Source organism: Rhododendron vialii, chromosome 1a (assembly GCF_030253575.1).
Source record: "Rhododendron vialii isolate Sample 1 chromosome 1a, ASM3025357v1".
In the NCBI taxonomy this organism is placed as follows: Eukaryota; Viridiplantae; Streptophyta; class Magnoliopsida; order Ericales; family Ericaceae; genus Rhododendron; species Rhododendron vialii.
The window spans coordinates 12,216,185-12,280,522 of record NC_080557.1 but is presented as its reverse complement, the minus strand read 5'-3'; the positions used below and the strand labels follow the sequence as shown (position 1 = coordinate 12,280,522).

Sequence of the window (64,338 nt, the reverse complement as noted above, 5' to 3'; positions counted from 1 at the left end):
TACCCGCAGATAAAGTGGGGGATAGAAGGTTGATGATACGTGGCGGTTGCTGGTACGGTCGAGATATTTTAATGAAAATGATACTTACACAACAATCCAAACACAACACCAAACACAACCTTTCACATACATGTGGGCTTCACACACACAACTATGTATGAGGCCCACACAACTATGTGTGGGGCCAACATGTATGTAAGAAATTGTATAAGTTGTTGTGTTTAGATCGTTATGTGAGTAGCATTGTTGATATTTTAAAGGGTGACGGGATGTATGGCCCACTTCCTTCTCGCTTTTTATCATCCTTTTTGGGAAGCGGGGGTGCTACTGTCCTTAAGGATAGCAGCTTGCAGCTGTGCCTGAGCTATGGGTCCGCTCAAGTTTTGCTTTGATGATCGAAAACGTTCACTTTGTAGATCTTGTTGAGTAAAACAATTATGAAAAAAATCGGCTCAATTGAATTTCATTAAGTGTCTGATTGGAACACATATAACTCTCAATCTATGGGTTACAGTGAGTTTGATCCAGTGTTTTGGATCCATTTTTTTCAAGATAAAAAGGTTTCAATTAGACACTTAATGATATTTAATTGAGCTATTTTTTGCATAAAATTTTACTCGACGAACTCTACAAAATAAACAATTTCGATCATCAGACCAAAAATAGAATAGACCCACAGCTTGAGCACAGCCGCAAGCTGCTGCTCCTGAGGGACAGCAACGCCCCCCCTTCCTTTTTTGGGGCTAACATGTCGTGGTCCCTCCCGAGGCCTGAGATATTTTTCCCCGCGGTCGCGTCACCTCCACGCTCGGATAAAGCGCGTGGAGTAGTCAAACATTTCCACTAGAGTGACGCTTTTATGTGGTGCTACTTCTACTATTTTTAGAAATGAATTTTTAATGTACTTTTTTTATTTTAATGGAGTACTGTACTTTGTTTCACTAAACATCATGATTCGAAAACACCCACTACACACTTTCGTTATAAAACCCAAGAGCATTCTTCTTCTCTCTTTTTTCTTTATTTATACGCATCTGTTTGGATTAATTTACGCATGCCTCGATTAAGCATGAAGAATTATTTTACCTCATACTTGTGAGAGTCTAAATTAAAGCAAAAGCAAAACTTTGTATGGCATTTAAGAAGTTTTAAACCTGATCAAGACTTTATAGCAGATAGCAAATTCTTAAATCTCTTGGTGATTAGGCCAACCCCTTGAGGTTTCCCAAGAGCATTCTTAAAAGTCAAGCTTGTCTCCTGTCCAAAAAGAAAGGGGAATGAACTGCATTGTATGTTGAGCCAATTTATGAATTAATTTTGATGTCACTTAGATTATTGGAATATATCGTTGAAAATAAAGCTCTTGTAGGAAGTTATAATTGATCGAACATCAATTTATACATTATCATAGTAAATTAATAAATTGACACAAATAGGTTTAACTATCAATGTTTTTCAAGATATATAGTAAATAATATCTCATCAATATGATTTATGGCATAATGAATATTTTTCACGAGCTCTGAGAAACAAATAATTAGATCATTCAAGTGAGCCTTGAGAGACTCACAAATAGGCCAACAAGTTCAATCGCAAAAGGAACTAAAAAGGATACATTCTCCAGAGTATTGTAACATAGCTAATGAGATGAAATTTTGACTTCCACATATTTGTAATTCTTTCAATTGCCAAAGAATGCAATTTCTTTAAAAATATATATATATTCCTAACAAAGAGAGTGAAGACTACGTGAATTTTTTTTTTAAATAAGCTCAAGTAAAACGTCAAATAGGACAAATGACCCCGCTATTATTAGATCTTAGCCATATTTTAAAGCATGCGTTGGAGAGCTTTACAACGCTCAAGAAAATGCACTGTTGGCGACTAATTTTACCACTCGTCATACAATTAATATCTATTTTATGTGCACAAGGTTTTAAAAAAGTACTATAGAAAATACAAAAATAGGTATATCAGTACAAAGGAGCATTGAAATGTGTATAAGGTGAATTTATTTTAGTCGTGTTTCATTATTAATTCTCACCATCCATTGACGGAAGCATACATAGAAAACTTTTACACTTGCATTTGGAAAACGAGCTAGTGGGTAAGAGGTCTATGTTATGTTTGAAACTGCAAAAATATAATAATACCGCCTATCAGCTGATGGTGAGATTGATCATCCACGATTTATCGAAGAGCCTGTGTGTAAATTAAGTACACACATACATGAGTTATCAAAAAACAATTAGGGGGTGGTTTATAAACTATGGCCTGATAAAAAATTAAGATTGTAAAATACGGGAGAGGAATCCGATTTGCTTTTGGAGTTTTTTTTTTGTTTTTTTGGTCCCTAGCTAGCTTCGTCTCCTCAATCCATTGGCCGCTACACTTCCTCGTGCGTTGGCGCATAATGCGACCTCGCTTTTGGTACGTGGCTTGGTGTTTCGATGCCACTTGTTACACTATCACTCTACATTTGTTAGTAAAAAAACTCCTAGGAGTAACATTGGCCTTTGAGGAGTGCCAGGGGTGCGGGGGACACATTTGTATTTCACACCCAAATCTATGCTTCTCCCCATTTTTTTAATATTCAGATGTTCGGGTCAACTTGCGCATATCAATTTATTTTGGCACTCTGAAATTTAACGATCAGACAAATCCTCTAGTAACCTTAAGGTTTGGTATGTTTGACTTCCGTATAATTCGAACATGTGATTTCAAAGAGAATAAACACTTATTATTTTTCGCTAGGGTGTACACGGTTTGGATTGGTCCGGTTCTCTAGAAAATCAGTAACCGGACCATTTCAAACAGTTCTAGAAAATTAGGAACGAGAACCTAATCAATATATGCATGGAACATAACCAGAACCAAACTGCAAGACCGGTCTGGTTTTGGTTCGGTTCCGGTTATATTCAATAAGCATCCAAACACCTATTCACAAAATATGAACTCATAAAATTAAAGAAATATGAAGATAATCTGCTGGAATAGAGAGGGAAGGAAGAAAATAAAAGCTTTTATAATAAATGAGATTTCATCTCTATATAAATTAAGTTTAGCAAGGAAAATATTAACCTACCAAATTCAAATACATATTTAATTACACACACATATGTATTTCTATAGTTACCTTAGTTTTAAACGGTCCGATTCGATTCTAACCACGGTTCATTAATAGAGAACTAGTAACTGAACCAAAATTAACGGTTCTTATTATTTTGGAACCATAACCTGACCGTAGAACTGTAGAACCGGACTAAATAAGACGGTTCGATCCAAATCAGACCGATTTTACTGTTCGAACGATTTTCTTGAACACCCCTAATTTTCGCATGCCCTTTTGGGTCGTCTATGCTTCTCTCCATACTAGCTAGGTACACATAAAAACTTGTCCTTTTACATTTATTTATTTCCACTATTTCACCCACTTCTTTATATTATACTATACAATATTACTATAGATAGTAGTGATTCGAGCATAGTTAAATATAGAAATCTTGTAAATGGAAATTGGTCAAATGGGTGATGCGATGGAGGACAATCATTAGCTGAGATATTTTTCTTTTAAATGCATATATGCATACGTGTGTTTCATTGATACGGTGGTGTATGACATGATTCCACCTGTCTTCTTCTGTTATTTTTACTATCTCACCACTATTTTTATAAGTTGTATATAATTTTGCGTAAAAGTGGGATCATAGACGTGTAGAGATGTTGATATACTGTTAATGTCACTCCAATAATTAATATTCAAAAATCCCGCGGAAAAATTCTAAATATCACAATTTTCATAAGTGAGGTTAAGAAATTTGGAATGAAGACGAAATGGAAATGGTGTAATAGAGTAGGGGTAATATGCAGTTGAGATCAACCTTTCCAAAAACCTTTACTGATTTTGGCACTCCACTTTCTTATAATTATACTTCAAATGTTGTCTTTTAGTGCTTAAATTATGTAGAACACGTGGAGATCCAATTCTATGATCAGTTGGACCGAGCCAAGCCCCGAAAGTCCAAACGGTGTTTAATTTCAGATTACCCAAATTGGCTAAATTTGGAAGAGCTCGGAATAGGCTCAAACTTGGTGGGTTGACCTATTTTTGCACTTCGGTCAATACTCATAAACTCTAAGTTGATGATCGATGGTGCTTTTCGGCCTAATTCCTTCGTTTAGGCCTTCAATTGCGTTATTTTGCCGTTTTAGGAAAGATTTGTTTCGTTAATAACTCTTAGACCGTAATTCTTTTTAAGTTGATTCTTTTTGGGAAAGTCTTGTTTTTATTTTCCGTTTTCAGTTTTAGGAAAAACCCCAAATTCTGGGACTTTTTATTTTCCAAGTTTATTTTTAGGGTTTCTAGGGTTTCAGCCTATTTAAGGGTTTGTAATCTAGAGTTTATGCAGCTTTTTGATCAATAATATTCAGAGATTCTTTCTTTCTTTCTTTTGCGCAAGATTTGCTCGTTGCGACGAGTTATTTATCTCGTTTGGACTAATACGCTAACTAGTCTCTCGTGAATTCCGCTGCGTCATTAAAATTACACACAACACAAGCACTAAAAGACAAATTATGGAATACATTTATAAGGAAGTTGAGTGCTAAAATTATGAAGTCTGATCATGTGCATATATCTATTACTCTTTTAAAGAGTTAGTTAGTTAATTTAATTAAAAGTCGCCCAATGAGTTAAGCAAGAGATTAGGCATTTGATATCACCTTTAATTAAATTCTAAGACGATCATCGCATATGACATCTTCTAAACGATAGTTGTTGGTCAAGATATACTCGTCTCAATAACATGGCTCAAGACCAAGCTAAGAGAATCTCTCTTCATACAAAAGAGTACTATAACTAAAGACTAAAACTTTAGACTTTTATTTGTTCGGATCCAGGGATGCTGCAAAGTAGCTCTTTGTAGAGCGCTCTGCAAGGTGCATTCAAATCATCCATATCAACAATCAATGGTTCGGATTGAAAACAAATTCTTCTAGAAAAGAGTTAACTTATCCTTGAAAAAGTTCATTTTTAATACGGACCATTAAACACTTTGGACGACTGTGGTGGTGCATTACAACGCTCTACAGGGAGCTGCTTTGTACCATCCCGGATTCTATATATTTGTTCTACGTTTCCTTTGAAATTTATCCTACATTAATAAAAGAATCTCGTCGAGTGCTCAAATTTGAAAAGTGAGAATTAGTATTAGTTAAATTTGTACAAAGCATCGATATGGCCCACATAATGAGCAAAACTAAAACAAGAACACCATAATATATAATTAGTAATTAATAAAGATGTAATAGGTGATCACAAGAAAGGAATGCATGCCTTACTTGCCTGCAGGGACGACCTACTCAAATTCTGCAAAATTCCATTTTAATCTTAGTTTATGAAGAAGAAATGTAATTCAATTAAGTTCCTCTGAAATTCCATTATGCCTTGCTTTCTTCTGCCTTACCAATCTTCCATTTTTTTTATTTCAAATTTTATTCAGCTAAAATAATCTCAATAGATTTTCTTTTTGTCTCATTTTATCAACAAATATTTACCGCCATTATGATTTCACTTGCAGCTCCATCATTCTCTATATATAGTACCTGATTGGCTTGTGTTTAAATTTATTAATTTTGTGCTATTATCGAACTCCATCGATCACGCCTATATAATATGAGTTTGTTAACGTTTAGAGTTTGATATATTCATTTAAATTCGTATAGAATGTCTAGTGAGCATGTAAAATGCAGGTGTATTATACGTAATCATGTATGCGTTCGCTTAGAATGCGTGGAAGTGGCAGAACGGGAATTTTGAATTAATAGGGTGAAAATTAAACTTGAACCATTTTCAACTTAATTATTTTTCTTATTTTCTAATTAAATCAAGGTATTAATCAAACAAGTAGATCTATATTCATTGATGTAATTTTGCTTTGCATTTGACTATAACGGCTTTTTATGAATGATAGATAGAAAACGATGAATGATAACTTCATTTGTAATTCTATCAATTCACGAGGAGAAGAGAATGGTAGACAAGTGATAGTGTGACTGATGTTTGAAACAACTTGGAGCAATTTAGATTTTTTTTATAGGGTTGAAATAGTAAAATTTGGTTTCAAAATATTAAATATATTTCTGAGAAATCGCCAAGTGACCTCACTTATACCAAGCTCCGGCCCGTAATGCATGCCGGAGATGTAAAATAATTAACCAATAATAGCATTCCACCGAAATTGTGCAGTAAGTACCAGCAATAAACTTGCTTTCATTATCATGGACTTTTTTCAAAGAGGATAGGTGGCAGATCCAAAAAGTAAATAAAAGAGAGGATTAGATGATTAAATTTACAATTATTTTTGGTAAAAGTTGCCAAAGTTGGTGAATAATTTGGTCAAAAAAACAGTTTATTGGTGTCCAGTAAATCATGCATCATGAACACCAAAGGCAATTAATGTCAAAATATGCTTGACACCAAGTACGTCAAGATTAATAATACTATATGATTTGGATAATCATCATGGATGGGGTTGTTTTACTATTTTCCAATTGGATAGGATAATCTTGTTCCGAGAGTCCACATCGATTTATTGGATACACTCATTCCATCCCATTTTATTTGTCCATTTTTATTATTCGTGTTGTTTTTTAAACAGTTATATGCCTCAATCTATAGTGCTTTTCAAAATTTTAAAAACTTTGTATTATAGACCGAATCGAAAACTATCAAACAAGATTATTGCATATTTTTGAAAATACATATTAGAAAATATAAGCGATTGAAAACTGACACGAACATAAAAAATTGACAAATAAAACGGGATGGAGGGAGCATATGTCAAGTTATATTTAATGTTCTTCCCGAGAATACTGTAAAAAAAATTATGTCAGTTTGTGGTGAATGGTCATCCTGCCATGTGAACTTCCTCATGTGACTCCGTCAATACTTGCCACTTCAACTATTTACCAAACGCAAGTGGAGTGGAGCGCAGTTGGCGCCTCTCTTGTACTCTCATGCATATGGACAGGGTTTGATTCCCTCTCCCCAAATTTCCTACGATAGAGTAAATTAGATTTAACAAATGACAAAAAAAAAAAAAAAACTATTTACGAAACGGATGGCTGAAACCGTAGTATTATTAGATAAAATACAAAACGGCACCAAGAAAGACACTTGCATGGTGATTCCACTGGAAAACGACGTTCACTTTTATTTTTGGTTAGTCCAAACGAGGCCTCATTAGAGCTAACTAACAGAGTGAGACAATATATAACTGGGAGTGCACTGATGGGGCGTAGATTAGTACGTGGGGCCCACTTTCAGAGCACAAATATTAAATGATCCAAACCGTTCATTAATGATCTAGAATATTTTTATGAGTGACTTTGCAAAAATTTAGCTCAAACAAATAGTTGAAATGCTTGCTACAATGTACCAATTTTTAATATGGAATTTAGCATCCTATATTTTGAAAGAAAAAATAGCACATGGATCAAGCACTTTTGTATATTCGATTGAGCTGATTTTTGCAGAGCCACTCAAAAGACATTTAAAAATTAATGAATGATTCCGATCATTTGTGCGAGACCCGAAATTGAGCCTTGCGCGCTGCTCTGCTCACTTCTCATTGGTTCCCATAGAATTTCATTTAAATATCTAGTACTATAGTAGGGGTGCATGTACACAGTCTGGATTTGTGTAGTTGTCTAAAAAACCAGTAAGCGGACCATTTTCAATGATTTTAGGAAATTGGGAACCAGAACCTAACCAATATATGCATGGATTCTAATCAGAACCAAACCGCAAAATCGATCCGATTTTGGTTCAGTTTCGGTTCTATCCAATTAGCATCCAAACACTTATTCACAAAATATAAACTCATAAAATTTAAAATTTAAAACATCAAATAACTCAAAAAATAATAATAGACATTTTATTAAGAATCAAAACCCAATATGGTTCACGAATACTTGACACTCGACCGAAAAACATTGACGAAAATCATCAATAAAGTAGCCAAAACCACTTATGGAATAATTAAATTCAGCGACAGAAAAACATTAATGACCCATTATATTTAGGACTAAAATTAAACCTATATCATAAACTATAAAATATAGCAGCACGTCTTGAAGTAAAGAACATCAGCTCCAATGTCCAAAACATCACTTAAATCAGCGTTAACTTCTTCCATGTTCAAAAAGTAGACTAATCTCTACACATATATTTATTTTTATATAATTATATTTAGTAGTTCTAAATGGTCCGGTCCAATTTTGTTCTAACTACGGTTCTTTCATTAAGAATTAGTAATCGAATCAAATTTAACGGTTCTTATTTTTTTGGAACCATAATTTGACCATAGACCCGCAAAATCGGACCAAACAGGGTGGTTCAATCCGAATCGGATGGATTTTATGATTCAGACTGTTTTCTTGAAAACCCCTGTAGCCTAACCGTCTTCCTTGTGAACAAGTGGGGATATTTTTAGCTACAGCATGTTCAAGTGCTATTGGCTTAGCGAGTTTTATCAACAAAGTGTCACTATCATGTTCAAGTGCTATTGACCTTTTGAAAACAAATCAACCTTTGATAGTTGACATATTAAAAGGAAAATACCCAAAGAGGAAAGGAGGCCTATGATTGGCTGGTTCGTACTAATTACCTGCCAACTAGGGCAACTTCGAGGCCAATAAATTAAGGTTTTGTCAAAAGTAGAATTAATGGTCTAAGTTGGATTGGTTAATCAAGTAATTAGCAAATCTTAGACATGGATTCATTGCTTATGGTCTAAGGTTGATGAACAACTCTAATTGGTAACAAAACCCACCAATAAGATTTCACCAATTTGCCCGGCCCACCATGTGACTGATTAATATGATAATAACCTCTTTTAGCTTAATGAATTTGAATAAGGACGTGGCTTCTATGCTATTTGGGGGTGAAACTGCAGGTGCAGTTCACCCCTTTGCGTCCTGATATCGACCATAATTTCATAATTCAAACCATTTATATTTCAGATCTCGTCGAGACATATACTGTGACCAAAAATTATTTTAATCGGACATTTATAAATACATCATTCTATTAGATTTAGATGCAAAAATTGCATTTTTCTAGATTACGATTCAGTGTGCGCAGAACCCAGCTTGCATTTCAAAATTTGTTTGAATCATGTATTTATGGATGTCCAATTGCAAGAATTTGTGGTCACCAAAAGCATATCGACGAGATCTAAAATATGAATGGTTCGGATTATGAAATTACGGTCGATATCCAGATTATAAAAAACTACGGCCGTTATCAGGACACAAAGGGGTGAGATGCACGCTCTACAGTTTGACCCGAATGGTAGGGAAGACACTTCCTTTGAATAATTGTCATAGTATAACCTACCATCGCTATGTTTTCGTTTGCTTGACTCGAGCAGAGCCGGCCTTGACTTTTAAAAGGCTTAAAGCTAAAATTAAAATGAGGCCCTTTTGTTGGACTATTGTAAAGGATAAAAAAATAGAAAGGCCCCCTTAAATTCAAAAAAAAAATTAGAGGCCTAAAGTGGCCGCAACATAAGTTTTAGTTCACAATCGGCTCTAGACACCAGAAGGGTGGAGGAGGAAGAGGCCGCTAGGTATATCATTTCTTCATTGTGCATGACTATAGCGAACTTGCAATGCATCCCAAAAGGGAGGCACAAAGTTATCAATTCTGTACTAGAAAGTGAACCATTTTCTCTACTGAAATGGTACGTATCGGTACCGGTGTATATCTCGGTACCGTTCCGGATTAACGATAATATATATTTTATTATTTTAACGATAATATATATGTACAAAAAACAAACAAAAAAAAAACTCAAAGTAGGTGTATAAAATAAATTCTCATACTTTGATATACCTTAAAATTAGTCCTAATAACAATTTAAGATAATTAACATATTATAGCTAGACTCCAAGTTTTGTTGAATTATCTTAAAATTTAAGCATTTTTTAAGCAAAAGAACAAAATACACAATTTTTTTGTCCGATCGGTATGCTCTATGTAAGCCCAGTATTGCCCGGTACACCCGCTATCGGCTGATATTTAGGACGGTACAAAACACCTACTTTTGAATAAATTAGCTTGTCTAAGCCAGGTCAAACGAAGGCAAGAGTGAGATAGAGAGAAAGGAAAAAAAAAAGGGTCAAAAAAGTCCTTAAGCTTGTAAAAGAGAAAAAGAAATGATAGAGACTTGTTAAAGATTTATGTGCTCACACTTCTATTGCAATGTCTAATCTTCCTTACTATGGGAGGCAAGAAATGTCTTAATCATGGTTTTGTTGGGTTGTGATAATTCGTGAGCCGACTTAATTAGTACTTTGTAGAGACAGCAAAACTCTATAAAGATCATCTTAGAAAGGTCTAGTACTGCCTAGCTAGAGTTTGTGGCTTTAGCAAAACTCTATAAAGATCATCTTAGAAAGGTCTAGTACTGCCTAGCTAGAGTTTGTGGCTTTTAAGCTTAATTTCGTTTTCTTTTTTGGGGTTTTTATATGTGCAAGTTTTCTTATGACAAAATAACACGAACCGTCATATATATATGTCACGATTTAGTCTGACCGAATTTGATTCGATTACAAAAAAAAAAAAATCCAAATTCGATTTTCGCAATCCGTTTTAAATTATTATTCAAAAAATCGGATTCATTTGTCCTATTCAAAAGCTAGGCACACAAGTCCAAAAATCTATCGATTGAGATCTTGGACTAGACATAAATACACACACTCCAAAGTACCAAGAGTAAAATTATCGGTTCGAATTCATAAACGGATTGGATCGGATATATCAAAGTCCAATCCACTAGTTTTCAGATCCATCAAAGCTGAATTTAGGTTTCCAAACTCTACATAGCGAGTTAGGGAAAAACTACAATACACATCCCTTATTTCTGTGTGTATCATATGCACCCCCAAAATGTTATGAATTGTAAAGAAAATGTTATGAATCGTATTGCTAAAAAGTTACGAATTGTATAAATATTACGAAATACACCAAAACGTTATGAATCATAATGAAAATGTTACGAATCGTACTGCTGAAAAGTTATGAATTCTATAACAAAAGTTACGAAACACACTAAAATGTTATGAATGAACCACAAAATAGCTGCATATGGTACACTCTTTTAAGGAGTGTGTATTATAGACTTTCCCAGCGAGTTAATAACAAAACTACAACTGGTCAATGAAGAGAAAACCGCAGGGCATTAAAAGAAGAATGTATATCAAATCAACACCTTCACAAGATCAAAATTGAAAATTCATATCAAATCTATTCATTTAACATTTCATTCAAAAATGGCTGATCAAAAAAAAAAAAAAAACATTCAAGTTCTAGATGGACCTGAATTTCCTTTTACGGCTGTTCCGGTGCATTTTCGACCATTGAATTGCCTACAAATCTTCTCTCATCTCTTAAAGTTTTCACGTTATCAGATGGCTGAAAATTCACTGGAACACTGGTACATGAAGATTTAAGTACGATGGATTTGAGGGACTGAAGCATCACGAGGAGCACTGAGTAATTACTTAATTAAGAGCAGGAATGACTTGCAAAAAAAATTATTTGATATTCTTGGCGCACCTTCACTTGGTGCTTCGATACCCTCCAAAGCCACTCATTCACGTGGAGCTTTCGACTAAGTGGACGGTAATTCCAAATGCATTAGGGTGCGAGTGTGTTAGGACACCATTTAGAAGTACCCAAAACCACTAAATAATTACTCAGGTGAAGATTGTGTTGAGAATTCATTACATAATTAATTAATCACAAAATACTAAAACATTTCCATTGCATTAAAAAATATGCATAAAATCAATCAAGATAATAGATAATTAGAGTAAGAAAAATATTCCGTGAGGTTCACGAACAGCACGACAAGTCGTTGTCCTCCCTTCGAGTAAGTTTTGAAGAGCAGATACCACTCCAGGATACAACCCAAAAATTTCACAAAGTGTCTCCACATTACACGATCGGTGAAAGACGGAGTGTCAATTCTCTCTCTAATTGCCCAACCCCTGTATCGGGAATTAATATATAATTGAGAAGAGAGATTAATTCATTCCACTCTCGCCACATGCTAAACTCGATATGGGATAATTTAAGAACTCCAAGCGACTCTTCATGAAAAGTCGCGTCTCTTAAAGGGAAAACACACGTGAAAAGACATGTCCCTTGAAAAAATCTCTTCAAACTCACACAAGTGAAGGACCCTCGTAGAGCCTTTATATTATACGAAACACATCTATGTGGGCCGGATTCGAATCCCTTGAAAGGGCCTACTGATCACCAAAATGGTCCACATCAAATCCAGTCTTGCCCGGGGCACATTGGTAAAAACCATTAGTAGATAAAAGAGTCCAACGCCTTTCTTCATCCAACTCGATTGTTGTTTTCAATGGTCAAATTATCCCTCAAGGCACAAACATGTCAGCCGCACAGAAAAAGGCTTTAAAGTTCTGTCTCGTCATGCTTCTCGGGATGCTTATGATAGTGAAAATTTTATAAATTTTTATTTTGTTGTTGAAAAATTGTTAGGTATTTTTTTGTGGTAAATAATTTTTAAAAAATATCAAGTTGTTTCTGATAGTGAATAAATTGTTGATAGGTTTATGAGTAGAGTTACTGTAGAAAACAGTTTTTGTTAACAAATTTTTTGTTAGTGGAAACAAAATGGTAAAATGATGAAACCTTTTTGTTAATGAAAACGATATGGTAAAATGCATTAAATTTTTAGTGTATTTTAAAAAACGGGGCCTCAATTGAACAAACTCATCAATTTACAATGGGAACAGTAATTATTAAGAAAGTTAACTACCACACGTGGCGCGCGGCAAGCAGGGTTTGGGACAGATGGCACTTGGTGTGGAGTAGTAGAAGACCCCGTGATCGTGTAGACTTAAACACACTTATATAAACTCTCACACACACTTAACTTGGTGCTCCGATACCCTCCACAGCCACTCATTCACGTGGAGCTTTCGACTAAGTGGACGGTAATTCCAAATGCATTAGGGTGCGAGTGTGTTAGGACACCACTTAGAAGTACCCAAGACCACTAAATAATTACTCGGGTAAAAATTTTGTTGGGAATTCATTACATAATTAATTAATCACAAAATACTAAACATTTCCATGGCATGAAAACGTAAAATATGCATAAAATCAATCAAAGATAAAATATAATTAGAGTTAGAAAAATATTCTGTGAGGTTCACGAACGGCACGACAAGTCATTTTCCTAGAGCCTATTTGCCTCCTTGGAGTAAATTTTGAAGAGCGGATATCACTCCAAGATATAACCTCAAAATTTCACAAAGTGTCTCCACACTACAAGATCGGTGAAAGACGGAGTGTCAATTCTTTCTCTAATTACCCAACCTGTATACGAAAGTAATATATGATGGAGAATAGAGTAATTCATTCCACACTCACTACATGCTAAATTCTTATGGTATAATTAAAGAACTCCAAGTGACTCTTCATGAAAAGTCGCGTATCTTAAGACGAAAACACCCGTAAAAAGATATGTCCCTAGAAAAAATCTCTTGGAAGTCACACAAGTAAGTGAAGGACCCTTGTAGGGCCTTTATATTATAAGTAACATCTATGTGGGATTCGAATCCCATCAAAGGGCCTACTCATCACCAAAATGGTCCACATTAAATGCAGTCTTGCCCAGGGCAAATTGGTAAAGAAGAGTTGAAAAAAAGAGTCCTACGCTTTCCTCATCCAACTCAATTGTTGTTTTCAATGGTCAAATTATCCCTCAAACATGTCAGCCCCCAGAAAAAAGGCTTTACGAGTTCTGTCTACTCATGCTTCTCAATTGAACAAACTCATCAAGTACAATGGCAACAGTATGCAAGTTAGTTAACTACCATACGTGGCGGCAAGCCGGTGTGGGACAGATGGGGCTCGCCGCCCCGTGTGAAGTAGTAGAAGATTCTATGATCGCGTGCACTTAAACACACTTACATAAACTCTACACAGTTCATGTAAAACAGTTTATATAAGTGTGTGTATCCGGTCGTAACAAACTTGGTAAAAAAAAAGAAAGATCGATTGATTGAGATCGCGAAATCCTTGTCATCAATTAGAAAGAACATTTGAAGTGAAGTGTATGGACCAGATCACAGGTACGGATCAAAATCAAAATCAAAAGGGATCTTATGCACGTTATACCAGAATAACTCTTATCTTTACACGCCACTTTATAGTATTTTTATCGGTACGAATTGTGGATTCATACTTCATAGTATCACTACCAACTTGCCATCGTGCCCACACATGTATATATACACAAATAAATGGCATAGTTAATCATTCATAAAGTAAAATGCATGGACCAAATTTAAAGTTGATGTGGTCCTCTCGCTTTTTCTTGAGACAAAGGTGGAATCCGGAGCATTAATGCTTATATATTGACGGAAGGATGCATGAATGATGAAACTCTAGGGATTCAAGAGACTTGTGGTTTTGTGCAAAAAGCTTATGCTTCCATGGTCTAGTTTGTTTACTCTTCATTTCAATTTTTTACAATGCTGATTCCAGTATTTTCTTGAGAGAGAGAGAGAGAGAGAGAGAGAGAGAGAGAGTTGGGCTATTTTGTTTGACATAAACCTTCCGAGCTAAGGGGAATGGACACCTACGGGGTACATATATGTATATATAGCTAGAGAGTGTCTTATTTTCGGTTGTGTTGTAATTAAAGATCGTGTTTACAGCACCAATCAATTAATCGCAATCGTCTATTAGCGCAATCAATGGCTGAGATTCGTTTTCAATTATGACCGGTCACAATTAACTATTTTCCGAAAAAAATTTATTAACATCTTGACCATCCAAATCACTTTTGGACGAGCACAATTGAATTCTGTAAATACTTATTTACAGCACAACCGAAAATAAGATTTTCTCATATAGCTATATTGCTATAGGTGCTATTTCAATCAGAGGACCACATAATTGTCCAATTGAAAGGACTCACAAAAGAACCAGTGGCTCTCAATGGTTCAACATTCAAGATCAAGCACCTAGTTTGACCTAACAAGTTCCTTCGCCCTTTTTTTAAAAATTTTTATTTTTGTCTTTCTCTAATTATTCTCTTTTGTTTTTTTGCTTATTTTTGCCTTTATTCAAAATTTTTGAATTTGAATAATAATTTTTTAATTTTTCGATACTTTTTATCGAAACGAATCAATAATTTTACAAAAATTTAACGCAAAACTAACAAGACGAAAAAGAATTAAATAAAGAAAAAAAAAGCTTATTAAGGTATTTGACTCTTTTGGCGCGCTCTTTCTCTCTAAAAAAAACCTGGAGGGGTATCTAAGCAGTATGCATTGCATAATTGTACTTAAGAATGACACCTCATCTGCATTGCATAATTGTACTGAAGAATGACACCTCATCTAACTGACTCGGTACCGATTGAATCTAATCCACATTTGTGTGTCCCTTGCAGTGGCGAAGGGACATAAAGGCAAAGATGGACAGCCGGCCTTGTTAGCTATCAAATTTTATAGAGATAGATATAATTTTTATTTTATTTTTATTAATTTAACTCCATTTTAAAATTCATTTTTTCTCAACTCATATAAGGATTTTGTACTTGGAGAAAAAAAAAAGTCAAAATAGAATCTCCACCCACAAAATTCTCAAACGTAGCACTAGTTTGTTCGCTCCTCAAAACAATTCAAGAATTTCGTTCGTGAATTACACAATTCAAATTCCTGATCCCACTTATCAAAAATCCTGGCTTCGCCACTGGGACTCCATTGCGTTCATGGCATATTAATTTTTGAAAGCAAGACTAGCCAGACCTAGTGGTTGTGGGAACGAACAAGTGCATATTTATATTAATAAAAATTAGATACAAGTTATACGGTTCATAGGCCTAAACAGATACCACAAAAGACCCAAAAATGTCCGAACAAAAGATAAGAAAACAATAAATAAAATAAAAAACTAGAAAAGAAAACGCGGGGGGGGGGGGGGGGGGGGGGGGGAACCCAGAAAAAACAGCTACAATTTTGGAACCACTGAGCCGATCAGATTCGGCAAAGAAAGGAAAAGGAAATACTGAGTACTACTACAAGTGAGTGGGATTCGGAACTGGGTTTTTTCTGATCCCCATTGACTCATTGGGAATATATAGGGTCTCTCATTTGAGTGTGGATGTGGTGCCTGACCACATATACTGAAGTATATTGTAACTTGGATGACCCGCCGTTGATCGAATCGGATAGGGACTAGTCGACTCGGACAGGGACTAGTCGAATGTTTGTAAATTGGTTCGGACATCCTGACCGTCATATACCAAATAAAAAATCATAGCCAATCCCGCACTTATACGTAGTACCCAGCATTTTCATCCTTTTGATCTACTCCATATTATTCCCCTTTTCTTCCGGACAATTTTGAGCCCCACCATGCGATTATAGTAGTAATCTGAATTGTTCATCTGGTAAAACCCCATCATGCGTTTATTATTGTAATCCGAACAATTTGTCTTGAATGACCCACAAATTAATGTATTCATGCAAAAATCAACTTGATTGTAGCCTATAAAATGAATAGATTAATTTTGTCAATAATTTTAAAGTTGAACGGTCAATGACTGTCCATTTTATATGTCAAAATACAATGATGAGATACCTATCGATGTCTAACATTTTAAATTGCGCGGACATACTACCCTACAAGCCCTACAGGATGAACGATTCTGATAATTACGATAAATGTACGATGGGGCCCCCATAGCGGTGGTGGAAAACACTGTTGTGAAATGAATTTAAACTCATATCGTAAAGCCTATCAAGCAAATCACGCATGCAAAATACTACTATGGTGGTTGAACATGAACGACCGACAGTAAGTATACGACTAAATCGCCTTTGTTGTATGTAATGAATGGATGAAACTGTGAGCAATAACTCAAGGCCAATCAATATAATTTTTTACATGCATAATCTTCTCTATGAGTCCTCAATTACAAATTCACAACGGTTTGGATCATGTGTGCAGGCCCACCGAGCCTCACAGCCTACTGCTATGCCAATTGTTGCACAACAAGAACCCTGGTTCCTGTTTGGGGGCTCTGATCAACTTGTTCCCTACTGAAAGCAGTGTTACAATATCGAAACCAAAGAGTGTTAGCACTGTATATGCTACCTGCATTCAGGTGTTCTGGGTGTCCAACTAGTTCTGCAGCACTGCAGCTACATTCCCCCCTAGTTTTGCGGCTCAGGAGGATTTTTCTTTTCCTTTTGGGGAATCAGTGAGATTATCATTATTTCACTAGTAAGTACTCTCTCCGTCCCTTTTTAAATGTCTCGCTTCGTAACTCCAACTTAGTAAGAAAATATCATCATTACACCTTTTACATCAAATTTTACCTCCACTTTTCCTATTTACCCTCTAAAAAGACATCATCATTACATTTTTACTCACTCACTTTTCAAAAAAGAATCTACTTTTAGGGACAAAATAAAAAATGTATTAACTTTTACTCACTAACTTTACAAAATGGACACTTATTAAGGGACAGCTTAAAATGAAATACTGGACTTTAAAAAAGGGACGGAGAGAGTATCAAACGAAATAATACAAGTAGCTAATCGCAACATGGCACGCCAAGTTAGGCACGACATGAATCACGTTAGGCAAGGACTAAGGCTGGCATGACAAAGGCCCATTTGATACCTCTAGTCCCACCCGCATACAAATTCTATTTCTCCACCATTGACCTTGCAGAACATTACGCAAACAATAAGGCCACCATTTATCAAAAATTTATAAGGCTGTGCCCACATGGCAACGTGACATGGAAGGCCACCATTGACCTTGCATAAAATATGTGAAGTGAAAACATTAAGCAAACAATAAGGCCACCATTTACGAATAATTTATGAGGTTGTTGCCCACATAATACCATGGAAGAGATGATGGCCCAAAGAATGGAGGCAGGGATTTGGCTGTTGAGCTTTTTGTAAGCAGAGTCCTATGGTTTGTCATCACTAAAAAGGCAAAGTAGCTGAGACTCCATCTTCCTCCTTATAATTGCCAAATAATTACTAAATATTACTAGTCAATAGCTAATTATATGGGAAGGATTTAGGAAGAGAAATCAACACCCTTTTCATCTTGTTGTTGACCTAGTTTTCTCTACCGCAAAGTTATGATTATCATCCGAACACCAACCAAAAGGGCAAAAGAGGGTTTGTGTCAAAAATTAAAGGAGATTCAAAGATCTAACCACAAGGCCAGTTGAAGGTACCTATAGTAGGGAAATATTTCTGTTCCGATGGCTGATATTACTCTCACGAGTGTCATCCGGAAAACCAAGGGTATCATAGCCGATCTTCTAGTTGAAGAGTTTACTCGCCTGTATTGGTTGAGGGAAGATATCGAGTGGATCCAAAGGGAGATTAGGTGGATTCAGGAACTTCTGAAAGACGCAGATGCAAGAGAATTCAAAAGCCATGGAACTGCCAATTTGGAGAGTGAAGTCAGAGAACTCGCTGATGATGTAGAAGACATTATTGACACCTACTTGCCTGTGGTACAAAGACGGAATAGGAAGAGATTTCTCAGGTACCTTCAGTATCTTGTTTGCAACTTATGTGATCACTATACAAACCATAAACTTGTAATGGAAATTGCATCGATTAAATCAAGGGTGGAAGATATCAACCGTGCAAGAACAACGTACGGTATAACGGTTACTATGTGATCCACTGATCCAAGGCATGGATCAACCGATTATTGTCGGTATCGAATCACATGTGGAAGAACTGAGGGTAAAGCTTCATGATCCGGAGATATGTCATTGGATAACATCAATGGTTGGAATGGCTGGCGTGGGGAAAACAACTCTTGCTAAGCAAGTCTACGATTCATTCAAAACAGCTTACCAGTGTTGTGCCTAGGTTAATGTTTCTCAAAAACCAAGTGTTAGAAATACTTCGCGAGAAATATCAAGACAGGTGCAAATGCAAAAGGAAAAGTGGGAGGAGAACCACCCTGACATGGAAGCTAACCTGTATGAGTTCTTAAAGCAAAAGAGGTACCTGATTGTACTTGACGATATATGGAACATTGAAACATGGGATGCTTTAAAGATTGGCATTCCAAATGGTGGTATCGAAGGAAGTAGATTAATCATCACTTCTCGCACTGAAGTTGTTGGCACAAATGCAGGTGGTGAATCCAATTTACATAAGCAGGCTCCCTTGAGTGATGAACAAAGTTGGGAGCTTTTCTCCAAAATCATGAAACTACCACCAGAAAATCTTGATGAAACCAATACCACACCAGAGCTAAGAGATGTGGAGCAGAGAGATTTCAAGAAGATGTGGTGGCCTACCTCTTGTCGTTGTTGTAATGGCAGGTTTATTGCAGCAAAAAGAGAGGAAAGAAGGGAAAAAACATATATGGAAGAGTGTCCTTGATAAAATGGATCAGCAAAATGGCCAAATCTCAAAAATCCTGGCTTTGAGTTATAGAGATCTACCATGTGATATGAAACCAAGCTTTCCTCTATTTTGGTTATTTTCCTGAAGACCATGAACAACTGAACATTCATGGGTAGCAGAAGGAATCATACCAGATCAAGAAGGAAAGGATTATAAATCCACTTGAAATAGGTCAGAGTTCATCATCTGAAGCTCCCTGAGATGAAACCAAGTTCGTTCACTACACAATTCTGCTAAGATTTTTGGGCTTTTTCTTGTTTTGTCCTTATTCAAATTTTTTCGGCGTTTGTTAGTTTTGCGCCTAACTTTTGAGGATTATTAATTCGTCTCGTCAAGACGAATAGAAAAAGTAAAAAAATTATTACTTTGACCCAGATATTTTTTGAATCGGTACATCATCCATCTTCAACTCCAGTAATTCTGAAATATAATACAGGCAAACACAAGTTAAAAAAATATGAACAAAATTGCATACATCTTTAGCGGTCTTCAGAAGTTAAAAATGATGCAAGCACAACTCCATAAAACCTTTGTAATCAAACTTCAACCCTTAACGACAATGCAATACAACCTCAGTAAGCAAAAGCTAGCTAAGACTAACAGATGCGCAGAAGCGTGAAATATGGGGTAGCCGGTTGTTTCTAACAAAGTCAGTCCAAAATGGCCTTTAGTACTAACTGCATCTTCGTAAAGCAAGTTGAAGAGGTGGTGGAAGAGAGTCATCGCCTAGTGTGAGAGACAAAACTAGTAAAATCATCATCCTGATGCTCTGGCGATGAAAATTCAGTTGCCAAATCCACATCCATCTATGATGAACTTAGTAGACAAGGAAACACTTGCAAACCTATCCGAACTAATTCAACGACCACCATAAGTTCTACATTTTGAAACTTTTAGAAACTCAAAGATCCTTCACCTCCTGAAAATGAGTAAGATATAAAATACTCCTTAACACAAAGATTTTTTTAAAAAGAAGCCAAGAGCTCAACAAAGTTTAACATAGACAATTTGTACTAGCACATAAGTGGATTATCATAACCAAATCACTGGTAGTTGTGAAAGAGGCCAAATAGAACGTGATTATTAAGTATTAACAGATCAAAATGTTGTAGAACATAGTGATGCTGAACATAACAAAATCTTCGTCAAGCACTGGCATTAAACATGACAAAATCCACATAACTATCAACTAACAGATTTGATTTATGAATCACGTATCACAACTCTCAAAGAAAACAAAATAGTCCAAAAAAGTTGATTATTTCCCACTCTATTTGTAATTTATGTTTAAAAAATTTACTCCCTCCATCCAATTTTTTACTCCATCTTTCCAAAATGAATGTCCCATATTACATGTCCACTTTAAAAGGTCAAAGCCAAAATCTTTGTGGTTTTCCAAAAATGTTATTCACAAATGGGTATGAACAGTTTATAAAGAAGGACTAAAGGGCAAATTTCTGAAAAAGTACCTTTTGATTTGAATTGGAATGCAGTAAAAGTATATCCACTTCAAAAGTTAGGATTTCCAAAAGGGACCAAAATTGTGAGACGGTGGGGGTAGTACATACCTCAGTATCAATACTATTTAGTCCAAGTTGCACCCTCTCCCAAATTTCTTTGCTTCTTCTTAGGGCGTGTCTGAAGAAAACATAATAAACTTTTGACAATAATAATTAAGTAAATTAAAGATGAAAATTGCATAAATCTCTATATATCAAAAGATGTAAATCTAAACAAAACATGCTTATGCTGAGTGAGAAGTGAGAATCCCAATATGCAACGAAAGACTCTGGCTATGGTTTTTGCTCTTTTTCCTCCCTTGTTGCTAGTGAGGCAATTTGGCCTCTAAGCTTAGGATTCTTTTTCGGGACCTATACTTTTTTGTACTTCCCGTTCAGTGGCTCGAGTGTCTGTACGTACTTCACCAGTTACGGTACGGGTTTAGTGGGCCGAATATGCTGGTTCAGTCAGACTCAATACGCTCGGCGGAAGGCCAGGCTTAGCCCCTCAATTCTGTCTAATCAAATCAAACCAGGAACCAGACTCCTGGGTTCGGAAGCTAGGTTCGGCAAAGGTAGCGTTCAGATATGAAGTATCCAGTTGCCGTCTCATAATAAGAATGGCACTTGACTCCGCGAGGTTCAAACTCTTAGGTTCAGCGAACTCGTTCGGGCCCGCTCATCCATCTTGAGCTTACCTGCTTTGGTCTCTACATTAGTTGAGACGTCACCGAGGGCGGTTGAGGCACGAGATCGACTCAAACACACATGGGTGACAGCTCATGCACATGCACTTGTAACTGCCTTATCCGATATGTCAGGTGTGACGGTAGCCGGAGCAGTTACCGAGCGTGCGAGGCAAGCTGAGCTTGGAGAGCAAGTCACGAACTTCTATATAAAGGCAAGGATGAAACCCAACCCAAGTGCTTTAATCTTCCTCCTACATTTTCTAACTAGATCGTCGGAGGACCTTTCCGGTTTCCAACCGATCAGGCTCTTTGTCGTGTGTAGGTCATGCAAAGGACTAGGCGAACCTAGTTGCTGAACCAGAGGCTCAGGTGAGGTTAACCGATCTTGATCAACGACCCCGCAATGGGCACCTATTTGCCATCTCTATTTGGATTTTTATGGGGTAAGGTAGGTGATTGGCTTTTTCGGATATTAATTTTTTTCTGGCCCTGGGGTAAGCCTCCTCTATACATGTAACTTTACTCAAAAAAAAAAAACCAATTTGGGGAGGAATCTGGCTGTGGAAATGAAAGTAGGCTAGTTTAACTCATTAGGATGATCAAGGTTAAGGTGCATTGAGAAAAGGAGGAAAACGGGAAAAGCTAGGGCTTGAGAAAATCCCATTGAAGCTTGGAAGATCGTGAATGATGTAGATGTAAGTATGGTTTCTGTACGAGACTGTCTTTACTTGAGTTAGAAGGCAATGATGTTTGCTTTGTTTTGTTCCTTTAATTAGCTCACACTGGTTCCAGTGGCTTTTATGGCCCATGTTCAATCACCCCTCCTTATGAATGGGGCGCATTAGTTGAACTCGAAGAGGAAGGCAACGGTGGAAACAAAGTTGGACCATGAAAATAGTACCCTTAGGTGAGGATAAAGAAAGCGGAGAGGAAGAGCAGAAAGAAGAAAGGAACCAGCGCATAGATGAGCTTGAAGGAATAGGAAGTTCTAAAACAAGTTTTTCCTCCTTTTCTCTTTCTTATTTTCTTGTATGATTGTGGTACCCCATTGCACAACCTTTTAATGAATATTCCTTGATACGGTTCAAAAATAAATAAAGGAGTTGGATGGCACACATTATCTGCACAATAAGGATTTCACATGAATTTTAGCATCTTTACTTCTTTTATTTCCCTAGTGGATAATATTCAGTTTATTTTCCTATTCTCCTACTATGTAAAACCAAGAATACATACGTACACTGGTCGCTGGTATGAACACCACACATCTAAAATTTGCAAATAGGTCTAACCTCAAAAGAGTTCGGTGCACGTATACAACAAGTGAACTTCACATGTTGCCAGAATTTTATCCCCCCAATGGTATGTTAAGGTAGCTACTAGCTGCACTTTTAGTTGGCTGCCCCACTTTAATGGCCTAGGTTGTAATTGGACTTGCTGATTAGGATTGTTACATTTTATGTTAGCAACTCTGGATGTTGGGCCATATTTGGTGATGCTAAGCGAATATTTTTCTCGATCAAGAGTTGTGTGGATCACTTTGTGCAGCAGTGCAATGGATCTCAGTTGTTCATACTTTCATATTCATGGTGGTTGTTTGTATGTGCCCTCCTCCATGCTCTTCTCACCCCTCAGGCTTTGTTTGTCATATGCGTTGTGTTCTCAGGTTGCTCTACAGATTGGTTTTCAACATAATCTACAGACTCTTTATTTGTTTTACATCTCAAATTATATGGGCACCCAGGAGGAGTTTCAGAACAGAGGATAATTTACTTTGGGTAGTGCACAAGTGAGCTAATAATGGGCAGACCGTGAATCATCAAAACCAAAGGGCATTGAAAATAGCAGCGGGCACAGTATTAACAAAAGCAACATTTGAAAGAAGGAAAAGAAGAACCATTCTAAATGAAAATAGCAGTTTGCATATACATAACAACAAGGGACTTTTTAGTGCTGCCATGAGAATGAAAGCAGATTTTAATTGAGGGCACAGTATTAACAAGTGTTGGTTCTGTACCAGAAAAAATGAAAATACAGACATACCATAGACGGCGGTGAGGTTTCAGAGGACTTGTATCCCAAATTACCATCCCTGGAATAATTAATCCTCAGATCTAAGTTTACACTTGGTGAAGAAAAAACAAGAATCACGGAAAAAAGATTGCTTACAACATGGCACCACGGAAAAGCTTGGTCCCATCTACTGAGTAAGATTGGCAGGATATTATGGAGACCTCCAGGTGGAAAATTCCTGTCTGCGGGGTGGCGTTGTCCCCAGTTACAACCCGGACTTTCAGGCAGTGAAGGCGAGAAATACAGTCATCGTCATCTTCTTCTTTCAAGCAGTCATCTTCTTCTTCTATTTCCTCTTCAGTTTTCGGGCACGGCGGCAAATGTGAAACCCAAGACAAGCAGAACTTGTTGGCTACTCCGTCGCAACCTAGATGAGCCAAACTCGGAGGAGAGTGACGGTCACAGAACGAATCAAGCGGCCCTGGTAAATAGGCTCCGTGGTTATGCATAGGTAAATGGCCCTGGAACCACTGCTCCGTCTCTAAATCATATCCAACTAGGCACTGCTCATATGCCATGTACCAATACAACTTGGTCTCGACAGCCACAGCTATTCCTGCATTACTATTCGCGGACACAAACTCGCCTAGAGGGAATCCAAAGATGGGGTCCCAATCAAACCGTTTCAGATCCCAGCATTTCTTATCGACACGGTAGATTTGAAGGAGACGATCACAAGGTACCACAATGCACGGACCCCATTGGCCGCCGCCATCTATAGCTGCTGTGAACATAGGATGATACCTGGGAAGATGTGGAGGGTCGGGTAGAGGCTCCCATTTTTTGACACTAGGGTCGTAGGCCATAATCCATGGCTTTTTTACCCCCGCGTATTTCCTTGCGAGTTGGGTAAAACCACTCAGGCAATAAAGCTTGCCGCGGAGAACTAGGCAGGTGGGGGATCGACTTACAGGAGCAGGTAAATCGGTAACTCTCTTCCATTCTGTTCCGTTAATCCCGGCACCATCACCACTACAACTACCAAGGTTGATACATTCCACAGAATTTCCCAATTCCTCTTTGCGAATTCGGAATAACATCGTATCAAGCTGCTGCTTGTTGTTGTTTTCAGTGCCAAAAATCGCCCAGCCTCGTCCAATATCGGTGCATCTAGTGGCGATGGGTTTAATTTGATCGACGGGTCCGTAAACGTCGTCGTGGTGAAAAGGGAGGAGGTGGTCGGGGAGTCTGGTGTACAGGGGAGATAGAGCAGGCGGGAGAGGAAGGTCGAGACCGGAGGGACGCGGTTGGTTGTGGTTAGGGTCGTCGGAGACATCGAATGCGTACCAATCGAATTTACCGTAACGATAAGCATCGGCTACAGCAATAATAATACATACCAAGTTCTGTTTCTCCTCTTCTTCTGCTTCTTTCGGTGGAAGGTTAGGAGAAAGCAACTGCGCCGACGACGACGACGACGACGACGACGAAGATCCCACCAAGAAGATATCGCATGCCATCTCCAACCAAGACTAGAAAGAAAAATGGGTGTGTAGGTGAGCAAGGGTTTTTATCTATAGAAAAATTAATGAAGAACCCCAAATCTGAATTGCAATGCAAACCCTATAACGATATATAGACATCCGAAAATACCAAGGGCACCGATCAAAGGTACGCCGTCACGTGGGTTCATTCCGGATCTGGCAATGAATGAATCAATGATCCTCACATTCAATAATTTAAAAAAAATAAATTACAATAATTTTAACACCACACCCATTTACACACATATTCACATACTCATACTCACAATAAGATTGGAGTCCACACACACTAATTGTGTAGTGTGTGTGGACTCCGCCCCTTATTTGTGAGTGTAGATTTGTAATTGGTTGTGTGAATGGGGGTGGTTATAGAATGACTCAATTAATCAGCTTAATTGGATTGGATATATTTAGATGCTCAATCCAATTTTTCCATTTTTTATGTAAAAATTTTAAAATGGCACCTGAACTTTACACCAAATGTCACAGAGATATCTGAATTTAAGTTTATTTTAATTAAACACTTATACTAACAAAATTTTTAAATTTAGACCCCTGCCGTTATACTTCGTCCAAAAAATTACTGACACGGCATCTCTTACCCGTTTAAGTGGCTCCATTGCACATGTTTCCAATAAGGAACGATGCACTCAAGCCAAACCCCTCACTTTACCGCACGTTTTGGAGGGAAAATGATCTTAAACTAATTGATTTCCCTCCCTTTCTCTTTCTAGAAGTTTGGCGTTTGGCTATTGGTCCACCATCTTCTTCACTTTAACCTTAGACCTGAAGCCCTTCCTCCTCTCTTGTTCAACAGATGATGAAGAGAACTGAGGGCCAATTTGGCTTTAAAAGCCAAAAAGTGACTTATTTTTTGTTTGTTCAAAAAAATTCGTATTTGTTAGTTTTGCGTCAAACTTTTTGTGACTTATTGATTCTTCTCAACGAAAGAAATCAAAGAAGTAAAATTTTTTATCGAAACTTATATTTTTTTTAAATGGACAAAAATAAGTAAAATAAGTTGAATTTCGATCAAAATTTTTTACTTTTTCAACTTCTCTCGTCATCAAGACGAATCAATAAGTCACAAAATTTGGCTCAAAACAAACAAATACAAATTTTTTTTGAATAAAGAGGAAAAAATAAGTTACTTAACTTTTCAATCAAAACCCATCCTAAGAGTTCTACCATGAAGACCAGAAGAAACCCTTACTTCTTTCTGCTCGGGATCGCAAGGAAAATATGAAGTAATGGGTTTCTCTTGGGTGCATCGTCCCCTATTGAAAACATGTGCAATGGAACAACTAAAACGGGTTGGAGATATCATGTTAACAATTTTTGAGACGAAGTGGATGAAGTATAACGGCGGGGGTCTAAATTTAGGGATTTTGTTAGTACAAGTTTTTAATTGAAATAAACTTAAGTTCAGATGTCTCTGTGACATTTGGTGCAAAGTTCATATGTCATTTTGAAAATTTTTCTTTTTTTTTTTATTCAAATATAGGATTCTATAATCTGAATGAAAAATTACAAAATTAGATTTAGTATCTACATATATCCAATGGAGCAGATTTTTCACAAGACTATTTAGTTTTTTTACAATTTTTTTTTGAATGTCTCGGATCATCTATGAATCCGTAGTGGGCCCTAAATGCCACGGTGTACAGTTGGTGGCCATAGTCGGGTTGATAAACAACCATATAACGGGGAACCAAAAATATACAACGCATGCGATCAAAATCTAAATCATTCCCAGTAATTTTAAAATTATTTTTAAGGGATCATGGTAAAAATCAACTCTAGTCGATTGGTGTAAAGGTTTATCTAATAAAGGCGCCTCCTCTCTCTCTAAGGCCCCGTTTCGGAACGTAAAATAAGTCCTTATTTTTTAAGAAGGCAATTTCAAGCTCAAAAATAATGGGTTTATTGAAATCTAAAAATATGCAATATGGATCTAATTTGAAAGATCTCGATGAGATCTTTTATACGGTGAAAAAAAAATTTAAAAATTATTTTTTATTTACACTATTTTTTAGTTTGAAAATGTGAATAAGTACTTATTTTTTAAGAAGGTGTTCTGGAACGGAGCCTAACTTTTCGGTTCCTATTTCCCTTTTTTCTAAAAGCTCTAGACTTAGAGCAAGTGTATCAGTTGAGCTAAAAAGGATTTTTAGCTATTTTTGAAGAGAAAGAATAAAAAAAACAGGCTGTACCAAATGAGGTAAAAAGGGAGGTAAAAAGGATTTATGAACAGTTGCTAGGTATTTTTAACTAAGCACTGTTCAAAAGTCAGCCTTTATTTTATTATTTTTTTCTCTCTCTCCTCCCTCATCTCTCTCCTCTTGATTGTGAAAGTCGGTGAATCCGGCCACTTCCGGCCATCTTCTCTGACTCCGGGCCATCTCTTTCTCTGAAGCCAACGCTGACATGTCACCGACGGGTCCATTCTCCAAGTTTGACAGATTCCGTCCCTCCCAAATCTAACCTTCCTTCCTCCCCTCCATGGATCTAAACAAGTTCCGACAGAGTGGTGGTGTTCCACCGGCGATGGCGGCGGATTTCGAGTACAATTGCATCTCCGACGTTGCGGATCAAGGTTTTGGGGTAGACCCATCTAAAACCCCATATTTTTCTGCCCAAATCTCGTAATCAACCACACCAATCTCACCCCCACACAAAACCCAACAACTTTCTTGCCATTTCCTACACGTAAATTGAACAACACCAATCCAGTTTCCCACCTCAGGCAAAAAGGCACAACTCAGGTGGCCTTGAACAGTTGCCGGCAAAATGGAACAAGACCAACGGGGATAATCGACAACTATGTGTGTATAGAAATGTTGAGTAATAGTATTTTAATGGGATAGAGAAGGTTATTGAGAATACTGGTGTAGCATGAAAGGAAAAAGAGACTAGCAAAAATACAATTTTACACTGTTTAATAGTTAGTTTACCTAAGTCTTGGTGTACATGCTCTTAGAGCAAGTTTATCAAATGATGTAAAATGGCTATTTTAGCTATTTTATCAAAGGAAAACTGAAAAAATAACTTACAGTAGAAGAGGTATAAAGAGAGGTAAAATAGCTTTGAAGGATTGGTTAGGTATTAATACCTAACAACTGTTCATCAGGAATTCTATTTATTTGATTATTTAATTCTTTTTATCTCCCTCTCCTTTCCCCTCTCTCTCATATTATAATAATAGGATAAAGGAAAATGTTGAAAAAATGTGTATTTTAATAGAGAATAGTTTAAATAGATAGTATTGGTGTAGTATTGAAAGAAATATTAGTAGATAAAATGAAAAATGTGCACTGTTCACAAGTTTTTTTAACTAGGTATCGGTAAACTTGCTCTTAGGGTTTCCTTTCGGCAGGGAGGCGCCCCCCTCCCCCCCTCTACCCATTCTTCTCTCTCTTCCACCTTTCGAATTTTGATCTACTCTTCTCTCTATTTACAAAAACTGATCGGTGGGTAACGAGACGGTGGAAGGCAGCGGTGCTGGTGGTTTTTACCAGTGATATGGATCTCGACGGATGGATCTTTCTCCTAATTGTTTATGGGGGCCAAATTTGTGGTTTCTCGGCAGTCGCCTTTAGGGGTTTCGGGCGGCGACGGGGTCATCTTCGGTAGGGTCTTCAATCCCTAGTCTCTCTCCCTGTCCTCTCTTTCTTTTTCGACTCCCTTGTCTATTCCTCTGTAATATTTTTGTTGTTGTACCGTTTCTTTTTCCTTCGTCGGTTTCTCGATCTGTCTTGGCCTCTCGAAGGTGACCCCGTCACCGGGAACCAAAAAATATACAACACATGCGGTCAAAATTTGAATTGTTCAATAATTTTAAAATTATTTTTAAGGGAACACGGTAAAAATCAGCTACAGTCGATTGGTGTAAAAGGTTGATAATCTTCCAAATCTCATTCAAAATTTAAGATATTGGATTTTAAATGAAAAATTAGAAGATTGAATTAACAAATTATGCATAATATTCAATTGAGTTGATTTTTTGCAAGACCATTTAAAAAAAAATTCAAAATTAAGGAAGGATAAGGATTTGAATTATTCATGTAGAGCCCAAAAGTAAACTCCATGTGTCTTCATACATTTTTTGTACCCATTTTTTCGGTACTCATAATCAAACTCTCTCTGCTCTATATAAACATATCCAAGACCTGCTCTATATAAACATATCCAAGGCCGGTCCAACCCTAAGAAGCCTGGATCTTGGGCATTTAAAAAGTACAATTTTTAGCAGCCAGGAGATCCACGTGGGATGTTTATGGAAAATGGGTGAAACCCTTGAAGTATACTGGCCACAAGCAAGAAAAGTATGTGATCCGGTCCTGCTTTGGTGGGTTGAATAGCACATTTATCGCCAGCGGCAGTGAGAATTCACAGGTGATTTAAAAAATCCCCCCTCCCCAACCTGTTTGGTTACATCTTTCAGATAGTTTTGCAGAAAATCCTTTTTTTCGTTAACAGATTTTGAAACATGATTTTCAGAAATCATTTTTCCTGAATACTGTACAACGTTGTAAATACGGTGAGTGATTTTCAAAGTAGAAATGTTACTCAAAATGAATCCAAGCCCTCGTGGGAGGATTAGAATAGAAAGGTAAAAACAGTTTTGTTTCATCGGCAGTTTAGTTTAGTTTTGATAATGGTTAGAGAAAGATATAGAATAATAATTAAAAAACAAAATTAAAACTAAGGCTCTGTTTGGAAATCAGGGAAAAGAAAGGAAAATTAAAAAAAATTTCCTCCTATTATTTGGTTAGAAGAGAAAGATAAAAGAAAATAAAGATTTCAAGTGTGTGGTGAATAGTAAATTTTCCTACTTATTTTTCTCTCATTTTCCTTTCCTTTTCTTTTCCTTTCCTAGGTTCCAAACAGAACATAAAAAAAATGGCAACCGAACTCAACAATACGGGTTGATGTTGTAATTTGTGAAAAGTAGAAGACGACCGTGTTGGCACAATCCTTCTAAAAAAGCCCTAGCTCCAGGAAATAGCTCCTATCCTTCTAGTCTTGGTTGGCGATGGCAAGCAATATCGTCGTGTCATCGCCGGCGGCGTCGTCGGTTTCTCCCAACCTTCCACCAGAAAAAGAAGAGGAGAAAGAGAGATCCGTATGTATCATCGCCGTAGGCGATCCTTCCGGTGTTAGCAAGTACAACTGGTACGCATTCGATGTCTCCGACGACCCTAACCACAACCAACCTCGTCCCTCCGTCCTCGACCTCACTCTCCCGCCTGCTCTCTCGCCTTACTATCGCAAAATCCCCAGCTACCTTCTTCCTTTTCATGAAGACGATGATTATGTATCCGTCAATCTCGAACCTATAGCCACTAGCGATTTAGACAGCTGGGCTAGAAAATTCCGTGGGGTTACAGGCTGGGCGGTTTTGGGTCCCACCACCACCACCACCAAACAGCCTGCTACTTTATACCGCCTTTGCGCTGATGGAAATCTGACCTCTATTGAGGATCCGGGAACTTCTGTGCAACGTATCAAACTCACCAATGGTGGTGGTGGTGTTACTGGGCGTAGCGGGGAATGGGAGAGTGTTGCTAAAACGCCTAGTCCTGTTACAAACCCCAGCTGCCTAGTTCTCCGCGGCAAGCTTTATTGTCTGGGTGGTTTCACCTTCTCCTCAGAAGATCCAGAAGGAAGGATGGCCCCCTGGCCGTGGGCTATGGCCTATGACCCGGGCGTAGGAAAATGGGAGCCTCTACCCGACCCTCCATGTCGTCCCAAGGATCGGGATTGTCCTACGTTCACAGCAGCTCTTGACGGCGGCCAATGGGGTCCGGGTATTGTGGTAGCTTGGAATGGTCTCCTTCAAATCTACCATGTCAATGCAAGAAGCTGGGGAATTCAACCGTTTGATTGTGATCACGTCTTTAGCCGCCCTCGAAATGCGGCTAGGCCCAAAAATAAGGGAAGGCGAGCTGTGGCTGTTGAGAACATGTTGTATTGGTACGTGGTGAAAGAGCAGTGCCTAGTTGGATATGATTTAGTGACAGAGAATTGGTTCCGGGGCCATTTACCCATGCATAACCACCACGACTATATACTCTGGGACAATCACTCTCCTCCGAGCTTGGTTCATCTAGGTCGAGATGGAGTTGACTACGAATTCTGCTTGTCTTGGGTTTCACGGCTGCCCCCCAGGCCAAAAATGGAAAAAGAAGCCTGTATTTCTCGCCTCCACTGCTTGAAAGTTTGTGTTTTTATTACTAACAAAATTATCCGAAAGACAGGAATTTACCACTTGGAGGTCTCCATAATTACCTGCCAATCTTACTTAGTGGATGGAATGAAGACTTTCCGTGGTGCCATGTTGGTGTAGGCATCTTCTTTTTCACCATTCTTGTTTTTGCTTTACCCAGCATAAACTTAAATCAAGGTTTTAAGAATTCCAGGGATGGTAATTTGGGATACAAGACCTCACCGCAGTTTATGGTATGTCATTATTTTGATTCTTTCTCGTACAGTACCAACATTTTTTTGCCCTTTATTATAATCTAATTAAAACCTGCATGAATTCTCATGGCAGCACTGAAACATCCTTTGTTTGTTGTTATATACTGGTGTAATTCAACGTGCTTCGCACGACACCACGTGCTCGGTCTTTGAAAACTTTGGTTAAGCTTGGACAATAGTGATTTTATAAAGTAAAATATTTACAGTTTCAAGTATTTTTTATTTGCATTTATTATTTGCAGATTCATAAATCATTCAACTTCTTATATTAAATAGATTATGCAAATAATTATCTTCCAAACAAAGAGATCTTGCAAGTAATTCTATATTCAATATATGCACGAAGTGCAAAAAGAGAGTTACAAAGGAACCAAAGCCTAAAAAAGAAACAATTGCATATCTTTAAAGGTACTCTATATACTAATCAAAAAGGTACTCTATATGACAGTGGAGCAAGCAACAAGAAAGACAATAGAGAAGCAACTTTGCCACTAAGAGCAAGTTTATAAATGGAGATGCATATTACATTGTGAACAGTTCACAATTCTATTTTAGCTATCAATTTTTTCTTTCACAACTACATCAATACTATCTATTTTACCTACCATCAATTAAAATATATATTTCTCACTCTTTACCTATTATCTTTATCATTTTTTTTATTTCTCCAACCGGCCAGTTTCAGAAAAGAAGGAGGGAGGAGAGAGAAGAAAATAATTTTTTATCCTTACCTGGTGAATAGTTGTTAGGTAGAAATAACTAACAACTGTTCAAAAAGGAAAAATGGAGTCATGTTTGCAGAAGCTGCTGCAAAGTTATTTTGGTGCTTTAATGAGGTAAAATAGCTACAAATGTTAGTTTTGCTAAGCTGATAAACTTGCTCTAAAGAAAACAATCTCCTGCTAGGTAGCACAGATCTCTTGCCAAATATCGGAGCAAAAATGCAAAGTCACTCTGTGGCTCTTTTGGTAATTGACGGTATCCTATTAACTGGAACAAAAAAGGCTTTGATTTTCTCAACTTGATTTTTGAAAGATCCAAAGCTAGGACACTTGAGGAGATTTGCATGATTGAATCTGTCGAGCGGCACAAAGAACTCAATTCATCATAAGGATCCTCCAACCGAGTATTAGAGGGACATTAATAATTTACCCAAATCAAATGAACACTCTCTCTCTCTCTCTCTCTCTCTCTCTCTCTCTCTCTCTCTCTCTCTCTCTCTCTCTCTCTCTCTCTCTCTGTGCATATATATATATATATATATGCATATATATATCAGTCCGGATCCAATAAAGGATTCCGCACGGTCTTACCGTGCGGGACTCCCCTTTCCAGAGCGAATTGCGACGATTCGAGCTGCTCAAAGTGATCAGAACGTGATTTTAAGGGTATCCGCGAGAAATCAGCAAAAAAAATGATCGGGAAAGGCTTGATCCGAACAGTTTTTTATTGAACGGTTCAGTAAAAAACTGCTTGGATCAAGTCCTTCCTGATCATTTTTTTTGCTGATTTCTCACGGATACCTTTAAAATCACATTCTGAACACCTTGAACGGCTCGGATCAAATCCCGCACGGTAAGACCGTGCGGGATTTCTCATTGGATATATTCTCTGTGTATATATATATCTAATAATGAAAAGTGAATCTACATCTAATCATAAGATCAGTATACAACCAAGCTCTGACATCTACAATCATAAGATCAGTACACAACCAAGCTTTAACATCTACAAAGCCATCAAATTAAAACAATTGCAAGATACAAAAAATATAAATAATTGCAAAATTTTTTGTCGAGAGTATATAGGAAGACTCAACATTGAAGCAAAATGCATAGCCGGTCACACAACTACATGATTCAGAATAAACAAAGAGATTGAATGGTGAGAGACTGGGAGTTACAAAATTTACCAGCAAATGCATCTGCGTTCTATTTTAAAGGGGAGAGGAGAGTCCTTGTAGTTTGAGAGCACATTTTTGATGGTTACAAGGCAAAGAAAGCTCTATCCTTTGGAACTTTGAAAACTTGGCAGTTTTGATCCGCTTAGTAATGTTAGTGCTCTCTCTCTTCAATGCCAAGAAAAACCCAAAAAAAAATTTTAATAGTTGTTTAAACAAACTTAAAAAGAAACTAACGCTAGTAATGCATTTCCCTTTGATTAGCAAATCTTTCATTTTTCTGAGTAATGGAAGAAGAAAATTTATAAAGTTCCTTTTTTTTTTTTGAAAACCAAACGAAGCATCTTAGCATTTCAACATAACGAAATCGAAAGTGAACACTAAACCACTAAATAAATGAAGAACTGAAGCCTTCAATAATCAAATTAAATCATACACCACACCTGAAATTGGGTTCAAAAGCAAATTAATTGATAACGAGCGTATCGTGTCGCTCATAGTTAAGGACGTGGGGTGCCTACTGCCCTTGTGGCCAAGGCAGGCGCTGCTGCCCCTCACACGGCACCGTTTTGTGCATTAATAACCCACTTCTTTTTGCTTCTTTTGGACTTGGTACTCATTAAATGGGGGAAAAGAGCATTATAAGCACCTTCATGCAAACGAAAAATTGCTAGAATAAAACATGCACACCTGTACAAATTACAAAAATCTTGGGGCACCCAACATCTTTATCCACTACACTTTTTTGTGGAGCTCAGTATTAAGTATATGGATCCTAAGAAAATATGCGACGGATAAAGGTGTTTGGGTACCACACGTCGATATCTCAAGACCACTGAATAATTACTCATCAATGGTAAATAATTCATCACTCTCAATATAAGTTATCAAGCAATCATTCATTCACTGACTTTCCAACTTTAATTAGTTGGGTTGTTTACATTGCATTGATTTGGGATTTGAATTTTTGTGTGGGATTTAAATATTTTTGTTTGGGTGTTCAAATTTTTTTTGAGTTGGGTGTTCTAGAAGGGCAAAACTAAAATAAAAGTAAAAAAATTATATGTATTCCAACAACAAAAAAATTTTGGGTGCTCAAGTGACCACCTATCATTACATGTAGAGCTGCTAGAGCTAATATTTATTGTTGCACATCCAAGTCAATATCGCGAGGGTGATTGGCAAAACGGATGAGATGTAAACCCATGCATCCTAAGTTCAAAACTTGGCGACCTCTTGGGGACAGGTCACAAGAGATTCTAGTCACGGCGTGAATGAGCCTGCCTTTGGCCAGAGAAGAGATTAGTACGTCGAGGTGCAAGTAAGTCATCCTGGACAACCCCTGACAGTTGATAAAAAAAAAATATCCCAAGTAATTTTCAATCTCAGATTATACATACCTCCTTTGTGACTATTCGTATTGATAATTACCGGTGGATACGTATGTAGCATTGTTATGTTTTTAAAAAATCTGAAATTGGTAGTAAACAAAAGGACAAAGAGAAAAAAGAAAAAAAGAAGTGGGTTATTAATGCACAAAATGGTATCGTATGAGGGGCAGCAGTGCCTGCCTAGGCCAAAAGGGCAGTAGGCACCCCGCGTCCCATAGTTAACCTGAAATGGAGGAAAAAGTACACTATTAAACATGTGTTATCATAAACCACTTACCAATACCAACCTGACTCTTCCTAAATACTCTCTTCCTAAGGAGCAATTTCACCAATTAATCGAATTCAATTAGATTCACGGAACAGCCAATGGATTTCAATTATCCATTTGATTGTGTTACCATAGGATGCCAATGGATTTCAATTATCCATTTGATTGTGTTACCATAGGATCTAACTTGCCTATCACGTGTACAGCCACAAAAGCAAGCATGCATGTGGTTGTGCTAAACTACTCTAATCTAATCAAAATTCCCTACAAATTGTTACTAAAACAAACTTACTGTGATATTATATCCTATCATTTCTGCCCTTTTTTGATCTACAATGAAGAGTAAACAGTAATGAAGATGTGCATCCAAAGTTCCATACATCTACTGTCTTTAGTTGAGTCAATTACCTGTCGCAAAAGCCTTGTTCTTTGTCAACATTCTCAACATTTTCAAGTTTGAATATTCGTCTCTGTTAGCCATGTGTCCTCTTCTCTATCAAGTCCACAATACACATGGTGGCAATATGGTTAACTCTGAACCTACTATCTAAAACATTAATATAATTAGATATTAATATAATGGAAGGAAACTAAGACAAAAAGACATTCAAATAGTATGAAGTTGGCTCTCCTTTCAGTCCTTTTGGACTCCAATTTTGATAAAAATTTACTACTGATCAAAGAGAGAGAGAGAGAGAGAGAGAGAGAGAGAGAGAGGGTATTAGGTGTACAGCTTATCAATCGAGCAACCACACATTAAACCTCTTCAAAACCTCCATCCCAAGAGTATCATTAGATCTACAAATGAAAACATAATTAAAAAGAAACAATCATCAATACCCTAACAATGGAACTCACATATAAATGCATACATAAACACTCGATATGTGTATCTATGAACTAAAAAGAATAGCAACGTCCTCGTCATCAAGTTTCTCCGTTACCTTCGACCAACTCGGCCAATCCTTTCCACGACGACGAGGTGGGACCCCGCATGGCGAACATGAATATAAGCGGGGTACGAGTTCGGCGTCGATCGAAAGGATTTTCTCTGTGTGTGCTAGTGTGCCTCTGTTTTAGAGAGAGAGAAAAGACAGAGAGGAAGTTTTCTATGCGCGAAAGAGAGAGATGGGTAAAAGGGAACATCAATAGTCACCCTTTAACTTTCTTCTTCCATCAGTACATTTCTCAAGCCACACCCAGCGGAAATTCAGCGGAAAACAACGTACAATTTGAGTAAAATCAGGAAAACAGAGTACAACTTGATTGAATAAAATCTGGGCAACCAAGGGCAACATGCAATACCTAAACTACCCCAACTCAAGACATGCAAAAACAAATTGGAAGACAAATCATCCAAGGGCAATTTTGTCTTTTCAACACATGTCTTGGCTTGCCATGCTGGGTTCTTTTATTACAAGTGTATTGATATGAATTGCTATTTTCATTTAGAATGATTCTTCTTTTCCTTCTTTCTGATGTTGCTTTTTTTTTTCTTCTTCTTCTTTTTTTTTTAATATTGTGACTGCTTCTATTTTCATTGTCCTTTGGTTTTCTTCGCTTTGGAATGAGACAATAACCCATCCAAACATTCTAATTATAATCCTAGGAAATTCGCATCTTCTGCTTTTATTCTGAATTCTATACTTCTGATGAGTCCCCCACCATTTTTCTGTTTATACAGTATTTAGGTGCTTTGAACTGCCTTGAACACGTGAACCTTCCTTTTGTCATCGCATTCTAATTACAGCTTGTTTGCAAATATGTAGAAACTTCAGAAGCAGCAACTGTATCCCAGATGAACACTATGTTCAGAGTCTTCAGACCTTATTTGCACTAAGAAATAGATTAATGCTTGCTTTGCCTGTCTTGTCTATGATTTATTGAGCTCCTTCATTGAACCACCCCTTCCTCCTCCTTTGGAGAGTATATGAATGTATGATGATTGCTCAATTGGCCCTTAACCTAGTCAAGCTCGAGCAGTCACCGAACACCTTGTTCATTGTAGCCCTGGTCTTCTCGGCAAGCTTAATTTATGATAACTCTTTCTTGTTCCGGTCATTAATAACTAAAGTTTTTCTTTTCGTTTTTCTTTTCTAACTTTGATTGCTTATAGGATCAGTAGCTCCAATAGGGAATCTTATTGGGGTTTTCTTCTTTTATCTTTTGTTAGATGAATGATCTTGATGGTGAACTTGAGAAAAGAACAGTGACATACAGTTCATAGAATGAATCTGCGACTTATATGGAAAACAAAGGTTGGCACCCTATGACGTTTAACTATGCAAATGTCCTCAGCAAATCAAACGAATAAAGGTGATTGTTTCTTGCATTTCCCGTTTCTTGTCAATTAAGAAATAAGACATGTCATGGAGGAGGACAAGTCTATGCGGAACTTTTTTGTACCTATCTAGTCCAATTTTCAAGCTATCATCATTTTTTTTGCTTCATTTTGAAATTCTGTTCTGCATAAGTAATTGATATATGCTGGTCGGACCAACGTCTTAGTGAAAGGAAATGTATCAAGTGTTTTTTTCCTTATAATTGTTTTCACCTGTGTTTTCCTCTGCTTGTTGGATTTATGTAGAAGTGCATCCTGTCTGCATACTAGGGCCTACGGCTTGTGTCACTCGCTTAAGTTAAAACCCATATTGCCTTTGATCATGCGCCCATATCCTTCTTTGTGAATTCGGAAAGCCCAAAATGGCAAAACCTAACCATGTTTGAACCGTTTAGCATCTTAACCCCACCAGCAATTTGTTTACACAATCGTCTTGTTATATATATTTTCATTTTTTCCACCTGTAGTTTTCGTCGCCATCTAGATTTTCATATTATTTGCTTGATTTAGCTGTGGTGCAATTTCTATTTGAATTTTATTGCCTCTTGCATTGCCCCTCATGACTGCTTGTGTTTCATCTCACAGGACATCAATTTTGTGTGCTACGAGAATTGGAGCCCCGCACAGAGTGGTGCAGTAACAATTCTACCCGCGGTCCCTGTTTTTTATTTGCAACGAAGTTTTCTTGAGGCGCTGCCATGTGCCTTTTTAGCAGAGGAGTTCTCGGCCCTTCCGATGCCTCTCTATTATTAGATACACAGCCGTGATTTTCCTCAATGCCTCTGACCACCTGTGTTTTTCCACAGCATATCTAACCATCAACTTGTTATTGAAAGAGGAGTTTGTGAATAGAAATGCTCAGGAAAGTTTTGATACAACACAATCCAAAAATTTGTAACTGCGGCTACATCTGCATGCAACATTTGCCGATTTTTTGGCGCGGTTTTTTTTTTTTTTGGGTCCTTTCTCTTCATTTCTACTAGTACTACTAGATTTGGTGTAATTTTCACATCAAATCATTCGAGTGGACGCCAACAATTGAAAAAGTATATATAGATACATTGATCAAAGTTCATATATACAACGATTGAACACATAAATATAACCAAAATTGCAATGCATTCATTTGATTACTACTTTGTTATATGGTAAAAACGAAATTTGTGTTGCGGAATTGTCTAATGGTTTGATAAAGAATGCGTATTGTTAGAAAGATAAGCAAGCCAATCTTTGGTTGTTTGGGACAAGTCTCTGCTGCGATCGAGAAAAGTCCCCTCTTTCGATAAAATTGTGAAGGATGAGTACTGTGCCTACTGTCACAAAACAGGGCATTGAAAGAGGGATTTGCATGATTTTGAAACTAAGAATGAGAATCACACCAATTTCAGTTATGCATGTTAAGAGGATGGCGATGTTGCTTTCGGGGTTCCACGCTTGTTCGCCATTCTGATGATGAGTGGATTGTTTATCTTGGTATATACTTATGGTATGTGGCCCTATAGAGATTGATTTTCCAGCTTTCAGGAGTTGATAATTTGTGGATTCAGAGAACACTGGGAGCATTTCGTTCCATTAGAGCATCTCCAGCCTTGACCCATTTTAAGACTCAAATTTAAAAATGGGGTAAAAATCACAAAAATCTCTCTCCAATCTTTGACCCAAATCCTTCCCCATTTTGGGTTTTACCCATTTTTTTGCCCAAATCTAAGACAACTCTTGCCTTGACCCATTTCTCCAACGGCTAGTTAAAGAGAGAGAAAGAGGGAGATGTGTAAAATTTGGATTTGATGGTTGGAGATGTGTCTACCCAAAATGGGTTTTTATCCAAAATTTGACTCAAATTTGAGGAAAAATATGGGTGAAGGCTGGAGATGCTCTTACTTACATTAAAATTTCGAGATTCTGGCCAAGGGAAGATCGAAGTCGCCGGCTTCAAAGATATTTCTATGCGTCTCTTTCTAGATTCTCTTTCTATGTGATGCTGGGAGTAATAAAGGTGAGGTATTTTAGGTACTTCACTTAAACGGGGCTTATGCAGGCAGGGTTTGACGCGGAGTGAGCCTAAACTGGTAAAGGGAGACAAAAACGAGGCCGGCTTGTAAGTAACGCATAATGTATTGCCGGGCTTATACAGTCTTGTTATTATATTTGTCTGAATTGCTGGCACAAATGAATTTTAGAATGCATCATCTACTTTTTTTTAAAAATAAATGTGGTCTGATCAGTTATTATAAATGTCAAATTAAAGTATTTTTTTTACATGAATAGCATTCTACGTGACCATAAAGTATGAGCATTTTGGAAGATCATGTTCATGGGAGGACCCAAAATCTACATGTACCGTATAATTCAATCGTAATACTCTTATCATATTTCATTCAATCAAAGTAGATAAAGAGCCGGCCGGAATCTCAAGAAAATCCTAACCGTCAACCATGATGCTGCATGATTTGGACTCTTGGCCTTGCCAATCATTATAAATAGCACCATCCATTAGGCTTCCACAAATCAATAGAACCCATTACACATCAACTTTTTCGTATAATCCACTTTGTTCCGGCTAAATCTGTAGTACTTGTTAATCAATGTTATGGTTATGTTTCCGTTTTCTCAAAAGGAGAAAGAGGCAACGCCACGACAATGGAAGAAGAGAAGCACCACTGGGGCCTCTTCCACCACCACGAAGAGGAGGATAAAAGCTCGCCTGATTATCTTGTGGTGGATAACACACCCTCAAATTACGAGGATAACATCCCTCCTGATTATCTTGTGGTGGATAACACCCACCCTGATTTTCGAGAAGGAAGAGAAGAAGCACAAGCATGATAAGCACCTCGCTGAGCTTGGTGCCGCAGCAGCTGGAGCCTATGCCTTGGTAAAGTTCACATTTATGTACTAAAAGTTTATATGTCGATGTTACCAATTATGGGTAGTGAAGTATGGTAAGAATTTCAAACCTAGTTGCGCACTAAGAAATATATTGTACTCAATTTACCCAAAAAAATAATATATATATTGTACTCAAGAACATAAAATTTTCGTGTTAATTGGTATGTGACGTTTTAACTCTACATAAGTCGAACCTGAACTTTTTGATGGTTTGAGCCGTGTCATCCTTGCAATTAAAAAGCGTCCTGATGGGTTCTTTATTTTCAGCAAGTACTACATAACCAGAAAGCAGACCATAAATTTAAGACCCGGCTTCTCTGCAGTTGGACTGTGCCGGCATTTCATCATAGTCATTCATTTTTGCATTCAACGGTCTAGATTTTTTAAAAACTCTTTTAGACAACTAGGATCATGTGACTGGCACTCGCAGTCCAACAACAACAGACGACAGAAAAACCAGATTCTAAATTTACCTGAGATCTGGTGTAGATCAATTTTGACGTAGACGTACATGTTACTGGGTTAATTATATAAGCTACATCATTGTGTATATGTTACTTGGGTAAGTTTCTTTTCTTTACTGTACACATTCCTAGGTTCTTACTTTTTGGTATTTTAGTGGGGACAACTCACACAGAATTGTCAATTTTTCCTTAATTACTATTCGGGTAGATAATTACTAATTTGAAAAATCATACAGCACGAGAAGCACATGAAAAAGAAAGACCCAGAGCATGCTCACCGGCACAAGCTAGGGGAAGAAATTGGAGCCGCAGCCGGAGCTGGCGGATATGTCATCTATGAGCACCATGAGGAGAAAATGGATAAGGAAGAAGAGGAAGAGTCCGATGGAAAGGAGCACCGCCACCTCTTCTATTTTTTAATTAATTAGTAGCTCTATGTTTATGTCTTGGAATTTCTGTTGCTGTTACATTTGTGTTGGTGAGCGATTACCACCATATATAAATAATTATGTCTGTGGTCTTTTGTTTGTTTCGTTAATGGGTCTCTATGTATATATCTTTGAAATTAAGCTAGCGCACGTGTAAGAGGGGTTATATAGAATGTCACAATAATATTGTGTGAGTTCTTCGCATAATGTCAACTTTGGCGTGCATATCAAAAAAAAAATTTGTCAACTCTCTTGTAGATGATAAAATTTTCAAGAATTGTATGGTTCCTTCACCAAACAATAGATCGATCAAAGATGTTTTTTCTAGTCAACAAAAAGGGATCTTCGGTTGTTTTGTTTAAGAGTGAAAAGCTCGTACCGTCGTACAACACCACAATTTCATTTTGTACAAGCTATTTCAATTTTGGTGTTTATATTCCATTACGCATACACAATTATTTATGTCTGATTTCCTAGATCTTCTCCGATATTGCGGCATAGGATTTTTTTATTTTTGCAGAATACTCCTCTTCTCTTTTTCATTGATCCTTTTCTGATGCGTATTTTTAATTGGGTCACTGAATAATGTGATCTAGTGAATACTTTTTTGGATTTTTTTTTTCACCAATCAAAAGATCTCAATTAGCTCTTCTTGTACAAGGACCCGAGGAACGAACTACTAACAAATATGACTACTTTTTAAGATGTCTGAATAATAAAATAGACCCAAGAATATAGAACAGGAGTTACAGGACAATGACATGAGGCTCAATTTACTGTGTCTCTAAAGGCTAGCTAAACCTCTTCCAATATTTTAGAGCAAGTTTATCAGTGTTTAGTGAAATTACCTTGTGAATAGTTCACAATCTATTTTACCTATCCGTTTTTTCCTATCACATTACAGTAGCCTCTCCATAATATTCTCTACATCCATTAAATATTGAAAAATATTACAATTGCATTATATCTATATGTTCATATGTATCAATACACACGTATACAGTATATATACCATACCTCTGTATATGCAAATTTATACGCTTCATTCAGCCCAAAAACTAGATCGATGAGGTTTTTGAACACCGGACCGGGTGAGATCGAGGTTGCCAGGCCTCGCCATTAATTGAAAATCGACATCGTTGGACCTCCGTTGAAGACTGATGTCAATTGAAACCCAAAGGGAGAGGAGCTGAGCTTGGTAGCAGCGGCGGCGTGCTGGATCGGCGGCGATGGGTTGCAACCAAACAGATCCGTTCACCTCTCCCTTGGTTGTGTTTCAGGTGGTGATATAGTGAGGGAGTCAACAGGTGAAGTCGTGGGGAAGGAGAGAGAGAAAGAGAGAGAGAGAGAGGGAACAAATAAAATAATGAGTAGCTGATGAACAATGCTTCGGTAAAAAAAGCGAAGCACTGTAGCAAAATGCATTCTCCCAACTTGTATACTGGATCTACTAGAGTTTTTTGTGTTTTTCTTAGGTAAAATAACTAATATACATTATCTAGTGTACTTGCTCTTAGCATTGTAAATTTGTGCTAAATTTGGCACAGGGTTTACCAATAGGTTAAATTTAAGGACTCCATCTTCCGCTGCCCTGGCTCAAGGTGTCGATGTTTTACTAATCACTTAATCAGCTTCTGGGGCCAATTAAATTTCACAACCGCGCCAAAAACTTTCCCGAGGACCACTTGTCCAATCGGTAGACCACTTGTTGATGCTGGACGTCCACTTTGCAACGTCCAGAAATATAAGTTGCGTGAAGTAATCCAAATATAAATTGTCAAAGGGAGTTTAATAAGACATTTTAATAGAGCTTTTAAGAAATCAATTTATTCATAATAAATAATCAAAATCAAGTACTACTATTTCTAACAAAAACTTTTCAAAAATAGTTGAGATTGGTCTCATTTTAATAAGACATTGTCTCTTTTGAATGATATGAATTTTATAACAAATAGATGACAAATATAAGTGTAAATTACGAGTTATACCCGTTTTGAAACTTGAATAGTTTTCTCGAGGTTCTTCTCTACATTTCCTCCTATCCCCTAAATACAGAGGGTGAAACTCTCATCCTCTCAAATAGAGGAGGGTTAAGAAGATGGGTATGGAATGATATAGTACTCTCAAAAGGAGATATAGAATATGGGTTGGAGATGCTTAGAGCACCAATCTTAGGGGTAAAGATATAATCGAGAAATCTGAACCGACTGAAAAAATTGTCCGAAATTGTTGGTTTTTGATTGGTCTGGACCAGACCTTGGTTGTCTAGAACTACACTCGATCGAACCAAGACTGATATAGAATCGAACCAAACCGCAAACTGAATAAACCAAGGGGTCCGTTTATAATTTTTGTTTTTAAAATTTTGCCCTTGGACCAATATGGTCCGTTTATTTCTACTCCTAAAGTGATATATAAGAGCAACTCCAATGGGGTTTTAAAATAACTATAGTCATTTAGTACTCAAAAGTGGTTCGATGCCAAATTTTGAAGTGCAATTTTGTTTCTTCTCTTTAAAAAGAATGTGAACGTTACCTTCACTCTTAGTGGTTGAAATGGTGTAGGTCATCTCTACAATACACTTTTTGATAAGCATGACATCATTTTGTGATGGGATACACCATTTCAACCAATAGAAAGGAAGGTAATATTCGACAAAATTAAATTTTAAATTTTAGCATCACCTCTCCAATGGTTGTTTCTAAGAGAGAACCCAAGAGTTTCAAATATATTTCACTACATCTCATTTTTCCCTACTTTCTCAATCAATTCAATGATTACTTCCATTTCAAAAATAATTATTCGGTTCGCAAAACGCAGCTACCTTCGGGTATTGAAAAAGTCATTGATTCCCCGACGCCGAGCTACTATTGGTGTAGTTTTCAATCCCAATCATGGTGCACATAAGCTTAGAAATGAGAACTTTACAAAAAAAATATATTTAAATATGTTTTATTTTTAACTTCCATCCAAAAATATGTTTGGATTTTTTTCTTAAAATATACTGTATGTATTGTTTTTAACTTTCCATTTTGCGGACTGGACAAACAATAATTTTTAGCACTTTTATTCACACTTTCATATTTTTACAGGGGATTGTGAAAAAAAATGTGTTGAAAATAATACATATTTTTTAAGTGGAATTGCTTCTTGCCCCTCTATCAAAAAATAAATAAAACTAGAACCAAAACAAAACCGGATTGGTATTGGGGTTTGGTTTTGGTCAAATTTCACAAATACATTGGTTAAATTTTGGTTTCCGATATCTTAGAAACGTTTGGAGTGGTCCAGTTTCCGATTTTCTAGAAAAACAGAACAATCTGGACTATGTGAACCCCTCTGTAAAATTAGAACTGTAGGCTACGTTTCGCAACTCGATTTAAGTCCTTATTTTTTAAGAAGACAATTTTAAGCTAAAAAATAATGTGTTTACGCAAATAATTTTCCTACCAATATGGATCTTGTTTGATAGATTCCATTAAAATCTTTTATACGGTGCAAAAAAAATTATAAAATTATTTTTCATTTGCATTATTTTTGAATTTGTAAATGTGAAATAAGCTAATTATTTTTTAAGAAGATTTTTGGAACATGGACAATTCCCATCATCATTGTGATCTCGACCTACAGAGTAGAAATTTTTTCAATGCCGGGTGGGTATTATGTGGTGTTCGCTTGGCAATCTGAGCCGTCCATTTTGAACGGCTCAAATTTGAAGAGAGAAAAAGACGAAAGAAAGTGTTAGAATGAGAGGAGAAAGAATGTTTTAATCCGAACCGTTCAAAAGTATATTGAACGATCCAAATATGCCGAACGGATACCACGTGAAATATACTCACACGCCACCTAAAAATTTCTCTTGCTAGAGAGAGGGTCCACAACAGCCCAAAAGTGAACCTGACTATACCGGAGACTACCTTATCCAAACCCTAATACGCTCTCTTACACCGCAGCTCCCGCTCTCCGTCTCTCCCTCAGTCCCTCTATAGTCCCACTCCACCACCAGATCCGCCACTTAACATCACCACCACCACAACCGCCATGCCTCCCTCTCCGTCACTCAGTTCACCGTCCACGGCTCCACGCCTCCCTTCCACATCCGATTTCAGGTTTGTGCTTTCGCTTTGCCCTCTCTCTCTCTCTCTCTCAAACTCGAAAATGAGAGAGTGGTGGCCATTTGTTGCTTCTTCTTCTTCTCTTTTTTTTTTTTTTTTTTGAGTTTTTCTTTATTATGTTTTTATCCCCTAAACTATACTCCATTTTTCTATTTCGTCCTTAAAGTACGAAAATCACTAATTTTGTCCCTCAACTTTCCTGATTGGAACCGATTTGGAGCATAGTTTGGACAAAGTAGACAAAGGGAGCATAGTTTATGGACGAAGTAGACAAAGAGAGCATAGTTTAGGGATGAAATATTAGACAAAATTGAGAAATATATTAACTTTTCTGTCCAAAAAAAGAAAATCCGTTGACGTTAACGCCAACCTAATTGATTCCAATCAGAAAGTTGAGGGATGAAATAGTTAATTTTTGTAGTTCAAGGATGCAGTAGACAAACGAAGCATAGTTTAGGGGATAAAAACATAAAATAATAAAATAAATTTTTTTTTTTTTTTTTGCGTGGATCTGTGTGTGTGTGAGAGAGAGAGTGAGAGATAGATATTTTCTGTTTAAGGCGTTACACGTTATGTGGTAGTTTTCGGGGAGCTCTTTCCTTGTAGTTGTGTTCAAACGAATATACTTTCGGCACATTAATGGATTTTCCACTTTCGTTAGGCTCCGATGTGCATGACAAAATTGATTACTGATTACTACCACAAGAAATAAAAGTGCAGATGCATTAATTTTTTGCCAGGAACGACTGTTTTTGTTTGGTTCGTTATCTTGCTTTGCTCCTTGTGCGTATGAATTTATTGTGTACGAATTTCCCTAAATGGGGTTAGAAAAGTGTGTTTCATTCAAAATTATTTTTGAAATTTTGTACATTATATTTCCTTAGAGCATCTCTAGCCCTTTCTCAAATTCGTAAGCCAACAGATATTTTGATATGATTTCATCTTGATAGAGTAAATTTATTTCTATATGCTTTCTAAAATAGTATCTCACTTACCTCCTAATCTCTAATCGGTTCATAAACTGCATTCCGCTCCCTTTCACTTCATCTTTCTTGCCATTTGGCCATCTTCACTTTTAATTTTGACATTGTTTGTCTGTACTCTGTAGAGTACTAGAGTGTGGACAAGAAGAGGGAGAGAGTGAGAGTATGATTTCCTTGGTTCTGTGCCATTCGATTGAATCATGTGGGAGTCATCGAATTTGTAGAGAACCTGCTTGGTTTCCTAGCTTTATTTCCTTGAATTGGTGTGTTCAATAAAAAAAAAAATTTATCAAATGAACTATGTGAGTCCACCTGCTTTATTCGTTACTTTGACTGGTACCTTGGTATATTGCAATATACGTTTAGTATCAAGTCTCACTTCTAACCGGGTAATCTTTCTTTATATCCCTCTTGCTTGAACTTACTAACATGTTATTATTTGGTTACTCGTGGGCTTGATTTTGCTTGCTTAATGAAAATGTAGTTTAGACATATGAATACCATACAGACGAATGTTCACATTACCCTGTATTTGGTGTGACACATGGACTTGCTCTTTTTAAATTGATTTCAACCATAAAATTATGTTATCTCACTTAAAAAGCTTTCTGTTAGGAGAAGAAGAAGAAAGAAGAAGCATGACTAAAGAAACATGGCGGGGATAGGTTATACTTATGCTTAGTGGTCACTACTAGCAATGTTTTGAAAACCGGACCGGTGAGCGAACCGGAGAAGGGACCGGGTGGACGGGTCACACGTTTAACCGCGGTCGAACCAGAATCGAACCGTGATGTCATAAATATATATTAAAAAAATTAAAATGTATCTAACTAATTAAAATGAGCATATAAAAAATTTAAAATATAGAACATGCATGGAAAGCTCGGAAAAATAGATGTATCCCTTATTATTTGGAGTGAAAGGAGGTGGAATTGAGTTAGTTGAATTCTGGACTTTGTTCCAATCCCACATTGGTGGGTTTTCAAACTCTAGGAAGCTCCTTTATCTATAAAAGCTACATATTGCAACAGATTTACGCATACAGCTGGCAGTATGCTGGAGCTTGGGCTACACGCCCAGGTGTCGTGGTCATTTATGGGCCGCTAAAAGTTCATTTTCTAGTTAAAGAAGTTTCCGGTCTGGGTCGAATGACCCGCTCCCGGTTCTTCTGGTTCACCGGTTCAACCTGCAATTTTGAACGGTTTTTGTTTTAGAGGCCCGTTCTTGAATAAGAACGGTTTTAGAGTATATCCGGACCAGATGGAGAGTCGGTTGACGGTTCAACCGGTTGAATTGGCCGGTCCGGGCCGGTTTTTAAAACATTGACTACTAGTATTCAACTATTCATACTGCTCTATGGGTTTCTTTCATATGGTTCGCCCATTGAATGTTAATGGACTTCAATTACAATTTGCACATTCATGCGCAGCTTAGTGTTCCTACTATTTGGGTTTGCGTATGCGTATGCAGACTTGTTAGGATCATTTTCATTTTTTATTTGCATAAGCATGAATGCTATTTAGAATCTTACGACTTGGTGCTTCTCTGCCGTTTTACTTTGATAATGGGGATGTTGTTTTGGCTACATTGATAAATTCAAATATGATGGTGTTTCATTTTCCAGAGAAATTGATTCTGGAATTTGTATTTGGTGTGTATCCAATCATATACTGCTTTGCTACATTATCTCAATTTCTTCATTCAGTTGTTTTTGTCTTTCAAATTTGTGTGCTTGTAAAAGTTGAATAAAGTATTTTCCCCCTTGTCTTTTATATTTTTTTTCCAGGTTCATATATAAAGCGTGACTATAATATTAGTGCGGGGAAAGTATGGGCTAAATAGAATGGTAAGTTTTTTTTGTGGTTTTATCACTATCTATTTCTTCTTTTTGGTATTTTTTACCTGATCGTTTGGTTGATGTTTTTTAACTGCAACCATGTCTTTTTTTGTAGTATGTGTTTTTTGTATTAGGGGTTTATCCAACTTTTACTCGCTATAAAAATAGGAATGGGGACCCTTTAATGAGGTTCATAATTGGAGTTAACAGGTTGCAAGTGTAGTACGGGCTTTGTTTGTTTGTTTGTTTTGATGGAAACTTAAAAGTTGTGCTTGCATGTGATCTCTAAAACAAAAAAACGTCTTTGATCAATACCGAGCCTTTTTGGTACAATATGGCGCTGGAATTTGATGTTGAAAAATGGGAGGGGAGGCTACGCTCTGGTTAGATGTTATCGAGAGTTATTAACAATGCTTTGTTTAGGGCATATTCAACATACTTCTCATCCCACCCTTTTGGGTTAGATAAATTGAATGGTACATTTTGGTTTGTTTTATCTCTCAGCTTTTTTATTAGATTAATTGATTATTAGATTCTGGTCAGTTCCTGATCCATGTAGTTTGAGTTTTTTATTAGATTAATTGATTATTAGATTCTGGTAAGTTCCTGATCCATGTAGTTTGAGTTTCTAACAGTTTCTAATAAACAAGATTTCATACACTGCTAATTTTGTTTATCTGGTTTCTTCCTTTTTGTCAACAGCATGGAGAGGGTACATTTGTGTAGCAAAAACGCCAGTATAAGCTTCACCTTTTTAAAAGCATTGTGTATACAGCTCTGATTTGTATATAACTTATCCATATATATTTGAAAGCTTTTTGCTTTTTACATCTGAATGCATCAGTTAAAGGTTTTAAAAGTGTAGATGCACATTTAGAGTGTGATTGAGATACCAATTAACGCATCAGACAACTATAGGTAAGCAGGTAAGCAGTTAGGTGACCTAACTAAAACTCCAAACACAGAACACCGACTCAACACTGTTACTGAAGCAAACCATCATATAGGGATTATTTTCCTTCTTATATTTTTGGGTAAAGAAAATTTTATTAAAGAACACCACCAAAAAACAAAAGGCCAATGGGAATAACTTTAAGAGCCTAAGCAAAGAAATTATTTTCCTTCTTTCCAATTCTTCCATTCTCAAACCCGTTTTTTGTTAACAAATTCTTGTGCATTCAACAAAAACCATGCCGGTTTATTTTCTTTATTTGCAATTCTTTTAGTTTCTCATTATAAATAACCAAAGTGCATGGTTACTCTAAGCATCTCAGTCAAGTCCACTGGCTACTTAAACTTGTGTTCTGTTTAATGAACATGTTTGAAATTTTCTACGCAGTTCATAGTAATGAAAGGGAAATGCGTTGTTTGATTTCAATGGACTTTACTTCTATATTATTTCTCCATCCGCTACTAATTAATATTGTGTTGCTCGCAGGTAGGAGCATTATAAAGGAGGGAGCCTTAAAAATAGGTTCGTGTCTTGGTGAGCACTTCCTCATCTCCAAGTTTGTTGCTGGTACCAAGTTTCTTTGATATAAGATTTAACATCCTTATCGTTCTTTTAGTGCGCCCTTTGATAGTTTAAAATGTTAATAGATACACACGGTGACTGAGAGAGACTCTTCACTTGACTTTTTAACTTGCTTAATGGTACATGAGTTCCAAAGAATGCAATAGAGCACTCATTGATGGGGTTGCTTTGTGTGGAAAGAAGCATAACTTGAGCTATTTAAAAACATAGCTTTCTCATTGTTGTTGAGTACATAGTAACTAGGAATAGCATTGTCATGGTGGAAAGTTGTGTGCTTTTCATCTTTTGATAACTCGATAAATGTTGGGGATATTGCATAAATTATTATGTTGGTTCTCAAATTAGGTGTTGGCTAGAACATCAATAGCATGAGTTTAAAATTAGGTTAAAACCTGCATCAAACTGTGGTGCTGGATTATTATACCTCTTCTCTCCTCAAGGTGGAGCTTAATTTTATCGACTTCAATCAAGTGAATGTTGTGAATTTGTTCCATTTTCCCAGTAGCTCATTTATTTGAATTATATGGACTCTTATATCCTTGTATAAGAATGCATTTCAAAATATAGTTGGGTTTGAGATGGTGAGGTTAGTTGTTTTGTAATTGACCTAGAAGGTGCGTACTCATCTCACTAGTTATGTGCTCAAGTTAAAATAAGTAATTTTGGAAAGCCACTTCATAGATATTAGATATGTAATTTCTGTTTGATTCCAAAGCCCCACTGCTGACAGTTTATCTTATACTCGAATTACCATTCCTAAAATTCGTGGTTGAAATGGTGTTTAATGCTTAATTTTGAATTCGTTCTTTTTTACAAATGATGGAATACATTTCCCCCCTTCCCCAAATATTTGATCAGGTGGATGAACATTGGATGAAACCCTAGGAATTTTTACAACCATGATTGTGCAAAATTTCGATCAATGGTTGGAGAATCGAACAGAGACTTATTTTTATGTAATGGGCGGCGCCGACAATCAAGTAATTATAGGCACGAGGGAGGTATTTCTCCAAGTTTTTGGTTCTCTTACTAGAAGATTGGGTTCCTTACATGAAATTAATAGCTTTAGTGGAAATTTGTGAAACACTCTCATTATCGGGACAAAACTTGAGTTGTTGGATGTGCCTGTAATTAGTTTCGATTTTGCTCTATGTGCTCCTTACCGCCATGTGTATGTTCGGGATGGCATTCTACAAGACCTGGAGATGTTTCTTCAATGGTAGCTCTCATCCTTGAGAGGTTTCCACCTCCCAGTACCGTGCACCAGTGGAAGAAGCACGTCTCTATACAACCCTGCTATGTACCTGATTGGAATTCAATGTCAGTCTATAAAGTGTAGAGGACCGCTTTCTTCAATTACTCTTCCCCAATTTTTCTTCGAAAATCTCAACTATGTTTTCTTATACATCAAATTAATGAGATCAAAACAAGGAACCCTGGAGAATTCTCTTAAGTTGTGAATTTACGCGAATATAACCCCAATGCAGATACTGATATGAGGAATTGGATATCTCGGCTTCCACAGCCATCGGAGTATCACTCGCCTCATAGATAAATATAATGATACTGGTAATATAATATCCGAATATAGAGACAATACTGTAGCGCACTACCTAAGGGCTGCATATGCACATGTGTGTGATGCCAACAGGAACAAGTCATCCGGAAAGGTGTTGAACGATATCTTGGGGATCTTTCCCGATGCACTACCTAATATCCATTATTTGTTGTGCTTTGAATTGGATAAGGATGCTGCATGGGCTGCCAGTAGTTTTCAAGGTGACATCGTTGAGCTCTTTATACCCCGTTGGGCCGTCAGACTCAACAATGTTACCTTAAAAACTACTGGCAGCCCATGCAGCATCCTTACCCAATTCGAAGCACCACAAATAATGTATATTGGGTAGTGCATCGGGAAAGATCCCCAAGATATCGTTCAACACCTCTCCGAATGACTTGTTCCTGTTGGCATCACACACATGTGCATATGTAGTCCGTAGGTAGTGCGCTACAGTATTGTCTCTATATTCGGATATTATATTACCGGTATCATTATATATGAGCGAGTGATACTCCGATGGCTGAGGAAACCAAGATATCCAATTCCTCATATCAGTATCTGCATTGGGGTTATATTCGCGTAAATTCACATCTTGAGAGAGAATTCTCCAGGGTTTCTTGTTTTGATGTATAAGATCACACAGTTGAGATTTTCGAAGAAAAATTGGGGAAGAGTAATTGAAGAAAGCGGTCCTCTTCGCTTTATAGACTGACATTGAATTCCAATCAGGTACATAGCAGGGCTGTATATAGACGTGCTTCCACTGGTGCAGGGTTTTGGGAGGTGGAAACCTCTCAAGGATAAGAGCTACCATGGAACGAACATTTGTCAGGTCTTGTAGAATGCCATCCCGAACATACACATAGCGGTAAAGAGCACATGGAGTAAATCGATACTAATTATAGGCATATCCAACCACTCAAGTTATGTCCCGATAATGAGAGTGTTTCGCAAATTTCCACTAAAGCTATTAATTTCATGTAAGGAACCCAATTTTCTGGTAAGAGAACCAAAAACTTGCAGAAATACCTCCCTCATGCCTATAACAACTTGATTGTCGGTGCTGCCCATCTCATAAAAATCAGCCTCTGTTCGATTCTCTAACCACTGATCGAAATTTTGCACAATCATGATTGTAAAAATTCCTAGGGTTTCATCCAATGTTCATCCACATGATCAAATATTTGGGGAAGGGGGAAATGTATTCCATCATTTGCAAAAAAGAATGAATTCAAAATTAAGAAATCAAACACAATTTTAGCCACGACTTTTAGGAATGGTAATTCAAGTATAAGATAAATTGTCAGTAGTGGGGCTTTGGAATCAAACAGAAATTACATATATAATATCTATAAAGTGGCTTTCCAAAATTACTTATTTTAACTTGTGCATATAACTAGTGAGATGAGTACGCGCATGTCAATTACAAAACAACTAACCTCACCATCTCAAACCCAACTATTTTGAAAATGCATTCTTATACAAGGATGTATAACAGTCCATACAATTCGAATAAATGAGCTATTGAGAAAATGGAACAAATTCACAACATACTTGATTGAAGTTGATACAATTAAGCTCCACCTCGAGGAGAGAAGAGGTATAATAATCCAATACTACGGTTTGATGCAGGGTTTAACCTAATTTTTAAACTCATGCTATTGATGTTCTAGCTAACACCTAATTTGAGAACCAACATAATAATTTATGCAATATCCCTAACATTTATCGAGTTATCGAAAGATGAAAAGCACATAACTTCCCACCATGACAATGCTATTCTCAGTTACTATGTACGCAACAACAATGAGAAAGCTGTGTTTTTAAATAGCTCAAGTTACGCTTCTTTCCACACGAAGCAACCTCATCAATGAGTGCTCTATTGCATTCTTTGGAACTCATGAACCATTAAGCAAGTTAAAAAGTCAAGTGAAGAGTCTCTCTCAATCACCGTGTGTATCTGTTAACATTTTAAACTATCAAAGGGCACACTAAAAGAACAATAAGGATGTTAAATCATATATCAAGGAAACTTGGTACCAGCAACAAACTTGGAGATGAAGTGCTCACCAAGACACATACCTGTTTTTTAGGATCCCTCCCTTTATAATGCTCCTACCTGCGAGCAACACAATATTAGTAGTGGATGGTGAAATAATATATAGAAGTAAAGTCCATTGAAAGCAAACAACGCATTTCCTTTTCATTACTATGAATTGCATAGAAGATTTCAAACATGTTCATTGCACAGAACACAAGTTTAAGTAGCCAGTGGACTTGACTGAGATGCTTAGAGTAACCATGCATGGTTTTTGTTGAATGCACAAGAATTTGTTAACAAAAAATGGGTTAACAAATTTTCTTTACCCAAAAAAATTAAGTAGGAAAATATTCCCTTTGTTTGGGTGGGTTTTAGTTAGGTCACCTAACTACTTACCAAAAGGGCCATTAAGTGTCGTTTTATTCCCTTTGTTTTTTTTGGTTGTGTTCTTTAATAAAATTTTCTTTACCCAAAAAATTAAAGTAGGAAAATATTCCCTATATGATGGTTTGCTTCAGTAACAGTGCTAAGTCGGTGTTGTGTGTTTGGTTAGGTCACCTAACTACTTACCTGCTTCCCTATAGTTGCCTGATGCGTTAATTGTTATCTCAATCACACTCTAAATGTGCATCTACACTTTTAAAAAATTTAATTGATGCATTCAGATGTAAAAAGCAAAAAGCTTTCAAATATATATGGATAATTTATATACAAATCAAAGCTGAAACCCTCTGCTTCCACCATCTCTGCCGATGCTGCAAGGTATTGGAATGGCTTGTACTCCCCAAAAATATATATGGATAATTTTGATGTAGACACATCAAAATTAATCTTCAATATCCCCCGGTTTGGTGGTTCCCAATGACTCGTGTTCTGTACCACTGGCACCTAAGGAATCAAGCTAGCTTTTGGCTTTCGCCGTCGCTTGGGAGAAATTATTGTGGTCTTCGATTGCCTTTGCACATATCGTTGTTTCCTCCACCATATCTTCTTGAACACCCACTTGTTCCTTGCAACCCAAATTTGCCAACAGATTGTTGCAAATAACCCAAGAACGTTTCATCTCTCCTCCCCTTTGACATTATCTCTAGTATATGCCCTTCCATACCTCCCTTATCTGTGCATTACCCATATAACCTCTGGCCGATATCTAAAGGGAGACAGCAGCCATACTTTGCCAGCCCTCTCACAATGCATCAGCATATGTGAAAAGGTTTTCCTATAATGATATGGATTCTACAAGGTATAATTTTCTTTTGGCCTTCTTTCTTGCAGGAAGAATTCTGTTAGAATTTCTGATATATGGTGCCTTCCAATTGTGTTGGTCCCTTTTAAACAGAGTTCTGGTTCACCAAATTCAACTCTATATGTGCATGATACGTCTTTTCCTTGACTGGAAAATTGTTGGACATTCTCATCTAAGTTTAGTCTTCTTAGTTCCAAAAGGTGCATTTTAGCAGTAGTTACCATTTGAGCAACTCCCTTGCCTTCCCCCTTGTACTGATTGTGTGTTTCATGCAAGCTGAATTAAAACTGTGCTTCCGGTGAGTGGTTAAAAGATTTTGGAAAGCGTCAAGTTGCCGGAAAATATGGAATGTTGCAAGCTTTCACATTTCTTATTTGCAAAAGGTTGTTTAACCTTTCATTCATGTGCTCTTTGCAGGTTAAGGGTGAGATTTGATCTCAGGATAGCTTATGGAGCTTTGGGGTTTTAAATTGGTGATATTGGGGTTTGTAACGGCGACTATTATGGTTACTTTTGGATTCAAAATGGCATTATTGCTAGGTTTTGTAGTGTTTTCATACTGATAGATAGTGAACCACTCGTATGGCAGAATACCCTGTTTTCAATTAGTTCCAACGGAATGTGAGGCTAGTATATGGCATTTAATGGAATTTGAGGGGTTAGTTGTACATGGGTGAACTGTGCATGTGACAAATTACTCTGCTACGATAGCGGTGGGTCTCGTGGCCTTTATGTTTTCTCGTTCTGCAGAAATGTTATATTTCATGCTGTCCACTGTTTTTCTAGTATATTATTTTGGGCTATCCACTGTTCTTTTCAAGTAGCAGAACTGAGGGAGGAGAACTGGTGCGGTGTGGTGTCTTTCAACTTCATCGCGACTTACAGGTTTCAAATCTGAAACTGAGATAGTACATATTAGAAGTGATAGGTTTCATCTTGCGGTGCTAATCGACTCATATGGCGGAATACCATATTAGTTCCATTTGTTTGAGGCTGATGTATGGCATTGATAATGAGATCTCAACTTCAATCAAACTGGTCTAAGAGTCATTAGTCTTTTTCAGCTAAACAATTCCTAAACAATTCTCCAGCAAAGACAGGAATTACGAACCTAATGTGTAAGATTATACTTGACCCCGATGAACACAAAACGACACTTAACGGCCCTTTTGGTAGCATTAGGAAAATTATCATGGTGACAACATTTTCCAACTTGAGCCAATTACCACTTTTAACAGGGAAGAGAAATCCATGTGTCATGTTCATATACTCTATTCGCAGCCTTTTTACTCCCCGGTTCCAATTAAGTTATTTTTGGGAGTTTGTGCCACTTTTTCAATTGATTATATTTTATAGTAACTTGTAATGTTTTATGTAGAGTTTTAAAAATATTGTATCATAAAATTAATTGAGATCTATTAAACAAAATTTATATTGGATATAAAATTATTATCAATTTAAAGATTTAACTAATTTTTTTATCCTTAAAATAGAATGAGACGCTATTAAATTGGGATAGAGAGAATACAAAAATTCCATAGTATATCTCATTTTTGGGTAAATTTCACTGACCTCCCCTGAGATTTCTGACAAATGTGGATTCCTCCCTTGAGGTTCTCGAAATGACACTGACCTCCCTTACTTTTGATTCCCCCATTCCGTTAAATCTACAATAACTCTTTTCTACTAATGACTAAAATGCCCTCGAATAGGTAAATTAGTCAATCAAGTCTTCTTGTTCTATATTTTCAAATTGATGTTTTTAATGTCAAATTACAACTAACTAGATATATTTGGTTAAATTTGAATAATTATACATCTTATATTTCAATGATCATTATTTTTTTTAAGGCAGCATTTTGTATTCATTTATCTCATTTTCTATATAAAGTTAATGCCTTGTATATTCCTAACTCCATCACATCCCGAAACCAAAAAAAAAAACACTTGATTTTTACTTATTTGTAATGAATGAAGTCAATGTATCTTTTCTTTCAATTTTGTTAATGTTTGTACATTAGTTTTTTCCTTGATTTGTGATTTAATATTTTTAAAAAAATTAGACTTGAGTTATACATGCTATGATCAAACTTGTATAATCAGTTATGCATTTTACATTTTGATAATCATGGTCTATTTTATCCTCTCCTACGTGGATTTTGAAAAATAAAAGATGCATTTAAATGCCTAATCCAACATACAAACAAATTATAATGTATTTTTAATATGTTTTCGGATGAAATAAAGTCAGTATAAAAAATTCTATAATCTTTTATATTTTTCCTTCTTATTTTTATATTAGTTCATAAGTTATAATTATGTTTCATCACCAATACACTAGTAGGAAAAAAAAACACAAAAGAAAACTTTAAAGAATGATCAATGTATAAACTATACTACTGACTTTATTTCTTAGAAGAATCCTTTTAGGGAGTCGTGTTTTTTTTTTCTTTTCAGTATGGTGAATTAGATATCCATATGTGTCCTCTATTTGGAAAAATATGTTGCGGAAACTAAGGATCAAACCAGAACACAAACACACACACAAACACAGAGACAAAGATTTACGTGGTTCCCCAAAATCGGGTACATCCACGGGGGGGCAGCCAGATTATATTTAGGAGGAGGAGGATTACAAATCACTCAAACTTACACTCTCTCAAACTGATACAAAATCAGATACGTTTCTGATTTCCCACTCTCTGGTCTCTCACTCAAGAGAGATACAAACCCCAAGCAGAGGACTCCAATTTATAGCCAAAACCTGGAGCCCTGTTCATGAGCCACGAGAGGCTCATTTACTGCAATCCCATGCCTGGGATTTTCAAGATTTAGGCAAATCTTTTGAAGTCTACAAAGGCTGCCAAGGCTGCCATCTTTGACCAATGAGAGAATTGGAGCCACACTTCAGCAGCCCATGTGCTGATTTCAACAATCTCCACCTTGACGACAATTCTCCAAAGGTCCGATGCTGCCCCCAATTACAATCCAAAAACAGAACAAACAGACTCTCTACAAACTCGAACAAACAAAGAGAGACAAGAGAGCAAACTATAGAAGCAAACAACAGTGCTCTCAAAACAGAACAAACAAACAGACTGACTGCAGATAACAGATGCTCTTAACAAATTCAGAATACCGGAACAAACCAACAGAAGAGCCAGATTTCCGAAGTCTTCGAGTAAACTTCAGAACAGATTCGGACAAGTCGCGCGACAACTCAAAAGTCCCGGCAACAGATTCATATACAAATTCAGATGCTTGACCCACATCAAGCCAAATGCTCAACCTCGATTGAGCCAGGCGCCCCAGAGGCGCATGCACCCCGAAGGTGCTTAACATTGAATCAGGTGGACTGAGCTTGAACCACCATCAAACTCACTCCCAATAACTTCAGCGGACAGATCTGCAGTAGATTCAAAATCAAATTCCCCAATAACGGTGGCAGCTCCACCTTCAGCTTTACTCACACACAAACAGTGCACACACTGCACTTTTCATACAACAAGGGGAAGTGATCCCCTGTGGTCACACCCACCCACTAAGGGATTCAAAATCAAATTCCCCAATAACGGTGGCAGCTCCACCTTCAGCTTTACTCACACACAAACAGTGCACACACTGCACTTTTCATACAACAAGGGGAAGTGATCCCCTGTGGTCACACCCACCCACTAAGGGTGTACCCCAACAATCACCCCCTACACCCGAGTGGGGTAATCGTTGAATCCGCAGCGTTGTCCGACTGCAATCCGCCACTCTAGCACCACAGCTATCCCCTGCTCACACCAGAGGCTCCACTCGCCAGATAATCTCACACATCACCTACGAGGAGGCTAAAACAACCCAGCTAGATATCCGTGACTCATATCGGCAACACCGCCGATACATTGCACCCCCTCAACCGAGTGCTCCGCATCCAAACCCGAATGCTCCACATCCCAATCCCGAGATGTCCGCAGCAAAGTCCATTTCTATCCGCGCTCCTCTGCTGCTTGAGCGCCCGCATCACCCCCTGGATGCTGTAATCCGCATTCGTCAATCCCGTTCTGCCCCTCTAGTCAAGCGCCTGTGTCACTGCTAGCCATCAGAAGTTTCACCACCCCCACACCGGAAGTGTATCTACCAACTGACCGAGTGTCTCCTTGCAAGACCAGATCTTCCGCGGCTGAACCCCGAACGCACCGTGCCCAATCACAGAGCACAAAATCCGATTGAACCAGACTGCCTCCGATCACTGTCAATCATCTCCGCAAACCAATGCACTAGTGAGCGCCTGTGTCACTACCAACCCGAGTGTATCCTTGCTCACTAGCTCCGCGCATGTTTGCCTCGATCAACCTCCGATCTCTGCAAGTCTGCTCCGCTAAGCGCTCGCACCGGCCTAGGAGCCCCCAATCCGAAAATGGAGCCCGCGGTTGCGTCCGGAACGTCGAGATAGTCAAAATCGACTAATCATACGCGAAAAACAGAGTCCGAATGGCCCCGAAATCGCAAAAAACCAAAACTGGCAGTTTGACCATTGACCAGCCACTGTACCGCTGACTGGACTGCCACGTCATCGTTGACCGGCTGACGTGGACAGTTGACCGCTGACGTGTCACCAAAATAGGACCCTTCTTGCTGACGTGGCACCGCCACGTGTTCGCTGACGTGGCTGCTGACTGGGCCGCTGACTCATCGCCTAGTCAGCGTTGACTGCCCATGTGGCGTTGACCGGCACACGCTCTCCACACGCCAGCGTGTGCTCTCCGCGTGCCAGCGTGCGCTATCCACGCGCGCGCGCAGATCTGACGCGCTCCGCACGCCCCACCTTTGACCGGCGCGTGCTCGCTCCTCCGGCCACCTCCGGCGACGTTCCGACCACCGTTGTGATCGTCTCAACAATCCGAATTTGGGTCTTTGATCAAAAAAAATTTCCGATCACTTTTCGGAACTGGGTTCTATCTGGACAGAACTCGCGGTGAACACGCCGCCGTCGAACGGAGCGTTCTGCTTCTGTGGTGCTCGGTTCGCGACGGGCCTTGGTGCGTTGGAATCGTCTCGGAGAGACGCACGAGACTCAGTGATCAAACTGAGTTTTTGATCAGAATTCCGTGACTGTAATTTTCTGGACAGAAACGGAAAACAGAGCCGAAACAGAGTTTGTGTTCTTGGTAACCAAATGCTCTGATACCAATTGTTGCGGAAACTAAGGATCAAACCAGAACACAAACACACACACAAACACAGAGACAAAGATTTACGTGGTTCCCCAAAATCGGGTACATCCACGGGGGGGCAGCCAGATTATATTTAGGAGGAGGAGGATTACAAATCACTCAAACTCACACTCTCTCAAACTGATACAAAATCAGATACGTTTCTGATTTCCCACTCTCTGGTCTCTCACTCAAGAGAGATACAAACCCCAAGCAGAGGACTCCAATTTATAGCCAAAACCTGGAGCCCTGTTCATGAGCCACGAGAGGCTCATTTACTGCAATCCCATGCCTGGGATTTTCAAGATTTAGGCAAATCTTTTGAAGTCTACAAAGGCTGCCAAGGCTGCCATCTTTGACCAATGAGAGAATTGGAGCCACACTTCAGCAGCCCATGTGCTGATTTCAACAAAATACACTTTGAAGAGAGAAAAAAAATAGACAATGACCATGATAAGAGAAGAACAATACACTGCCTGGGGAAAACAGAAGCCACATGCCGTCGGGACCATACCCAGTAGCATACGAAGTATTTTGGAAGCCCAGCTGAGAGAGAGAGAGAGAGAGAGAGAGAGGTGTTTATGGGTAAGTGGAAAAGAAACGGTTTTAAATGGGATATGCTGATATGCATAACCCCTATAATTGTGGGGATTGGAAACCTACCTCCTTGTATATCTCTCGTACAATATATATTACAGTACAGATAGTACTGTAACTAAAATAGCCAAGGGCATAACGGGGCAAAATGATAATTTGAGGATGAGAACTTAGGTATTCAAACTCATTAGGATAAACACCTAAATAAGTCTTCTAAATAGGATGCCTATTTAATTTCTTCTTAATTATTCAAATTCGACAAATGTTTGTATAATCGGGTCCAATTAGATGTAGAAGTTAAAATTCTACTACTAGAAAAGAAGAAAAACAGACAAGCATACACCCATCCTGTTATAAGATGTTGTCTCAAGTTTTGCACCTACTATAGCAAGGATACTCTGGAGCTGATTGCTAATTCTGCAGGCTCTGAACCTGTTGTTTCTTAGGTCCCTATTGATGCCTTAGTGCTGAGATGAAAAATGATGGTGGGTGCTGGATTATTCAAAAGATTTATTAGTATAAGCATTCTACATTCACATCCAAACACACACCCATATTCACAATAGGGGTGAGTCTCACACTCACCAGTGTGTGTGGGACCCACTCCTATTGTGAGTATGGGTGTGTAAATAGGTGTGTAAGTGGATGTAAAGTTAGAATTTTCCTTTATTAGTATTCTTGATGCTGCTAGTAAGGAAGTGGGAGATACCAATGAAGCTGGCAAGTGTGGTTGGTGTAGGGGTAAGGAATAAGGATTTGCTTAATGATCTGTTTGACGCTCCCAAGTGCTAGTGCGGTAAGCAGCCATTGTGGATGATTTTTATTGTCTCTCCTCCACAGGTATCCATTGAAGCGGAAGGAGGTTAGGACTCTCATTTTTTTTTTTTTTTTTTATCAGAAGGTTAGGACTCTCATTGCTGCTCAGAAACTTTATCTCTGTAGCGTGTTGGAGGCTAAAGTTAGAAAGGAAAATCTTGTTGCTATTAGTGAGAGGTGCTTTCCTAGCCATTGGTCTATGTTAGATAATTCTGGAGTTCATGGATTTTAATGCAGAACAAGTGGAGGCTCAATTTCATGATCAATTGGACTGGTTGAAAATATCTCAGAAGCCCAAATGTTGTTTAATTGCAAATTACCTAATTTGGCAAATTTCGGATAAGCTTGGATCGGGCCCAAACTTGGTGGGCTGACTTATTTTCACGCTGCGATTAAGACTCACCACCCTAAGTCATGAGCCATGGTTTTTTTGGGCCCAATTCATTCGTTTAGGCCTTCAATTTACGTTTTTTTGCTGTTTTAGAAAAGTTTTAATTCATTAATAACTCTTAGACTATAATCTCGTTTCAGTTGATTCTTTATGAGAAAGTTTTATTTTTCTTTCCTTTTTCCAATTTTATTATTTTCCCCAAATTAAGAGAAACTTTGTTTTTAAGTTAGGGCTTTGCTAGGGTTATGCTTTCTCTATAAAAGGGCTTGATTTGAGTTTATCATTCATTTAGATTAGTACGCAACTAATCTCCATTAATTCCGCTGCGTCAGATTTGCTCTTATTTTGTTGGGCTGGTATCCTAGATCTTTGGGTGTCTTCATGGTTGTGCACTGACCAACTAATTTGTGCACAAATGGCTCGCTTGGATATGAAGCAGGTGTTTTATGTTTCTACAGTTTCTGGGGCTAATAGTATGATTGAGAGGCGTTGGCTTTGGAATTCCATGCGGTCTCTGTACTCTGTTGTTGGGGATCAGCCTTGGATTCAACTGGGGGATTCTAATATGGTTTGCAGAAGCTCGAAGAGAGGGTTGGAGTGCTTGATGGTGCAGCTGCTTCTAAATTTAGGCAATGGCTGTTTGATACAAATATGGAGTTGGTTTCCGAGAGGCCTGGTTTACGTGGTGGTCTAATAGAAGAGGTGAGGGAGGTGCTAACATGAGTAGAATTCATAGGGGTGGTTGTGAATGATAAATGGTTTTCCTGAGTCTGAAGCTATAGCCCATGCCCCAGGAATATCTTTATCACTGTTCCTTTTTGGTCTCTGTGTGTAAGGTTGTGCCTTGTAGAAAGCCTTTTAGATTCTTTAACTTTCGGATGAAACACCACAGATTCAAAAGAATTGGTTTCAAATTCATGGGTTCTACCTACATCGGGATCAGTTATGCTTAATTCGTCTACGAAGCTTAGAAGATTGAAGCTTGTTCTTAGAGAACTGGATGCCAAATGCTATTCCAACATTTCTGGGGGTGAAGGAAGCTAGGCAACAGCTGGAGAGCTAGCTCCGAGATTTCATCTTTCTCCAATTACCTTGTCTTGGTGAGAAGGAGAATGACCAAGAGAGATTAATCCCAAGTATCCCCCTAATGTCTTCCAAGATAGGAAGTGAAAGATTGCAGTTTTTTTTTTTTTAACTTTTTTTTTGAATGGCATAAAAGATTACAGTTGACGCAAAGAATTATACCTCCTGAGAGTCCCCTTCAATAAAAACCTTATCCCAACCTTCTCAATAGGCGCACATGGATGCCAATTTTGCTGCCTCAGCTTCAATAAAAAAACCAACTGAAGGAGGGGCCCAAACAAAGTAGTTATGGAATTAGAAGGGCAAGATTGAACCGTCATATTGAGTCCCTAGCTTGTTTGTGTTCCTGCCACAGTAGAGAAGTTTCAGAACTACCTTCCTCAGGATTGATAGAATGGGAGTTTAAAATCATGTCATTCCTTCGCCTCCAAATCTTTCCATAAGAATGGCCATGAACAAAGCCAAACTATTCCTTCGCCTCCAAATCTTTTCATAAGAATGGCCATGAACGAAGCCATACTATTCCAAATCTTTTCATAAGAATGGCCATGAACGAAGCCATGCTATTCCTTTGCCTCCAAATCTTTCCATAAGGATAGCCATGAACGAAGCCATATTATTCCTTGATGTATCCAATAATTAAAGCAACTGATTGTCCAATATCAACTATCTGAACCAACCAATTATTGTCAAGTCACCGAAAGAATCAGTCCTAAATCCCCAATTTTCGCAATTTTGAAACCAAACTATTCTGGCAAGGTGGCACAAGAAAAATAGATGAAAAGGAGACTCAATATGGAAGCCACAGACGGTCAAGATGAATCTTCTATGTCAATTTCTTTTTTTGGGTTAGTTTCTATGTCAAATTTTGTAGCCAAGAGAGACCTAACTGGAATAGCATCAGAGACAACTCTGCATAACATAACATAAGTTTCAAGCGTTCATAAATTTTGAGTTTCCAAAATCTCGTCCACTCACTATGATCTAGGCATGTAGAATTTGAGACCCTTAATTGAATAGCTAAAATTAGATGAAAATAAACCTGACAGGATGAGCAAATGCAGATATGGGGACTTCGACTTTTACCTGTTTCTTGCCAAATGGTGAGATTTGGTGAGTAATTTCAATCAAAATCTTTTTCAAATTTTCTCACCCTCCAAAGGGACTCTAACAGGTTGCACATCGCGTTCATAACCAACCATAGCAATTGCGTTCATCAAATTACAACGTCAATTTCCATTCTACAATAGATAATTATATTTTTAACAAATATTTTTAACGACATTCTCATTACATAAATACAGGAAAAGAGAAATTCATTAAGCACAAAACCACAATAGAGGAATCAGATCTCTTAACCAACTCAAATTAAAGGAACCATTGGATGACATAATACAAACAAAATTCTCTCCATTTTTAGTAAGTACCCATCACACTATCTCTACCTGATGTAACGTTCCTTTCATGATCTGCACAGTGCACAAATCCTTTTTCCATCGAGCATAA

General features: G+C 37.6%; 3 protein-coding genes and 1 long non-coding RNA gene across 7 annotated transcripts; 3 read left to right on the top strand and 1 right to left on the bottom strand.

The window, feature by feature from the left end:
* Nucleotides 1-19,867: 19,867 nt before the first annotated feature.
* On the bottom strand, nt 19,868-25,455 carry LOC131302270 (uncharacterized). 3 transcript variants are annotated; one of them, XM_058328829.1, is made up of 4 exons: nt 23,876-25,455; nt 23,750-23,798; nt 21,087-21,156; nt 19,868-19,938 (listed from the first exon to the last, which is right to left on the bottom strand). In XM_058328829.1, the coding sequence occupies exons 1-3, from the start codon at nt 25,237-25,239 to the stop codon at nt 21,100-21,102; spliced, it is 1,470 nt and encodes a 489-aa protein (XP_058184812.1). In that variant the 5' UTR covers nt 25,240-25,455; the 3' UTR covers nt 19,868-19,938; nt 21,087-21,099. The 3 variants fall into 3 exon arrangements, with proteins under 3 accessions (XP_058184812.1, XP_058184822.1, XP_058184805.1); XM_058328839.1 differs by lacking the exon at nt 19,868-19,938 and adding an exon at nt 19,970-20,437; XM_058328822.1 differs by lacking the exon at nt 19,868-19,938 and having other exon boundaries at nt 19,970-21,156; nt 23,876-25,425.
* Nucleotides 25,456-30,217: 4,762 nt separating this feature from the next.
* Nucleotides 30,218-38,657, top strand: LOC131302258 (uncharacterized). 2 transcript variants are annotated; one of them, XM_058328800.1, is made up of 4 exons: nt 30,218-31,608; nt 31,686-31,725; nt 37,479-37,621; nt 38,232-38,657. In XM_058328800.1, the coding sequence occupies exons 1-3, from the start codon at nt 30,299-30,301 to the stop codon at nt 37,530-37,532; spliced, it is 1,404 nt and encodes a 467-aa protein (XP_058184783.1). In that variant the 5' UTR covers nt 30,218-30,298; the 3' UTR covers nt 37,533-37,621; nt 38,232-38,657. The 2 variants fall into 2 exon arrangements, with proteins under 2 accessions (XP_058184783.1, XP_058184792.1); XM_058328809.1 differs by lacking the exons at nt 31,686-31,725; nt 38,232-38,657 and having other exon boundaries at nt 30,219-31,608; nt 37,479-37,613.
* Nucleotides 38,658-39,543: 886 nt separating this feature from the next.
* On the top strand, nt 39,544-41,640 carry LOC131302253 (abscisic stress-ripening protein 5-like). The gene is made up of 2 exons (XM_058328787.1): nt 39,544-40,521; nt 41,236-41,640. The coding sequence occupies exons 1-2, from the start codon at nt 40,237-40,239 to the stop codon at nt 41,425-41,427; spliced, it is 477 nt and encodes a 158-aa protein (XP_058184770.1). The 5' UTR covers nt 39,544-40,236; the 3' UTR covers nt 41,428-41,640.
* Nucleotides 41,641-54,048: 12,408 nt separating this feature from the next.
* Nucleotides 54,049-55,532, top strand: LOC131302249 (uncharacterized). The gene is made up of 2 exons (XR_009191690.1): nt 54,049-54,741; nt 55,162-55,532. It is a non-coding gene; the product is annotated as an uncharacterized LOC131302249 (long non-coding RNA).
* Nucleotides 55,533-64,338: the final 8,806 nt, after the last annotated feature.

What these genes read in the sequence shown, in the direction of transcription:
- LOC131302270 (XM_058328829.1), bottom strand. Translation starts at nt 25,239, where the DNA reads ATGGCATGCGATATCTTCTTGGTGGGATCTTCGTCGTCGTCGTCGTCG. An exon ending in CTTTTCCGTGGTGCCATGTT is followed by an intron (nt 23,799 to 23,875) that starts GTAAGCAATCTT and finishes TAATTATTCCAG; the next exon opens with GGATGGTAATTTGGGATACA. An exon ending in AAACCTCACCGCCGTCTATG is followed by an intron (nt 21,157 to 23,749) that starts GTATGTCTGTAT and finishes TGTTTTCTTCAG; the next exon opens with ACACGCCCTAAGAAGAAGCA.
- LOC131302258 (XM_058328800.1), top strand. Translation starts at nt 30,299, where the DNA reads ATGGCAAGCAATATCGTCGTGTCATCGCCGGCGGCGTCGTCGGTTTCT. An exon ending in TTCCGTGGTGCCATGTTGGT is followed by an intron (nt 31,609 to 31,685) that starts GTAGGCATCTTC and finishes TAAGAATTCCAG; the next exon opens with GGATGGTAATTTGGGATACA. An exon ending in AGACCTCACCGCAGTTTATG is followed by an intron (nt 31,726 to 37,478) that starts GTATGTCATTAT and finishes ATCTTTTGTTAG; the next exon opens with ATGAATGATCTTGATGGTGA.
- LOC131302253 (XM_058328787.1), top strand. Translation starts at nt 40,237, where the DNA reads ATGGTTATGTTTCCGTTTTCTCAAAAGGAGAAAGAGGCAACGCCACGA. An exon ending in CAGCTGGAGCCTATGCCTTG is followed by an intron (nt 40,522 to 41,235) that starts GTAAAGTTCACA and finishes AAAATCATACAG; the next exon opens with CACGAGAAGCACATGAAAAA.